Genomic DNA, 72,089 nt, shown 5'->3' on the forward strand with positions numbered 1-72,089 from the left:
GTGGGGCAGGTGTTGACTCACACGCGGCTTTGGAAGTAGCCTGAAACTGTGCCTCTCAGCCTCCCCTGCCACTCTGCTCATTCTTGTATTCCCACAGCCTGTGTTGCTTTTGGAACTGGGAGGTCTTGTGCCAAGCCAGCCTGCCAGAGTTTGAGAATAGTCACATGGAAAGTTCTGGAAATTGCCCATTAATCGAGTGAGAGAAGAAGTATGAAAAACAACTCCATCGTTCCATCAAATGTCAGGGCACTGACATGTGCATCTGTGGAAAAGACTCAGTGACCCTTTGAAATAAACTGTTTTGTCTCCTGACAATGTGTTCCAACTGTGGCCTTTATGAATCACCTATACTGAAACCACTTGCAATGGTGGGAAAGGGGAGGCATGGAGGGCTCATTTCCCCCACCCCAGAGGCAGTGAGTTCTGACTCTGGAAGGCAGCACCTGGGAATCTGCATTTCCCAAGGTGATTCTTGTGCATTTTGATTTCTTCTTTTTTTTTTTTTTTACTGTTTATTTATTTTTGAGAGACAGACAGAGAGAGAGAGCTAGCAGGGGAAGGGGAGAGAGAGAGAGAGAAGGAGACACAGAATCCAAAGTAGGCTCCAGACTCCAAGCTGTTAGCACAGAGCCCGACACAGGGCTCGAACCCACAAACCACAAAATCATGACCTGAGTAAGCTGAAGTCGGACACTTAATCGACTGAACCACCCAGGTGTCCCTGAAATTTGATTTCTTAAAAACAGCTATTTTAAGAGGTAAATTATCCACTTAAAAAAGTTCCATCTTGGATTGAAAATCAAATAGTGGTGAGAAATGAAGGGTACCTTCAAAAACGTTTCTTGGCCACTGTGATAATATTTTCTTTCAGCTTTATTGACAAATAACTGACATATAATATGATATAAGGTTAAGATGTACAACATGATCATTTAACATATGTATGTATTATGAAATGATCACCACAATAAGGTCAGTTAATACCTTATCGTCTCATGCAATTGCCTTTGTACATGTGTGGTGAAAATATTTAAGATCTACCTTTTTAGCAACTTTTAAGTATATAATACAGTATATCGTTACCATGCTGAACAGTAGATTCTCAGACCTTATTTATCTTATCACTGGAAGTTTATACCACTTGGTCAACATCCTCCAATTTCCCCTACCCTCCAGCCTGTGGTAATCACTCTTCGACTCTGCTTCTATGAGTTTGGCTTTTATTTTAGATTCCACGTATAAGTGAGATCATACAGCATTTGTCTTTGTCTGACTTATTTCAGTTAGCACAATATCCTCAGGGTCCACGCATGTTGTCATAAATGACAGGATTTCCATCTTTTTATGGCTGAATAATATTCCACATATATATCACATTTTTTTTATTCATTCGTCCACTGACAAACACTTAGATTGTTTTCATGCCCCAGTTATTGTGAATAACGCTGCAATGAACGTGGGTGTGCAGACATCTCTTTGAGACAGCGATTTCATTTCCTTTGGATACATACCCAGGATTGGGAATGCTGGATCATATGGTAACTCTGTTTTTAATTTTTCATGACCCTCCACACTGTGTTCCATAGTGGCTACACCAATTTACAAGTGACAATATTCATTAAAGCATTATGACATTAAAATATATCTTTGGGCGGAGATTGAGTTGGTAGCCTGAAAATAGATCTTTTGTCTTTGTTTCAGACATCTTACCCCTTGTTTTATTACTGTGATAGACACACACAAGCTGCCTTTTTTACAAGTGGCTTATCACCACACCATCTATTCTGGTCCTGTTTGTGTATGGCTTTAACCAAGGCTTGCTTCTTCAAACCCTTGGGTTGGTGGGAATTTAGTCTGGTTGGTTGATTGATTGGTTAATATATACCTTTTCTTTAAACTAATGTTTTTTTTTTTTAAGTTTATATATTTATTTATTTTGAGACAGAAACAGAGAGCAAGGGGGGGGGGCGGCAGAGAAAGAGGAAGAGAGAGAATCCCAAGCAGGCTCCGTGCTGTCAGCGCAGAACCCAACGCGGGGCTTGAACTCAGGAACTGTGAGATCATGACCTAAGCTGAAACCAAGAGTCCGACACTTAACCGACTGAGCCACCCAGGGGCTCCTGGCTAGTAGCCATCTTGTCCGCATTATAATTGCTACAGATATTAGAACTGATTCCTTATCGAATAGTACCACGGTCTATATTTCTCACACCAGTGTGGTCTTGTCTATCGACTGGAACTTGTCAGCGGTTTTTTAAATTTATGTAGTTGTGATTTCTAACATAAATAGTTTTTCAAAAATTGTTAGCCAGCCGTTTGACTAGAAGAAGAGCACTCAAAGGAGAAAGGAAGATAAAGCTGATTTTCAGTGAGAGGAATTGGGTTGGTAAATAACAGCAAACAGAACAGAAATGCCTGGCTTGCCTTCTGTCTCCATCCAACCTCAGCAGTGAAGGAGGGAGGGCTCGCCTAGCCAACGGGGTTCCCCAAACCAGGCCTGGAGGAGAAGGCCTCTTCCCTGAGATTTTTCGCAATGTCAGAAAAGGTCAAAACCAAAAATTGTGCAAGAGTCCAATAAGCCAAGAAGCTCCACAGTGAAGGAGGCTGACCCCGGAAGTGAGCCTCCAGGAAGTAATAGAGCAGTTTGAGAGAAGCCAGAGGGGCTTGGCCTCTTGGCTGGAGGTGCCTTTATGTTCCGCAGCTGATCTTGATGTGTAGCTGCTGCGTGGGGGCTGAGAAGGCCAGCTGTATGTCAAGGCCATGGATGGCATACTTTGCAAGTTCTAACAAAGTTCTCAAAGTGTGGGTCTGCCCCCATTAGTGTATCATAAAATCAATTATTGGATAACAAAAGTTTTTGTTATTTTCATGAAATAAGGGAATATGGCAGAATAAATAGTATAAAACAGAAGAGGGTACATTGAACATGCTGAGGGAAATGCTATTTTGGGAAAGTGTGTGTGTGTGTGTGTGTGTGTGTGTGTACTATTCTATAAGGTATTTTGTATTTCTTAGTGTATGTCAGGGTCAAAAGAAGTTTGAGAAACAAAATAGTTTTCCACATAGGCCCTGCCTGCCCTAATCCTGACCGTGACATGCAGTGACCAAGAAACATTCAGACACAGTTATGCTTGCATCCTGAGTTAGTGTTGGCTCAGTATTTGCTCAGCACTGGTCTCCCTCATGCATGAGACTAGAATTAGCCTTGTTGCCTTACGCCTAGTCAAGGTAAGCTGCCTGGGAATTCAGATGGCCTCCAGCTTCAGCCTTTCTTACGACTGTGAGAGCACCAGTCTCTTCAACTAAATTCCTATCCTAACTGGCACTCAAGTTCTGACCTAGTTTTAGAAACCTGGCCTTAAAATCCAGAATGCTTGGTGGGAGCCCTAACAATCTGCTCAATTATTGCTTGGTACATCTTATCTTGCCAAGGATGCAAACTCTTGTCATTTTACCCCACACATGAGCTGGAGTCCTGTGTTCGCCCATAAGCTTCCCTTCTGGAACTGTGCCTATACCATAATTCAGACCATCACCACTACTGGAAACTGGCCACTGATGCCCCCTAGGGCAGCCTCAATGCCCATCGCAGCTGGAACTATGGCCCATGATGACTCACCCAGAGCTGAGCTTTGAGAACGGTGTAGAGGAGCGCTTCTCCAAGTGTGGTCCCGGAGCAGCAGAAGCACCACACCAGGAACTTGCTAGAAATGGAAATTACAGGGCCTACCACAGACCTACAGAATCAGAACCTCTGGGGATTGAGGCCAAGCCATCTGGGTTTCCACGCACCTTCCAAGTGATTTCTGTGTGCATTACAGTTTGAGGACCACTGGTTTAGGGCAAAGGGAAAGGTACTGGACACTTAGTACTAGACACACAGAACGTGGTGGTGTCATGGTCAAACCAAATGTGTCCACGTATTAACTCTTCTATACCTTACAACAGAAATATTCCCACTGTGGTCTTTGTTCTTACAGTTTTACTCAATTGAAGTCCGAGGAAATTTAAGTGCACCTGATTGGATAAAAACTGAAAAGACAGTCACAAAACTGTTTTTGAGGTTTGCAGGTTTCCAGAATACTAAACAAGTTTTCATTTGTTAAATCTCACTTGCTAAATTTTTCTTATTCCAGTTGGGACCAACAGCAAAAGAGATATGAATCTCAGGAGGCACCTTTTTTCTCAGGAAAACACAAACTAGTATTTGGCTTTTTTGTTCGGTTTTGTTTTATGATTTTCCTCCTTCACACTCAAAAGGGTCAGATAAAACTCCAGATGTTAGGTTCTTTATCCTAAATGTGCATTTTGCAGTTTGCCCATCAGCCATCACCTCAAAGCCCAGACTACTGTTGAATTTTATAGTAACTCGCGTGTAACCACCTTGAGAAGAAAGTATGTCTTAGTGATGAACAAAGTTTTTTGATACTTTTTGGTCTATGATCCATTTATGAACTTCCTAGGAAAGAGACAGCTCCTTCCAGTTATCAGCCTACTCCTCTGTTAACCCTTACCTTACAAACCCAAGGGCAAATGTATATACACTGATTTTTACACACTTACACACGTCCACCATCTCCAGAGTAGAGACACTGATTAGGGAGAGAACAGAAACTAAGAATCAACCAATACCAAGAAACATGGAGTTGAGTGAGACTCAACATACCTCATGTTTCCCTATAGCTGTCAATGACTAGTTGTAGCAGCCATATTTTTTTTTTTTTTTTTTTTTTTGGTCTGTCCAGCAATCCTTCCTAGTGGGGTGACTCCACCACTATTCTATAGAAGAAGCCTTCTTAGATCACACGGCATACGTGGTGTTGATACCACCTTCCTGCTGAAGAAGTGTCCATGACCTAGGCTAGGTCACCGACAGAACTGAGCCCATCTCTCTGGGCAGGGTGATTAGATCAGGGATGGGCTAAACTGAGCCAGTTGTAATGTCTCCAGGACTTTTGTCCTGAGAAGCAGCGTTCTTTCTCTCTGACTAGGAACACTGAAGACCACACACATCTGGAGCATCTGGGGGCCGTTGTGCCACCTCCTGGGGAGACATTGAGAGGGAAGCCAGGTGAGGGAGGTGTATCTTCGAGGTCTGGAGCCACCTGTGCCCAAAGTCAAGCACACCTCTTTGCCTCTCCAGTTACTCAGGTCCATCAATTAACCTTTTCACAAAATCTAGTTTGAGTTGGGTTTTCATCATTTGCAGCCAAGAGCCTCATATAGTTTGCTGGTTATCCCCATAAATTGGTTTTCTCTTTTACTCAATAAACGGAAAAACTATTCTCCATGGCCTTTCTCCAGATCTATGATTCTAAAACATACTCTCCTCTCTAAGTCGGGCAGATTATTTTCTTTTTTGTTCTTTTTTTTTTTTTTTTTAATTATTGTTGAGAGACAGAGACCGACAGAGCACGAGCAGGGGAGGGGCAGAGAGAGAGGGAGACCCAGAATCCAAAGCAGGTTCCAGGTTCCGAGCTGTCAGCACAGAGCCCGCCGCAGGGCTTGAACCCACAACCCTTGAGATCATGACCTGAGCAGAAGTCGGACGCTCAACCGACTGAGCCACCCAGGCGCCCCTTGGCAGATTATTTTCTAATATCGCATGCCAATTTATCCATCCCTAGACCAGTTTTCTTTTATTTAAATTCAATCAGATTTATGTTGCCTATACTTTCTGGGAAGATTAATTAAGTCAAAATTCACAGATGCTGTGAAGAGAACATTTTCCCTTCTGGCCTGATGCAAAACATTCGCCGGTGCTTCAAGTCTGGAGCCCGCAAGGACAGGCTGCTTAAGGTCCGCTGTCTTCTTGCCATTGACCTTGTTTTGCAACTGGTACATCAGCGCCTTATTTGGTTCTGGTGAGAATCCAAACGAAGAGCAAAAGCAAAATGCCTTGATAACATTTGCTGACATCCTGTGAGCAGTTGTATCCTAAGAATGGATGCAGTGGCGGCCCCGATAAACTCTAATGAACACAAGTCAAGGTTTCATTGCTCTATAAACAGTTTTTATATATAAATGTCACATGAAAGGCAGTGGGATTAAAGATTTATGCCCTAGAGTTGCCTGGAAAACATCACCCAAGCACTGTTGTTCCTTTGGCAGGAGATGTAGTAGCACTTACTGTTTGTTTAATCCAGGCTCCTCTTTCTTAGAACTCTACACTGTCAAAACAGTCCTTTGTTCTCAGTGTATATGTGTAGAATTATATTAAAGAGAACTGGGGCCATTTTATTTCTTTTATTAAAAAAAAAAAAAAAAAAAAGAGACCAGAGGCAAATGTGAGCAAATGTATACTTGTGGGTATGGAGAACACAGAGTTTTTTTATATATAAGAAAGTAGGACATGGGCTCTACGGCTAACACCAAGTAATCACTCAGAAATAACAAGACTCCAGAAGAATTCATGAGTTCATTTTCTGTCCTAATAGGAGCACTTAATGATCACAAAAAAAAAAAAAAGTGCTCATCAAGTATCATTACTTTGAACCCAGAGATGAAAACTTAACCACATTTCCGAACATCAAAGTTGCCAAACTCAGAATCTACCTCCAAACGTGTTTGAGTCACACAGAGCAAAAACTCCATTCACCATTTGTTATAAGAGTCTCTTCACCTCTCAGATGAGAATTCTGGGGCGGGGGGCTTGAACTACTACAGAGGAAGGTTGTGGAAGGGCCAATAAGGAAATTTTACATGCAGGGCGCCTGGGTGGCTCAGTTGGTTAAGTGTCCAGCTTGATTTTGGCTCAGGTCATCTCACCTTTCAAGAGTTCAAGCCCCCCTTTGGGCCCTGCGCTGGCATCTTGGAGGCTGCTTGGGATTCTCTCCCTCTCTCTCTCTCTCGCTGCCCCTACACTGCTTGCTCTCTTCCTCTCTCTCAAAATAAATAAACTTTAAAAAAAAAAAAGAAATTTTACATGCAGAGGAAGGTGTCACGTACATATAAACTATACAATTATTTTGTGATAATTTGGATTTTTACCGCTTTAGTATTATTGGTTATTGTCATTATTGCTTTGCCATTGAATAACACTCAAAACATGGGGGTTTGTAGCATAGAAGTAACAGCTTTGTTCGTGCATGCATATTTCTGTAATCAGTTCTAATGTTTTAGCAGCATCAACCATAACCATAGGAATGTAATAATTACACATTAGAAATAATTTTTCAGATAAACTTTATTTTCACACCATTTAATAGGTCAATTATTGGACAACATTATTCATTCATAGAAGCTGGCATTATAGGAACCCAAAATATATCATTCTAAGCACAGCCTGCTTCCAAGAGATGTCAGTGTTCAAATATTACAAATCTCTTATCATGATTATTAGAAATGTAAGGTCCTGAACTTACATAAGAATATGGACAAATAAATCTATTTAAACATTTAAATGTTTTAGGCTAAAATATAACAATTAAGGTAAGTACCATTTTTTACGGTTCCCAAAATAAGCAGCTTTTTAAATCTAACGGACCCATTAACAGTCACAACCCTTAGTCCAGCAGGAACATATTATAACATCATAATTTGTGTTTACTGTTTTTATATTTTTATTATCTATTATGTAAGATAAAGTATGAAAAGCTTAATTCTAGTTACAGAACAGAATGTAAATGCTAAAAACCTGAATACTGCAAAGGAAAGATAGAACTGATGAAGGTCAGAAGTCAGTTACAGGAGATAAAGCTAACTTACCCACGGGGGATGAGTTTCCTCAACGTATGTAGTGAAAACTCAAAGAAGTACTATCTAAAACAGAGAAATCAAAAAACAGAGATATAAATATGCTACGGTCTGAATGTTTGTTTCCCCAAAATTCATATGTTAAAAACCCGGTGACCAAGGTGATGGTATAAGGAGGTGGGGACTTTGGTAGGTATTTGGGTCATAAGGATACAGCCCTCATGAGTGGGATTAGTGCCCTTATAAAAGAGACCCCAGAGAGCTCTCTCCCTCTCTTTCCACCATGTGAGGACATAAGAAGTCAGCAGTCTGCAACCCCAAAGAGGGCTGTTACCAGAATTTGATCATGTTGGTACCCTGTTCCTTGGACCCTCCACCTCCAGAAGTGTGAAGAATAAATTTTTGTTGTTTATAAGACCCTCAGTCTGTGGTACTTTGTTCTAACAGCCTGAAGAGACCAAGGCACATGGATGTGTCGTGTGTGGAGTCACAGAGGTTATCATGAACTGAACAGAGCATCACGTATAAAGGAGGGTTTTAAACAGTGGGTGTAAGACACATCTTTCACCTCGAGGGCAGAGATCAATACTGATATGTCTGATGAAAAAAGAGAAGTGTGAGTAGATTACTTTGTATGGCCAGTCAGCTATTGGAAGAATAAAGCCAGAAATGGTTCAATCCCAGGACTCACCTTACTTGACCTCTGAGCGACGTTTGAGCGGTTGACAACTCCCTCCTCTGTACCCTGCCTCATTTGGTCACCAGGTTGTTGTTCTTCTGCCTCACTCGCTGCTCAGTCTTCCCTTGCTGCTTCCTCCTCTAAACTGAGAATATCGGCGTGTCCCCAGACTGCACTCATTCCCTTGGTAATGACAATCCCTTGGCATAGGATCATCGGTATATTTTCCTAAGATTTTGAAAGTTTTAGTTCATTATGATATTTAAGCTGACAAATATTTATTAAGTGCCTATGATATGCAAGGCACTCTACTATATTCTTGGGCAGCATCGTTCTTTCTAGAACTTTCTGTGATTCTGGAAACATTCTATTTCTGCATTATCCAATATGGTAGCCACTAGCCTCATGTAGCTATTGAGTGTCTGAAATATGGTTAGGGTGTAATCGATGGACTACATTTTAAATTCTAGTTCATTTTAATTTTAATAGCTACATGTGATTAGTGGCTAATGAATAAGAGTATATGGTATATGGTATATTTCTAATGACTCAGCTATGAAAAAGATATTTATGCTGGTCCTTAATTCTTGGATCTTACCTTTCAACAAGGAAAGGATCCCACTTTAAAAAAAAAGTTGCAGAAAACAGAGAAGTTCTTTACTCCAACTAAAACTGGGCCAAGTTCATTGGACTGTGTCATATAACGATTTTGGAAAACTGATCCTAATTTTTACTGGTAAAAGATAAGGAAGACCAATCAACCTCTTTCTCTGTTAAAATTATTGGGTTTTTAAAACAGTCTTAGTATGTTAGTTCCATTTTAAACTTCATAAATGTTGGTGATTTGGGAACAGAAAGTTATAAAATGGACTGAATAAAACCCAAGACACAAAGACCAATTGTAGCCAACTTTCATTTTGGTCTTCCTTGTTTTTCAGTGTTGTCTCTTCAGTTCCAAAGATCTCACTAGAAGTGCTGTTATTTCATCTGCCTCTATTTCTGAACTTCCTGCTCAAAGTTTGTTTCCTAATATTTATCATATGCCTTATGAATGTCCCACTACATCACTGACCCTGGACTTTTATTGTTGTAAACCTTTGTGTGTTCCTGGCCCACTATTGGCCATAATAATTTCAACTCATTTCTAGCAGAGAAGGGAAATACCTGACATTTCATTCTAATTAATATACTATTATATTAAAATTTCTATTTCTTTACTGTGCATTGGTTCAGGGGAGATATTCGCTCCTGGAAGATATCTAGGTTTCAGTTGCTTAGGCATTTTTAGTAAGTAAGAGAAAAAACGTTCTTTGGATAGAATTGTTTTGACTACTTTTTAAATGAACAAACATCTGCTATACTTATATAGAGTTAACTACCGTGGTCTACAAAAGCCACACCCACCATTATTTTCCAGACATGCCTCTCTCTCTAGATTTAATTACTGTACTAGCTATATCAGGCTGCTTAGCTTTCCAGCCGAAAGGATGTTCTAGTTGCCATTTGATTCCTTTCTAGGGATTTTTAAAGGTGTTACAGTCCAACATTTCCTTTGGTCTTTAAGCCTTGGAGCAAAGGTTGGAGTGGCAGTCACCTTTTGCTCGAGATGGGGACTCTACATACACTCTTGGGCTATGCCTTCTTTTAAGAACCGCTTCCTGAATGGAAAGCTAGTATGAGAAACTTGTTTTTCCCTAAACGGGCAAGTTCTGGGTTCTCTATAGTCCCTCAAGATTCTATTACAAACCAGCTAGTTATTTTCTGAGCTCATCATATGTAGCTAAAAGAAGCCAGCTAATACTTCAACATTCTAATAGAAACCATCTTGCCCTGGTCCGCGAGTTCGTTGGTCACATTTCTATCTTCCACTTTGCCACAGAAGATGGTTATACCAAATGCTTCACGGTTATATAACATGAGTCACCATTTTTGCAGGCTTTTATGATAGTTTCTTCAACATTTTCCAACCTACACCCGCCATCGAGCCCCACATATTTTGGGTTTTCCTTGCAGCCAACACAGTACTTATTAATACAAATTCCTGTATAGGTTTGCTATTGCTGCAAAAATGTTGCAACAAAGACAGCTACAAAATCTCAGTGGTACGTAACAATAAACATTTATTTAGCTCACATGTCTGTGGATTGGCTGGGGATGTGCTGGTCCAGGCTGGGGGCAGCTCAGCCGGGCGACTCTGAGCCACGTCTCACATCTTCCTCCTGGAACCTGCGGGCCGATCTGGGAGTGTTCTTTTGATGGCAACAGCAGGCTGCAAGAGCCCAAGACCTCCCCTGCAAGAGCATTTCTACCTCCGTTGAGTCACGCCTGCTAATAGCCCATTAGCCAAAGCAGCCGCGTTCTAAGCCCAAAACCAAGGGGGTAGGGAGGTAGCCTCCTTGATTTTTTTCATAATTCCTATATAAGTTAGGAAACTTTTGGTGTAAGCAATGAAAGACAATCTGGATAAACCAGTCGCAAGGGGACGCATTGGAAATACATGGAGAAGTTCATAAAAACAGAGAAAAATCTGATCATACAGACCTCAAAAAAGGACTAGGGACAAGAAGTTTCCGAAGGTCTAGGTAATAAAAGTTCAGCGTCTCTGCGAGGAAAGCGGCCATGGACTGGGGGAAATTGTCCCATCCTCAAGTCACTCAGCTGAAGATTCAAATTCCCGAGATAGTCTAGCTGAGAGACTCAACCCTAGGCCAGTGAGGAGCCAGGGTACTATCCCACTAAATCTACATATAACAGGGAATATTTGGCCCTCAAAGGAAAACCAACGTTTGTTATCAAAAGTAAGGGCTGCATGCTGAGGAAGAAAAATCAGCAGGTGTACACCCTTGTGACCATAGAAGGTAATCGATTGGAATTTTAAGGATAGTAAACCTATCAAAAGCACCATATTCTTTCACACAAGGAAAATAAAACTTTGAGGATATTAAGCCTATCAAAGGCACCATATTGTGCCGACCCACCTACACAAGTAAAATAGAAATTTGAATGCAGAAATAACTCTACGTCACTCTAGTAAACGCTGTATATGAGATGTCTTAGAAGCAGAAGACTGGGGCCACTCCACGAGCTCTCTGGTAACACTTCTGTCTTCCACTTGGCCACAGAAGATCATTACCCCAAAGGCTTCACGGTTATATAACATGAGTCACCATTCCTTCAGGATTTTACGATAGTTTCCTCAACATTTTTCCAATCTATACCCACCACCGAGCCCCAGGTGGTTCAAGGTCTACCATTTACTACTTCTCTGAACTTAGGCAAGTCACTTAGCTGCAATCTGTTCATCTATAGAACAGGAAAAACCTGTCATCTGTCTCTAGAGGTTGCTGTGAAACTCACATGAATTAACAGACATGTACACAAAAGTGCTTGAAAAACTGTAAGGTGACTCTAATGTGACAGCAACCCTTATGTGCCTACTGACACTGGCTCCAAATCATGTGCCTAAATGCTGTTTTACCTGCAAAGGCCAGCGGGTAAGAAACACCTTGCCCATTTAATTATTTCCTATCGTAGGAAGCAGATCCTTTGAATGTAGCATCCCTGGAGACTGAAGAAGGAAGGCAGATGGTTACTTGCATACCAGGCAAGTTGGGACAGTCTTACGGAGGCCCCAGGCCAGGGTCTGTTACTGTACGGGCCACTATTCCATCACCACAGAAGGTACTAGCTTGGGAAAATACTCAATAGTCCCACAAGCCAAAGTGAAAGGAGACAGAAAGACAGAAAAAGAAATTCTTATTCGCATTGAGAACTCAAACCCAAGTTGCCCAGTGAGCAGTCTTGTCTATGTATCTACAAGACAGCACATTTTTTAATTCTATACCTAACAGCTTTCACCCTTTCAGATGTTTGTCAATGGGAAAAGGGTGGTGAAGGGAACAGAAATAGTGGAACATCTAAACAACCTTCGTGTCGTCAGCCGAGGGAGGCTAAGCCATCAGAAGTGGCTCAGCCACACAGCCCTTTAAAGATTCACTGTGGCTGGAGCGACATGGTCTCACTTTCAACAACAGCTTACAGTGCATGACTAGGTGACCGCAGTACAGATGGAACAAAGGTTAGCACTCCCCAGGCCCCACACAGAGGCACTGGGCATCTTGAAATTCACCCTTGAATGCGGTGGAGTGCTGGGCCAGGCACGCCCACATGAAGGCGGGCAAGCACTCAGTCTCCTTTGGTAGAAGATGACAACTTGTATGACTTTCCCTTTGGGAGGGAGAGGCTCATTCCTGTGCCACTGCTGTCCAGCGACGGTTTCTGTCTTACCTTGTGACTAATCTCTCTTCACTTTCCTATTCCTGTAGTGAAATAGTACTTCTGAGACATGATTTTGTTTTCAAGTAGGCTCCACGCCCAACATGGGGATTGAACACCCTGAGGTCAACAGTCACGCCTTCTACTGACTGAGCCAGCTGGGCACCCCTCTGAGACATGATTCTATTTGGTTTTATTCCCATGGTAATTTCCCCTCTTCCCCCAGACAAGCAAAAAGTAGACCCAGGCAACTTTTTTTTAAGTTTTTAGTTTTTATTTTAATTTTTTTTTTAATTTACATCCAGATTAGTTAGCACATAGCCCAACAACGATTTCAGGAATAGATTCCTTAATGCCCCTTCCCCATTTAGCCCATCCCCCCTCCCACAACCCCTCCAGCAACCCTCTGTTTGTTCTCCATATTTAAGAGTCTCTTATGTTCTGTCCTCCTCCCTGTTTTTCTATTATTTTTGTTTCCCTTCCCTTATGTTCATCTGTTTTGTCTCTTAAAGTCCTCATACGAGTGAAGTCATATGCACCTCAATGTTTATAGCAGCATTATCAACAATAGCCAAAGTATGGAAGGAGCCCAGATGTCCATCGATGGATGAATGGATCAAGAAGATATGGTAAAGGGGCACCTGGGTGGCTCTGTCGGTTGGGCATCCGACTTCAGCTCAGGTCATGATCTTGTGGTTTATGAGTTCGACCCCTCGTCAGGCTCTGTGCTGACAGCTCGGAGCCTGGAGCCTGCTTTTGATTCTGTGTCTCCCTCTCTCTGCTCCTCCCCCAGTCGCTCTCTCTCTCTCTCTCTCTCTCTCTCAAAAATAAATAAAGCTTAAAAAATTTTTTAAAAAAGAACATGTGGTATATATATACATATACGATGGATATAACTTGGCAATCAAAGAGAAGGAAATCTTGCCATTTGCAACTACGTGGATGGAACTGGAGACTATTATGCTAAGTGAAATTAGTCGGTCAGAGGAAGACCCAGGCAATTATTGTGCCAGGACCTCCTGGCATTTGTGGGTCCAGGAACTTAAACTCATTAAGAGAGCGTGCTAGGGCCTTTAAAGCAGAGATCACTGTACTGGGTTGCCTCTGAAGAGAAGAAATCAAGAGAAGGAAGAATATCTCCGAGGGTAGAAAAAGGTTTCCTGACCTGAAGTAAGAATAAGAGATAGAGAAATGAGAGCAAGGTCTTAAATAGGTCTCAGAAAGAAAATCCTCCCCCCGGTACACAAACACACACGGGGACACCCACGGACACACGTGTGCAAATAGGCACAGACACACATGTGGACACACACCCACGGACATACACAGAACATACGCATGAGACACACACCCTTTACCTGTTCTGCTTCTTGAGCAGACACTCGTGGGCTGTGTCCAAGCTCACCGGGCCCCGGAAAGCCTCAGTGAGGCTTTGATCCCCATGATCCCCACCATGGCATCAGTTTATAAGCCTTCAGTCACTGGAGCCCATAAGAATAAAAAAAAAAAAAAAAAGACGATCACATTTGTAAGAGACCAAGGACCAAAGCAGCCCGTGGAAACCTCAGAGGACCCCCCGCTGAACACAAGACTAATGAACTGACCATCCCTTATGCCAAACCCTTTGCAACTACTCCGAGAGAGAGAGAAAAGGGAAAGTGCAAACTGTTTAAGATGAAGTTTCGGGGTCCCTGGGTGGCTCCGTCGGTTGGGCGTCCAACTTTGGCTCAGGTCTTGATCTTGTGGTCTGTGAGTTCCAGCCCCGCATCGGGCTCTGTGCTGACAGCTCGGAGCCTCGAGCCTGTTTCAGATTCTCCCTCTCTCTCTCTCTCTCTCTCTCTCTCTGCCCTTCCCCCATTCATGCTCTGTCTCTGTCAAAAATAAACAGTTAAAAAAATTAAAATAAAAAAAAAAGATGAAGTTTCTACCATGCCAGCAGTATGGAGCTGGAAACAGGGATTAAGTTGAATTATAGGAAAAATAAAGTCATATTTTGGGCATACTGAGGCTTGTGGCCTGAAGTCTATACCAGCTACCTCTGCACAAACTTCCCAAAAATCTGTGAGCTTCCAGAAGACCCTAAAAGATCTCCTTCCTTCGTAGAGCAGGACCTCTCAGGGGTCAATGTGCACCTTGTATCACTTGTATCTTGTTAAAATACAGATTTTTTTTTTTTTAATTAATGCATTTATTTTTGAGAAAGGGTGAGAGCATGCGTGCAAGCAGGGGAGGGGCAGGGACAGAGGGAGAGAGAAAATCCCAAGCAGCCTCCATGCTGTAGGCATAGAGCCCGACGTGGGGCTCCATCTCATGAAATGAACCGTGACATCACGACCTGAGCCAAAACCAAAAGTTGGACGCTTAACCGGCTGAGCCACCCAGGCGCCCCTACAATACAGATTCTGCTCCCGTGAAACCAGGGCTGGCCCAAGATTCGTGATTTCTAACAAGTTCGGAGATCCTGCTGGTCCCGAGTACACATACATACACATCTCTGTAGCAAGGCCACAGAGATTTGCAATGACCTACACACATAATACATGCGCGGGTAAAGGGAGGAATAAACAGTTGTAATGACGACGGATCTTTTTGAGCAGGCGAGACTGTCTTTTGCTCTTGCTTACCCGGCAACAGGTTTTTGTGGCCTGGCTGAAGATCCTCGTCACCACTCCACCGATGTCCTCACGGTAAATTTTGTTCAGTGGGAATTCGCCCGAAGAGCTGTGGACGTGGGCTGACCCTATCTTTCACGCTTAACTTCTGGGCTCAGACCGGGAGAGATGGAAGGTGCCACACAGGTCCAACGCTATGCTAGACGGTTCCATGGTGACGTGTTACAATTATCAACTATTCTTCTGGTTAATACTATTCATTCGTTTGACTAATACGGATTCAGCACACAAGTATACAATGTAGAGATGTAAACAAAATGCCCACACGAGAGTGTCATGAGAGGTGCTTACATCCTAATCGGGCCTATTAACTTCGTGACCGCAGGCTACATAAAGTGTTGGACACACGTTATCTCATTTGATCCATGAAAGTAGACGAATGAAAATACTGAGGGCCATCATGATAAAGCGACTGGTCTAAAGCCAGAGAGCAGATAAAAGGCAGGGTGTGGGTCTCAACCTGGTTTTCTTCAAGTTCTTTCCTCTTTCTAATACCCTGGTGAACAAAATTTACCACTAAGGTCATTGTCACAGGGGTGTGTCGGCGGCTCAGCCGGTTAAGCGTCTGACTTCGGCTCCGGTCATGATCTCACACTTAGTGAGTTTGAATCCTGCGTTGGGCTGTGTGCTGACAGCTCAGAGCCTGGAGCCTGCTTCAGATTCTGTGTCTCCCTCTCTGTCCCCCCCCACCCCCTCCCCACCCCCGTCTCTCCCCGCCTTGCACTCTGTCTCTGTCTCAAAAATAAATACACATTTTAAATTTTTTTTTTCAACGTTTATTTATTTGTGGGACAGAGAGAGACAGAGCATGAACGGGGGAGGGGCAGAGAGAGAGGGAGACACAGAATCGGAAACAGGCTCCAGGCTCTGAGCCATCAGCCCAGAGCCTGACGCGGGGCTCGAACTCACGGACCGCGAGATCGTGACCTGGCTGAAGTCGGACGCTCAACCGACTGCGCCACCCAGGCGCCCCAATAAATACACATTTTAAAAAAAGAAACATTGTTATGGTGATTGCTACCTTTCCAGCCAGGCCAGGAAAACCTATTGCCTGGGTAAGGAATGGCAGAAGATAGCCTCAACCTTGCTCAAAAAAGATCATTTTTTATTTACAAAACAAAACAAAAAAAAAGATTTATTGACTACCTGCAAATCAAGAGGCATCTCATTTCCATCTGGATAACAGACTGGAACTCCTCGGCGAAACGGTTTAAATACCCACCTTTACTTCAAACTCTTTGCTGATTTATTTTGTGAAAGACAAAGTTATGATCTCAGTGCTTATTACCGTGTCACTGAAGACTTTACAAGTCCTCGGAAAGCCAACTGCTACTAAAATGAGGACAAACATAAAGAATTCAGAGCAAAGTATGCAAGCATCTTCTATTTGCAAAGAAATTTCTCTCCCTACTCTACCGAGTAAATTGTAGTCAGTTCTCTTAGAGTCACACGGGTTAAGTTGCCTTTCAGAGAAGATTCTTAGAACTGGCACTCTCCTGCCCGGGGCTGGAGAGCCATCAGGCAGCCTGGGGTCAAGGTGGGGAGACAACAGGAGCACTGTAGGAGCACCACATCAGAGGCCCTCCTTAGACTGTGAGCTGTAAGGTTAAAAGACATCACATAATGTCTCTGCTGAGAAACTGGGAACCTTCCCTTATTCAGGTTACTTCTCTTCTCTTCAACATAATGTGCTTAATTTAGCCAACACCACCCCTCATTAGATACTAATAGACAGGGGTAAAGAAATGCCCAGGTTGAAAGCATGCTGCAGAAGGCATACCAAATTCAATTCGCATTAGAATCGCTTCCGTAGCATATCAATGGGGTTAGTTTAGGAGGTGCTGTTGCAAGGCAGAGATACCCCTGGTACCTGTCTGTGATAACCAGAGTAGCCATGGTCGCCCTGGATGGCCCTGCTTTACCACTGTTGAGCCAACATAATCATTAAAAGCTCTCCCTTTGCACTTTCACATGTGTTCCCATTTGAACAGCAAATTATACACTCCCTCTATTTCTAACTGACTGTCGTGTCTGCACAAACTTCACTGCTTGCCAATTTGCAGATTGTGCTGGGAAGCTTGCCACACAGAACACAGTGATGAGTATAAATCCAAGTACCCTCTGCTCAGGGAAATCGTGGGGCAAATCAATGGTAACAACCCCTAACCTCCACCATGAATACCTGAGATTTACAGATTTTTTTTTATTTGTAATTAATTTCTTATACAGGGGCAAATACTGTTGTTATCACTACATAACAAACAACGTAATCGAAATAAAGAAAAGGGGGGCACCTGGGTGGCTCAGTCGGTTAAGCATCCAACTTGAGCTCAGGTCATGATCTCGAGGTCCATGAGTTCGAGCCCCGGGTCTGGCTCTGTGCTGACCGGCTCAGAGCTGGGAGCCTGCTTTGGATTCTGTGTCTCCCTCTCTGTCTGCCCCTCCCCCCGCTCACATTCTGTCTCTCTCTGTCAAAAATAAAATAAACACTAAAACAAAAAAGAAGAAAAAGAAAAGATAGTTAAAAAGTACCTGGCCACCTACTTGATGAGAAGCACATCGTAGGTGATCGGGCGTAAAAACACCTAACACATAAAATATATCTTTCCATCTTCAAGGTATTTCCAAACTATTGTGGGAAGCACAGGCTAATGGAAAAAGTAAGAAGTGTAAATGACAGATACAGACTGATCGTATGCGTCAATGTTGGAAGAGCTCTCTCAAGTTTACATAATAAATATGTGTGTCAGAGTTTAAAACAGAGGAAGTAGATGGAAATAAACATTTATGGGGCACATAGTATAGGCAAGGGTGGGCTACCATTAGGCCTCATTTCGCGTAATTCTCGTTTCAAGCCCTGTGAAGGCCATAGCGTTTCTTCTACAGATAAAGCAACAGATTCTGAGAGGCCAAGTAACTTGCCTGAGGCCACACAGTGCCCACACTGGATCTATTAAAGCCAAGGCCAGCGTTCTCTCCCCCTGTGCTGTATGAGTCGCCCTCATTTTGAATAGTCCAAGGCAGAGACTGGCCAATATCAGGAATCCTATGAGTGTGTAAACTCAGAGGAAATAAACGTAAAGTTGTACAAAATACAACAGCCAAAAGTCAAAGGGAGATAGACATTTTTTAAACTCTAAAGAAACGAAAGAAGATTATTTCTCCACGTTTCCAAAAGCAAATTCCAAAGCAGTTGTGTGTATGGTTAGGGGGAGAAAAAAGGGGGGAGAGGAATTGTGTAAAAATACATACTGATCCAAAAGTATTTGTTGAGCTGGTCGTGCTGAATTTCCTAGGAAGTCTCCCCTACAGGATGTATTAATCCCTTTTCGTTGTTCTAAGGCTGGTTACAACAAAATCGATCCCAACCACTGCTGTGTAGTAAGGAAGGGAATCACTGAGCGACAGATGAAAGCTTCAAGTATTCAAACCATGGATGCTTTGGTCCTGCTATCGATTCCATTCACCCCCAACTTATCAAATACTTTGGAGTTACAAAGGAAAGTGCTGGATGGAGGAAGAGGAGCTTGGGGGCAGAGGAAGCCAGGACTCCCAATGTCAAGTACATTGCAACCCAGTAGGTGAACGGACAGGTTGTACGCGATGACTTTCAAACTGAAGTACAAACAAAGAGCCAGGAAGACACTAAGGCCAAGGGCCAATTAACCATAGTTGCCCTTTCTCCCCACAGGTGAGCTTCAACTTCCTTATCTTTTCATAAAGGGGCGCCTGGGGGGCTCAGCCGGTTCAGCGTCCGACCTCAGTCGAGGTCATGATCTCACGGTCTGCGAGTTCGAGCCCCGCATCGGGCCCTGTGCTGTCAGCTCAGAGCCTGGAGCCTGCTTCCGATTCTGCGTCTCCCTCTCTCTCTCTGCCCCTCCCGCACTCACATTCTGTCTCTCTCTCTCTCTCTCAGAAATTAATAAACATTAAAAAATAAATTTTTTCAAAGAAAAGAGAAATGTAGTTGCCAAGGGCTGAAGGATGAGGGAAATACGAAGAGGTTGATAAAAGGGTACAAACTTTCAACTCTAAGATGAATAAGGTCTGAGGACCAGATACAAAACATAGTTACTAAAGTTAAATAACACTGTACTGCATAATTGAGATTTGCTAAGAGATTAGACCTTGCTTATTCTCACCACACACCCGCACACAAAGATAACACATGAGGCAATGGAAGCGTTCGCTTGATGGAAGGAACCGTCTCACACTGTACACGTACATGAAATCAGATATTGTACCCTTCACATATCTCATGATTTTATTTGTCAATTATACCCCAGTGAACCAGGGGAAGGGGGGGCGGATCCTAACCTTCACAAGTTCCTTGCAGAATTTTTTAAAACCAAAATCATTGAAGAAGTGTTCTGAAAACCCTACTTTAGAGTGCCAATGACAAGTAACAGTGACAAAGGAAACTGGGCCCCGTTTTAACTGTTTCAGGCGAATCTGCTCGGGTCCTGGCTCAGGCAGGTTTGTGTCCACCTGAGGAGGCTACCTGGAGGTGCAGCTGACTTTCTGGCTCCTCGGTTCCTGTCGCCTCCCAGCCTGGCCTCCCTCCGGGTTCCCTCCTCCAGCCCAGCCCAGGCCCCACTGCTGCGACTCCCGCACCACTGTCTCCAGTGATCTCATGCACACTCATGGCTTCAGTTCTCTGTTGACCCGGAGTTACGCCTCCAGCCCAGACGTCTCTGAGCTCCAGGCTCATATATCGGCCCGCCTGGTGGACATTTCCACTCGGGTGTCTGTAAGCCCTGTCCAAAAGGAACTCACTGTCTTCCCTCTCTTCCAAATACCGTGCCTTCTTCCCTTTTCCTATTCTTGGTAAACAGCCATTGTCATCGCGACTTACACAAGCCGTAATCTGGCTCTCTTCTCAGTACCTCCCTCCCTCTCCTCCCTCCACCGGCACTTCATCCTTGGAAGATAATGCCTCTTCCCCCCCCCCCCAACCTTGGCCATTTTTTAAGTCAAATAATTGGTGCAATGTTTAGCATTTCTTGTACAGTTCTTAATTTTTGTTGCTGTTTTATAATTGTGTGTGATGCCTGCAAAAGGTAGATATATTTCTAGATGGTGGCTATCCTTTGAACCATTTAAATTGGCCTATGTCCGTTCTGTAACATATTTCCAATACTTAAGTTTTTTTTTTTTTTTTTAATTTAAATCCAAGTCACTTAACATATAGTAATAATGACTTCAGGAATAGAGTTTAGTGGTTCATCACTTACATAGGACACCCAGTGCTCATCCCAACGAGTGCCCTCCTTAATGCCCATCACCCATTGAGCCCATCCGCCCCCCACCCAACACCCCTCCAGCAACCCTCAGTTTATTCTATTTAAAGGTCTTTTATGATTTGTCTCCTTGTTTTTATCTTATTTTCGCTTCCCTTTCCTTCTGTTTACCTGTTTTGTTTCTTAAATTCCACATATGAGTGAAACCGCATATTTGTCTTTCTCTGAATGACTTATTTCGCTTAGCATAAGACACTCTAGTTCCATCCACGTAGTTGCAAATGGCAAGATTTCATTCTTTTTGATTGCCAAGTAATACTCCATTGTATCCATATCCCACATCTTCTTTATCCATTCATCCGTCGATGGACATTTCGGCTCTTTCCATACTTTGTCTATTGTCGATAGTGCTGCTATAAACATCGGGGTGCATGTGCCCCTTCGAAACAGCACACTTGTATCCCTTGAGTAAATTCCTAGCAGTGCTATTGCTGGGTCGTAGGGTAGATCTATTTTTAATTTTTTGAGGAGCTTCCACACTGTTTTCCAGAGCGGCTACACCAGTTTGCATTCCCACCAGTAGTGCAAGGGGGTTCCCGTTTCTCCCCATCCTCGCCAACATCTGTTGTTGCCTGAGTTGTTCAGGGATAATATACCTGTCATGTTCCCACAGGGTCGCATGTTCATTTCTGATTCAGCTAGTCTGCTTATCTCTTCCATCTCTGTACAGACAACAAAGACAGTTGGAATCTGTGTAGACAAGCACTTTCCTACCTGGGCTCTGTGAAACGTTACTCCCAAGAAGTTTTCATAGATATTTCTTTTTAAAAAAGAAAAAAAAAAAAAGGTGGCAGTGGGTTCCAACATGAGCGAGACTGTCGGTTGACTGTGTTTTCCAGACCTTCCCCCTTCGCCACTGGCCCCCGGGTGTTTGGGCTCCAGAATGGAGCGCTAGTTTTCACTCTGGGTCCAAGAAATGAGCAAGATGATTCCATCTGGTTACAACACAGTGGCGGCAGGACGTGTGCGCAAACGCGATGTTTGGATTTCAGAGTGTGATCGGTTTTCTTTGTGTCGTTGAGACTCGGTTTGCTTGCTTTCCAGGCACCTGAGCGGGCTGTGCGACATGTAAGCATCCGCACCCTCGCTGTACAAGCTGGGCTGTTTTCGTTGGGAACCCTGACTCTCCCAGTCAGCTCCGCTAAAAGGATGAGGCTTCTGGCCCCTTCTCAACCAGCTGCCCTGCTGGAACCTGCCATCATAATGGCTGCCCCCACCCCCCACCTCCAGCCCATCCCCAGTGAAGTGCACTAAATTTGAACTCTGGCTGCTTCCACCTTCAGCAGCACACATGTTACCCTGCCCTGGGTTCTGAGAGCTGTAAGCCTGCCCTTCTCCCGAGCTTGGGCGTCCCCCTGCCCCCCCAATGCTTTTAGGGGTGCTGGAGGCAGCCACAAAGCTTGCTATCCAGTGAATCTGCATTCTCTAAGAAAGGGCCACTCAGTTGTAGGAAACGCACCTGCCTAGAGTTCCCCCTTCGGAACCAGAGAGTGTAGGAAGGACTTAACCAGGTTAAGGCACAAGCTACCCCTGCACAGCCTGACCTCTTTGCAAAACCACAGCGCACGGCTGCATGGTTACGTCTCGGAGAAGCCTCCAGCAAGGAACCTGTTTGCCTTAGTCGAGTCGCCCCAACTATTTTGAGCGTGGCTCACTTCTTGGTAACCCACCTGCTTTGGGTATGTATTAATACAGACTGACAAAAACTCCCCGAGGATATGGAATAAGCTCATGAGGCAGATTTTCTGGGTGCGCCCAAACTGACTTCAGCTTTCCTGGTGTCAGAGCAGGTGGGCCAAGAAACCCACCACAGCTCTCGCTTTGCAGCGGGTTACCTCTTTGTGAGCTGCTCGGGGCCAGGGCCGGAGGAGTGGATGGAGCCGGTTCCGGAGAACCTGAAAGAAGGAACAGGGACAGGACCGGGAGCCAGGAGACCTGGAGGAAGGATCTGGAGTAGAATCTGCCTGCCTCCTGCTGCCGTTCCCTCCACCCCCCCCCCCCACCCGCACCATGGCCTCCAGCTTAAACCTCAGTGGAGAGAAGTTTAAGAAACTGGCAAGAAGGATGCTTTTAGACACTGCAACAGTGAGGGCTGCTGGGACCCAGAGCACTTCTGGCTTTAGGAGACAAGCATCCTCGCTACTCTATCCCCAGACCCTATTTTCTGGCCCCTGAGCCCAACGGGCTAGGCTTTTCAGGAACAGCGGCAGCAGCTGAGAAAGAGGCAGGGGACAAAGGTGTCCAAGGAGGAAGAAGGATCTAGACGTGTTACTGAGCACAGGAGGGACATCACCCAGCAGGAGACCCTCAGCAGTGATGGGGAGGGACTTTCCAGAGTGCAGGTGGGAGGTAAGGTCACCGAGGAGCTTCACAGCCATTACCAGGACCTTACTGTCCCCATAATTCCACCCAGAGGCTAGAGAGCCCCAGGCGGGGGCAAGCTCTTTCTCTTCCCTTCCTGTGTTCACGAACCTTCTGGTTTCCTCCTTCCGCTTTTCCCCAGGCCACACTTTCCCCACCCGTCCAGTCTCCCGGAACTATTGGATCCGAGAAGGAGGTAGCTGGCTTGCAGAGCCTTTCATACGTTATTCAGGTGACTCAATGGGTGGTGGTGTCACCCGCCCCCCCACCCCCACCCCCACCCCCACCCCCACCCTGGGGGTTACTGGCCGAGAAACAGGCTCATAAAACAAACGGTCAGACTTTGGGTCGGGGCTGTTTCTAGTAAAAGGGAGTTCCCGTTGTCTTAAATCACCCGGGATTGTTTGCTTCGAGAGGCAGCCGTTTAATCTGAAACACAGACAGAAATAAACTGCGGCCGTGGGTCCCTGCCTGCCTCGGCTGAGCCCGACTTTGACATTCTAAGCGCTGTGAGTACCGAGTGGCCTGGATGGCTTGAGGCCAAACGGTAATGTTTCCTTCTGCTGTTGTTGAGAAAGGCATTCAGGAAAACAATTGAGCACAATACGGGCCTTCCTGTTCCGCCAGGCGGGCGTGCGAAGCACCCTGCAAACGTGGAGCGAGTGAATCATTCCTGAGAAAGGGGAGCTTCCCTCTCCTCTGTCGGAGGCTTTCTCCACGGCGGCCCCGGGCACGCTGCCACGCCGTGGGCCCATCGAGCCCCCGTTTTCAGAACCCATCTGCCGCCTCCCCCACACCGTGGGATTCGCCCCACTCGCAAAGTCCGCGTTTCTGCCGGGAAATGTCACCAACGTGTTTCTCGCTTGGGAAAGGCATCGGCCGTGAGTTTCCCTCCAGCCAGGAAGTCAGTCCTGCAAGAGAAGGCCCCACTGGGGCTTTTGCTCTAAGACATTTCAAAATGCCTGCACCTCGTGGGCTTTGCGGGACAGGGGCCACACGGCCTTGGCCCACGTGGCGACTAACACGTGCTTGGCTGGTGGAGACACGGCGGGTTGCAGTTGCCTCTGACGGGCGAATGGCTGAGCGGAAATGAAACGAGCTGTGTATGGAATTTATTACAACGAGACCAGAAAGAGGCCTCACCTTACCATGTGTTATGTATGACCTTTCCTTTTTCAGGCGATGCAGCCGAAATCCTAAGGGGTGCACGGTCGCGTCCTGGCTGCAAGCGATGGAACGTAGAAAGATGTCAGACGGTCAGTGGTTGGTTGTAGCTCTCTCTCTCAGTCTCCATCTCTCCCTCTCTCTTCCACTGCCCGTTCTTCCTCTCTTCCTCCACCCCCCGCCCCCTCCCATCCCATCTCTGGGACAGGGGCATCATTTTCAGCCGGGAATGGCATCCAGACTCTAAAAGATCCCGCAGAATAGGACCCAACAGAGGTGTTGAACTTGACATCATCCCGCCTTCTCTATTCTAGGAGTGAGCACGCAAGGTCCCTTGACCAAAAGCTAAACCAACGGACATTCAGTTTTGAAGGGTCACGGGACCTGCCGCTCCAAAATATGCCCCGGGAGGATAGCCGTTGTTTCGAGCCGCCGGCGCTTGAACAACAGCAAAGGCAAGGAAAGGCCTTCTCTGAGCTCTCATCTGCCTGAAGACGCATCCTCCAGGAGCAAGTCAGTTGGTACAAATTTCTCCCCAGGAAGTTCATCCCCCAAGGAAGGTGGAGTCTTGTTCCAGGGGAGGACACTGTAGGCGGACCGCACACCCAGGCAATCTCCATCCCAAACCATCTTTTCCAGAAATCATTTACCCTCCCCGAAGAGGCCTGCCTCCTCCCTCCCCTTTTCCCTGTTAAGGTGGTATTTAAGCCCAAATTGTAAGCCGCCTCTCTGAATTACTCATTTTCCCTGGGTGCCTCACATTTATGTATGAGGGCTACATGTTACTGATAAACTTGTTTTTCTCTTGTTGATCTTTTGGTCTTTTATTGCGGGGGTCTCAGCCAAGAGCTCAGGAGGGTAGAGGGAAATTCATTTTTTCTCCTGTACGGTTTTAATCACCCACTTTGCCTGTGCAAAGGAGCTGCCACTAACCATCATATTTTGATAAGATAAGAAAAAAAAGAGATTCTTTAGTACTTGATTTAATACCATAGAGTATTTGGAAAAAGCTAGGAGGTTTGAGCCTAACAAAATTGTGTTCGGGCCCCACCTCTTCCATTTTCCCACTAAGCCATGTGGGGAAGCCATTTGACTTCTCCCTGCCTCCGTTTCCTCATCTGAAAACGGGGATAATAGCAATGCCTGTCTCAGAGGGTTGTTGTGGGTATTAAAGGAGACGACGATGTGGGTAATTTTACTTAGTGTCTTGCCCCAGACCCAATAAATATAGTGACTACTACCACTATTAATAATAATGGTAATAAGCTAATCAATAGCTTTTTTCATTTCAAGTCTGGGCTTCCCTCAGCCAAAAGCATAACGTCCTCCCTTAGGAAGGTAGAGCGTCTTTTGCCGAAATGAAATAGGCCTCTAAAGGGAATACGTTTCTGAGGAAGGATGGGGTCATTTGTCAGCTGAAAAACAGGATCTTTTTCCAATCATAATAGAAAATATTTCAAAAACGAGCAGGTTGCTGGGGGGGTGAAGCCACGAGATTTCTCCAACAAATTGCCTAATCGTTTCAACCGATACATAATTCCTAGAAAGTTCCGTAGTATTACACCAGGCCCTTCAACTCAACAAAGCAAGTAAAGTAAATGAAAACCATTCATTGGGTTTCACTCAACTGTCTACCAGATTGTATACTAACTGGATTAGGTTTAGAATTAGAGAACACTCTGGTATATGCTTTCTTTTTACTCAATAGAAAGCGAACTAAAAAAAAAAAACAACAAAAAACGTTTTTCAGCCAAACACATTCAAAACTCCATCCTTGTCAGTCAGGTGGCCGTCACTTGGACATCTTAGTAAGTAAAGAAACTTCTATTAAACTGAACTGCTCTGAAGAATCTCGGGAGTACATTCAGTTAGGGCACATGGCGTTTCTGAATCACAATCTGTATCTCTAGGAGAGATTCAGCTTTGATCTTAAAAGCCTCATAAAAGAAAACGTTTCCCCAAAGTCATTTCCATAAAGCCCACACTTGAGCGAGATTTTGGCCATGTGGCCAGAAAATTCAGAAAAATTCTGGTTAACACACCCAACGTTTTTTACCAATGGTCTTGTTGGGGGCACAGTTCATTTTCAGCTTAGTCAGGTCTTTTGGAAACTGAACCACAGGAACAGCACAGATGCTGAATAAATCAGATACATCCTGTGGTTTGCACTTCAAAGGTAGCCACAAATTCTTAAGGTATGATTCATAGTCATCAGAACCTATGAATCTCCTCTGAAATTGTTCTTTCACCTCCACCAAATCGCTCTATAATTCTTCAAATCTGTGACCCCACTGAGGTCACGGAAATTCAGCAGGAGATTATAAATGCAGTAGGAAATGAGTGTAGTTATCACCTGCTCAGGCCACTTGGCCAGTTAGAACCTGTATTTACTTGAACAAGAGTGAGAGGGAAGCCAGAGCCACGCCTTCTTAAACCAGATCCCAGATACGCAAGCCCAGTGTCTTATGTCATCCGGTCTCATATGCTGAAATTCGAAGACACTAACAATCCACCCCAAAACTTAATGACCTAAAACAATAGCCACTTCTGTAGCTCATAGCTCTTCAGCCTGGTAATTGGGGCTGTGATCAGTGCTCAACTGGGGAGCTCTTCTGGTCCCGGCGGGGGTCATTAATGCATTTGTGGTTGGCTACTAGGCCAGTTGAGGGAGGCTGGTCTAGAAATGTTTCAGCTGCAACGGCTCATCTCTGTTCCACATTCCCTCATCCTCCAACAGGCTGGCGGGAGCTTATTCATAGATTATCTGGACAGGGCTCCAAGAGGAAAATATGGAAGTATGCAAGGCCTCTCGGAGCCTGAGCTCAAAACTAGCGCATTATCACGTCCATGCGTCTGTAGCCAAAGCCAGTCACAAGGCCAACCTATTTCAAGAAGTGGGGAAATAAAAACCCACTTATTGATAAGAGGAGCTGCAAAGTCACACTGTAGGCATGAAAACCTCGGGCCATTTTTGCAATCTCCCCCAAACCTCTCATATATGTGTTCCTGAATGCCACACTCACTAAACTTTTACTTCCAGGGTAGGGGTCCTCTCAGCACGGACTGAGTACAGCAACCAGAGCTCGGCAACAAGGATGCCTGAGGGTAATACCTTCCCACCAGCTGGTGCTGACACGGGGACAATCCCTGCTGCATGGGTAGCTGATAGACGGCTGTCCCAGGTAACAACACTGGCAGTAGAGCTCTACTTTATGTTTCTGGGCAAAACACACGTGCACACACACACACACACACACACGCACAAAAGTCGTGGGGGGCTTGAAGGAAAACACATTTGGAATGCTCTGAGCTGAGAAAACCAGAGGAAAAGTCCAGGGATCCTGAGAAAAAAGGAGTAGAGCTCTTTCGGGGAATTTCTTTTGTGTTTGCTATAAACTAAAACTAGTATGAGGATTAATTTTCTGAGTCAACTTGACTAGGCCACAGGCGACCCAGATATCTGGTCAAACATTATCCGGGTGTTTCTGTGAGGGTGCTTTTGTATGAATTTAACATTGAAATTGATCGAATGAATGAAGCAGATTTCCTTCTCTAATTCGGGTGGGCCTCATCCAAGCAGTTGAAGGAAGGCCTAAATAGAACAGAAGGCTGAGCCTCCCCTAAATTCCTCCTGTCTGACTGCCTTTGGGCTGGAACATGGATTTTTTTTTTTTTTTTTTTTTTTTTTTTTTCTGCCTTGGGATTCAAACTGAGACATTGGCTCTCCTGGGTCTCCAGCTGGCTGACTGCTGATCTTGGGACCTGTCAGTCTGCAAAATCACATAAGCCAGTTCCTTACAATAAATTTCTGTGTGTGTGTGTGTGCGTGCATGTGTGTGTGTTTACACACATCTATTGGTTCTGTTTTTCTGAAGAATCAACTAATACAACTTTGTAGTGGAATATTCCGCCAGGCACAAAGACAAAAGAGTATTCAGTGCTTGATAAAGGCACACGGCTGGTCTGTCCCCAGGTATGCCATCCTTGATTGTTTTCAGCATCACCAAATAATTCTAGTCCTCAAGAACAAAAACCTTACACATGAAAAAGCCCTAATGCCGTTCGTTATCACTGCCGCCGATCTTGCTTGTTGACCTATGGCTATAGTTGTCATTTTTATTTGGTTCAGCTGGCTTTGCTTCGTTTGGCCTTGCCTGACACAGTGACATACCTCAAGTTCAGCTGTGAGTCCTGCGCCCACAGTAACTACCACCAGACGCTCACCGTGTCTGAGCAACTTCTCTGGGAATGTCCCAGAAATCCAATCCACAAGAGCTTGTGAGCGTAACAGCTCTGTCCCTGGAACCTGATAGCAGAAAACGCGAAGGGTAAACTCATGAGCAATCACTTCCCCAGTCTTCCCTCACCGTGACCAGAACGTGTGCACAACGGCCACAGAAATACTTTACTAGAAAACCACCTTTCAGAGGTGGGCTTCTGGGTGTTATCACAATGGCTGTGTGATTTTTTTTCAACTCGGCTCAACGGAGTAGGATCCCAAGGATTCCGTTTCTAGTATGTTCTGGTGAGAGTGGACTCCAAGGGATGTCCTCTCCTGGGAATTTGGGGAAAGGAAGGTGGACAGAGGCCATGTGATGGCAGACACATGCCTTCTCCCGGCGAGTCAGTCAAACACTAACGTGGGTGCTGCTGTGAAGGGATTTTGCAGATATGATCAAGGTCTTTCTAATTAGCTGTCTTCCAGTTGCTCCATAGGGAGGTCATCCGGGTGGACCCGACTTAATGGGTAGGAAGCCCTTTAAAAGAAGGCGGGTCCCTCCCTGAATTCAGAGACTCCAAGTTGGGGCTCCACGCTTCTTGGGATTCCGGCATCTCAGCGACCTTCCTTTCTTGACCCCTCCCCCCACTAGACTCCAGACCTGCCTAGCCAGTCCGCACAACCGGGCAAGCCAATTCCTGGCAATAAATCTGATACCGGTTCTGCTTCTCTGGGTGAACCCTGACTGCTCCAGTTATCATGAGAGAACAAGAAGAATCCACTCGAGTTTGCCGTTTGGATCGTCGACAAAACTGGGGTTACAAAGCGGGGGGACGGCCAAGCGCAGACATGGGTGCCAAAAGGCCTGGACCCTCTGCCTGCATCTTCCGTCACCGGCCAAGTGAGTTAGGGTAGCTAATTCTCATAACCTCTTTGAGCACTGTTTCTTTATGTACAAAATAGTGTTGATATTAAGCCCAAGCCCACCGACCTCACAGGGTTGTTTTGGAAAACCAACGGAGATCATGTATATGAAAGCACTTTGTAGCTTGCCATACGTAAAAGGCCAGACATTCAGTTTGAAAACTATCTAGCCTAACATGTTTAGTGAGGGGAGCCAGAGAGTAAAAGAGCAGAGATTACATGCCTACTGTATGCCAGAAATATGAATATATTTTCTCCTGCTCTCCTCTCAACTTTCTCGTGAGCGCCGCCCCCATCACAAATGACACTGAGGCTCAGAAAAGGCCACCAACTTGCCTAGATCACGGCAAAGGATGTGGAGTCCGGTGGGAAACTGACTCTGTGACACCGAAGTGCAGGCTTTGTGTGGGACACTCTTTAAAGAAAAGCTGAGATTTTCATGTGTCACCATGAGAACCATTCTACCCCATGGCGGACTTTCTAGAAATGGCCTTCAGCATAGCCACTCTTCTTGGGGACCTCCTACTTTAACTGAGGAGCAAACGGCACCTATTTTCATTAGTGTAGTTACTACATCTGAGATGCCCTGAGTCATACCACGTGAGGTACAAGAGAAAACCTCTTCGCTTTCCTAGCCAACCGGCAAGATGTCTTTCCATCATTTACACTAAAACCACTCCTACAGAATAATACAAGTGGAGCTTCACTCTTGACTTATTTTGACTGCTTCGGTCTTTAAATACTCAGAGAGGACACTTTAGTGTGTTTGTGCCCACGGGAGAAAGAAATGACTGGTTGGAGATTAAAGTTATTCAACAAACAAAGAGACAATTTTTCAAATGTACCTTTTCCTCAAAAAATGTGAAGCAGCCAGGAGAATGTGAGGGTCAGGCATTTCCTGAGAGTTAATGATCAACTGTCTGAAAAGTCCTTGAGCACGTTCATTTGTAAAATGGAGTAGAAGGCCCTTCCGCTGGGCACTTGAGATTTGGAAGCATTCATTATGCACAAATGGAACCTGAAAAGTGAGCCAAATATATATTCATTACAGATCGGGCTTTCTTCAGATGACTATATTACATATAAAGTTAATTCCACTCAAATTAACTTTCAAAATAAAGGAAGGAGAAAAGAACCCGCATTTATTAAACACCCACCAAATATTATCCTTGGCATTTTAAATCACTTTCCTCATAATTCCCATAAGATTTTTGCATCCGTATTTATGAGCCTCACTTTAACGATAAGCAATTGTCGGTCTAAGGCATCAGAGCTGTAGCTGGGGATTCAAACATAGAACCAAAGGACCTATAATTTCTACTTTCTGTAGTCTTTAGTTTAAATGAATATAGGGGTTTTTTTGTAATTTAAAGAAAAGTTCTATTTTAATAAATTAAGTAAAGGTGTCAACCTTACCACCTTGACTCAAAAACAAAATTGAACCCGAAGCACAAACATTCAATCAATGCTATTTAAATGTCTGTGAAAAGGATTAATCACAGAGTTTCAATCCTCACTACTTCTCAGTAATGTGAAATTTATGTAATGTGAGAGGATGTTAGTTTCTCCTTATTTCATGGGCTTCTCCTCGCGCACTCACTAGAGGCAGGGACCACGTCTTACCTATTTATACAACATTGGATATTGAACTTGGAGCTTAACACACAAAGGGTGACAGTACATTAGTGACTGTTCAATAATTATTAGTGACTGAATGCCATCTTACATGAGCCTGGCATGCTTTCAAACTTACAACCACTTTCTCCTATCTCACTGCTTGTGATTACTGCAACCCTGTGTGTGAGTTAGGGCTGATTATTATTAGCCCTGCTTTATAGACAGGGAAACTGAAATGCAGAATAAGTTGAGTCATCTGCTCAGTCACAGAACTAGTCACGTCACCTGTTGGATTTGACCATGACCAGATTTTTTTTTTAATGTTTTATTTATTTTTGAGAGAGAGAAAGAGAGACAGAGTGCGAGCAGGGGAGGGGCACAGAGAGAGGGAGACCCAGAATCTGAAGCGGGCTCCAGGCTCTGACCTGTCAGCACGGAGCCCAACACAGGGCTTCAACTCATGAACCATGAGATCATGACCTGAGTCGAAGTCAGACGCTTAACCGACTGAGCCACCCAGGCTCCCCGGCCCTGACGCGATTTCTTGAGTGCAAAGAACAAGATTTGTTTCTGTTTTTGTTTTTGTTTGATTTTTTTTTTTTTTTTTTTTTTTTTTTTTTTTTTTTTTTTTTTTTGCTACCAACAATTCCTCCTCAAGGAATATCCATTTTTGTTCAGGGTTGACCAAACTGTGCCTTCTGTTTAAGTAAAATGCTGAAATGAACAGATCTGGATGATACTAACCTACCAGTTAGAATCTGAGATCACGTGGTCCTATCACCTTGATCATCTGTCTTATACACTAGACAGGCAGTTGTCAACCATGATGTTGGGTCGTCATGGTGTTGAAGTGTCTGAGATCAATACCTAAGAGAGGAGAGCATTAGAGTGTATGCAGCACCTAGAGAGAGCCACCATTACCAACAGAAGGGTTAGCCATGAGCAGCATCAGTAGGGTGAAAACTAGATCACCAGTGACCTAGAATGAGCATCAGAAGGCCAAAACAAACAAACAAACAAAGGCCAGACCAGTAAAGATCAAAACTATTTCATTAGTTATGTGTTGACATAGGGTTTTTTTTTTTGAGATTTTTATATTTAGGTTATAAATTGGATAATTTTTAAGAAAAACTTTCATGTGCTGCTGTAACAGTGGGTTTGGAGAACCACATCCATAGCAAAAGGAAGGCAAGCCAAAAAAATGTGTGACTGTGTATGTGTGTGTCTTATAATATGAAGTTAATTGAAATTAAAATGTTTAAAGGGATTTATTTTCACTTGAGTTCTTCCAATGTGTGAAAAGCAACACATTTTATTCTCAATTACCCACGGTCTTATTTGCTCTCCACAAATGCTTGAAGGGCATGACGGAGCCAAGTTATGAATTCCTCAATGCTTTTTAGCAGTATCTCTTGAATTTCTTTACCTCGGTCTAATCCCTGGTCATAGCCTCTGGGAAATTCAACACGATGCAGAAAGGGCCTTTTGCTTTATGGTCTTATATAAAAGAACCTATCGCCCAAAAGTCATGGGATATGTTGCTGACTCACCCTAAAGAAGGGTTTCAGGTTGGGTCAGCAACATAGCCCAGGAGTGGAGGCCGCCAAAGCTTCCCCTTACGGTCAGGTCACAGCAAGTTTACTGAGTAGACGGGATGGACACCTGTGACGGTTTTGCTGGAACGCACTCCAAAACCAACATCTATAAAAAGAAGCTTCTCTTCAATCTCCCCTTTGAATCAGCCAGCTCTAGTGTTTTCCTAGCAGGAAGGAGAGGAAAAACCACTTTTTCTCACCCCTCTGGCCTCTCTTGGGAAAGAATCCCTCTTCCAGGTGTCCGGTGAGATGATGTGTCCTTTGTTTTTGTGCATTAAAATCCAGGTATATTCATTTGGCGACGGAAGTACCTCTTTAAGTGTGCTCCCAGAGGTGGAAAGTGCTGGTATGTTTGTCCCTGCTTCCTAGACTCTGGTTTTGTTACCTCTGAATCAGGGTGAAAGCAGGGAGTCTGTCTGCACCTGGGCACTGTTGTGAGACCACCAGGGAATAAATTACACCTACACTGAGGTCCTTCTCACATATCTACATCTCCAGTTTCTGTGCACAAGCCTGGGAGTTAAAATGTCATCACCAAATGGCAGTGGCTGTATTTCCTTGACTATCGCCTCTCCTGACGTTGTCTTCGGCCCCACCAAAACTCCTGCCTGCTCATTAGTAGGAGGGTCCCCAGAGCACCTCATGTGCACCATGGACAAGCTTCTCTGCCCTACTTTGGGACAAGCTTTCTCTGCCCTTACAAGCTCTCACTGAGGCCTCCCTCAACCATAAAGATCTCTGAGACTGTCTAACTGCTGGCCCCACTCTGGCCCCCCTGCAAAAACAACTGCCCTCCCTGACAAAGCATCTGTTCTCTGTGGTGTTCTCGAAGCTCTTGGTTGGGCTCCAGCCACCCCCACTATTGCCCCTACCCTCTAGTCCCAACCTCCAAGGCAGTGGCACTTGTCAGGTGCTAGAATTTGTAGAATATCTATATAGATATAGATATAGATATAGATGATATAGATATAGATATCTAGACAGAGAGAGAGAGAGAGAGAATTTATTTTAAGGAATTGGTTCATGAAATTATGTGGACTGGTAAGTCCAAAGACTCATCTAAGGCTTGGGGACCCAAGGAAGAATTGATGTTGAAGCTCAAGTCCAAAGGCAGTATATTGGCAGAATTCCCTTTTGGAGGAAAAGGTCAGTCTTTTTTCTCTTAAGAACTTCAACTGATTGGACAAGGCCCACCACATTATGGAGGGTAAAATGCTTTACTCAAAGTTTACTGATTTAAATGTCAATCTCATCTTAAAATTACCTTCACAGAAGTATCTGGGATACAATCTGACCAAATGGCTGAGCACCATTGACCCAGCCAGTGGACATGTAAAATTAACCATCACAATGCCCTTCTCCTCTTCCATTTCACATTCTAGTAGCCCTCCTTGGTGTTCTACCTTCCCTTTGGTTCTAACCCCCAAAACACATGCGGCAATGTCTGAAGACATTGTTATCTGTCACAACTGGGGGGTACTACTGGCATCTAGTGGGTAGAGGCCAGAGACACTGCAAAACATCCTGCAATGCACAGGACAACCTCCAACAATAGAGAATTTTCCGGTCCCAAATGACAATAATAGACCCGCGGTTAAGAAATCCTGCTACATGACCAGGGCACTTCCTGTCTCTCTAACCCTGTTCACTGTGCTGTGGTCACTCTGGCCTCCTCTCAGGTTATAGAACATGCCAGCTCCTTCCTTCCTCAGGGCTTTTGCAACTGTTATCCCCACTGCCTGAAACACTCTGTTCCCTGCATGGCTGGTTCACCAAGAAATCTGGCCCCCGCAAGCAGCTAATCCTGGTCCATTTCATTAATCTGATTGTTTCCTCATCTCCAGGTGACATTTTCTTGGGTGACTTTGTTCACCCGGGGTCTTACCCGCCTGGAAATCAGCTAAGGCAGGCACCTGTCACTATTTCCCAATGTCTGCGCTGGCACATAGTAAGTGTTCAACAAATATTTGATGGATCAGGAAGAAAGGAGTGTGTTAAAGAGCTTTAGTGAATACAGTTCTCCCTGTGTTTTTGGTTTCACAGCTCCCACAACTCAGATGTGCGTTTATAAGATCTGTCACCATGACGAGTGTCTCTACAGATTGTCCCAAAACACTGAATCATGTTCTGTTGAATCTAGAATGTGACCCCAATACAGGAGTGCTGATGCATAGGGGCACTTGTACCCCAATGTTTACAGCAGCACTTTCAACAATAGCCAAATTATGGAAAGAGCCTAAATGTCCATCAACTGATGAATGGATAAAGAAATTGTGGTTTATATACACAATGGAATACTACTTGGCAATGAGAAAGAATGAAATCTGGCCTTTTGTGGCAATGTGGATGGAACTGGAGAGTGTTATGCTAAGTGAAATAAGTCATACAGAGAAAGACAGATACCATATGTTTTCACTCTTATGTGGATCCTGAGAAACTTAACAGAAGACCATGGGGGAGGGAAGGGGGGAAAAAAGTTACAGAGAGGGAAGGAGGCAAACCATAAGAGACTCTTAAAAACTGAGAATAAACTGAAGGGTTGATGGGGGGGTGGGAGGAGGGGAAAGTGGGTGATGGGCATTCAGGAGGGCACCTGTTGGGATGAGCACTGGGTGTTGTATGGAAACCAATTTGACAATAAATTTCATATAAAAATAAATAAATAAATAAATAAATAAACAAACAAACAAACAAACAAACAGACTTAAAAAAAATAGAATGTGACCCCAGATCTTTTCTCAAAAGCATCCCTCTCCCAAGACACAACTTGGTCCCTCATGTCTGGGCTTCCCCCACTTGCATAGACATCAACTTAGATTCAAAATAGGACCCCTGATTAGAAAGTAGTATGAGAAAAATTAAGAGACATCATCCAATTCATTTCAAAAATATAATTAGTTGGGGGCACCTGGGTGGCTCAGTTGGTTAAGTCCCCAACTCTTGATTTTGGCTCGTGAGATCGAGCCCCATGTCAGGCTCTGTGCTGACAGCACAGAGCCTGCTTGGGATTCTCTCTCTCCCTTTCTCTCACCTCCTTCTTCACTCGTGCCCTCTCTCTCTCAAAATAAATAAACATTAAAAAATAAGGTAAAGTTCATCTGTTCAGGACTGACTAGGTCTGCATCTCAGCTTGTCAATCCTGACTCTTTCCACCCTTTCCCCTTCTGTTACATTCCGCCATGTTCTTATGGCTAAGACCTTACAGTTCCCAAGTGACTCCACAGGTGGCTCTTGCTGTTTATTTTGGTTCTTTGCTATTATCCCTGTAAATCTTTATAAATGTCGCTTCTTACTGCCTTGCACCTTTCAGGCACTGTTCATGCTCCTGGAAACATTCTGTTTCCTTCTACGTTTTCTTTTTTGTTTAAACAAGAACATTTTTTTTTTCAAGTTTATTTATTTCTGAGAGACAGAGAGAGACAGAGTGTGAGCGGCAAAGGGGCAGAGAGACTGGGAAAGGCAGAATCCAAAGCAGGCTCCAGGCTCTGAGCTGTCAGCACAGAGCCCCACATGCAACTTGAACTCATGAACTGTGAGATCATGACCTGAGCTGAAGTCAGATGCTTAACCGACTGAGCCACCCAGACGCGCCTCTTTCCTTCTACATTTTCCCGCTAAATTCCTCTATTCTCAGTTCTGCCCACATGGCCACCACACATGGCTGCCAGCCGCTGAATTGACCCTGTCTCTACCATTTCTAAATCTATACTCAATCTTTTTCTTTTTTAACTTTATTCATTTATTTTGAGAGAGACAGAGCTGGGACAGTGGACAGCATGGAGCCTGATGCAGGGCTCAAACCCATGAACCATAAGATCTCAACCTGATTCAAAACCGAGAGTTGGACGCTTAGCCAACTGAGCCGCCCAGGCATCCCTACACAATCTTTTTCTTAATTAACCATCCATCAAGTAGGTAGGGCAATTATTTCCCTTGTCATACCCAATGGTAGGAAGAAAGATACATTTTGTTACCAAATAATCTCAAAGTTGAAAAAGACTTAAGAGGGGCGCCTGGGTGGCGCAGTCGGTTAAGCGTCCGACTTCAGCCAGGTCACGATCTCACGGTCCGGGAGTTCGAGCCCCGCGTCAGGCTCTGGGCTGATGGCTCGGAGCCTGGAGCCTGTTTCCAATTCTGTGTCTCCCTCTCTCTCTGCCCCTGCCCCGTTCATGCTCTGTCTCTCTCTGTCCCAAAAATAAATAAACGTTGAAAAAAAAAATATTTTTTAAATAAAAATAAAAAAAAAAAAAAAAAAAGAAAAAAAAAAAGAAAAAGACTTAAGAAACCATCTAGCACAATTGCCACACTGCATGGTGAGGTTGAGCAGCACGCCCCCAGCCTTGCATGTAAGTTACAGTCAAGCCAGGTCTGGAACCCAATGCCAACCTGTGTATGATCTTGTAACAACTGCTATAGCGTCTTTGTCTTTTCCTGTCTTGCCTCTCTTCATTTTATAAACTATCTTGCTCCTATTCCCTGTGTTTCTGGTGGGAATCAAGTGTTTCTACCTCTCTTCAGTCCCCTGGGAAACCCTGATTATTCTAGTGTGTGGTCAAATACCTTAAGTTGACATAATGAGAATTCTTTCCAAGAGCCGATATGGACAGAGGCATCATGAGAGCTGGATTCTGATAGGCTAATTGCAGTCACAAACACCAGAATTGCAGTGGCTTCACATGATAGACTTTTTTTTCTTTTCACTTAACAATCCACTATGGGTGTTTGGTAGGTTACCCTCTATACAGAGAAGCAGGAAGCCAGGCTCCCTCCATCACTGGGCCATGGAGTCCTTGCTGCCTGCGTCCCTCGAACCTACAGGCAGCTAGAAAAAAAAGAGTGTGAGAGAGAGAGAGCAAAGGCTCGTGAGAAAGGGTGCCATGCATCACTCTGTCCATGTTCCACTCACCAGAACCCATCATGGGTTCACACTGAATTGCAAAGCAAAGCTGGGAAAATCATTTAATCATGTTCCCCAGAGCAACAGGAAGAATGGGCGAGTGAACGAATGAGTTACCAGGGAATACCTTTCCAACCACGTGGAAAAGGAACCTGCTAGAAAATGAAACCAAAACATAGCAAACAGGGAAAAAGCTGAGAAAAAAACAAAATCAAGAACAAAACAAGGTCTGAGAAACATTATTTGAGCACCTGGATAGAGCTATGCCTGAAGTTGGGCCAGCTCCTGGACCTATCGTCGAAGAAAACATTCCTGAGTGTACTGAAATGCATTTAGCAGGATAATAATTACACAGGATGACAGATAACAAGAATGTTTAAAGCTCCAATAAGCATCTAGACTCTGCTTGCATACCACTCTTTAAATTCTTTTTTAATGTTTATTTATTTTTGAGAGACAGAGACACAGAGCATGAGTGGGGGAGGGGTAGAGAAAGAGTGGGAGACCCAGAATCCGAAGCAGGTTCCAGGCCCTGAGCTGTCAGCACAGAGCCCGACGTGGGGCTCAAACTCATGAACTGTGAGATCATGACCTGAGCCAAAGTCGGATGCTCAGCCGACTGAGCCACCCAGGCGCCCCAAAGAGGGAACCATTAATACACTGATAGGCACAGAGTTTCTCCTAGAGAAAGGTACTTGACAGGGCCACTTGCTTTTTCTTTCTAGAAGCCTGTGGAACTAAAACAAACTACCTTTCTGTCAGTTTTGCTTCTTGATTATAAGATATCTAATTTTCTAATTGTTCTATATCCCCAATCAGATCACAAGTATTGAGGGAGAAGACACTGAGCCATCGATAGGCCCAGACTGCCCACGCCCCCTGCACCTGGCAAAATTAGACCCACAATAAATACTTAGTAAACACTTGAAAAGTAGGGTTAATGGGACACTTCCAGACTAAATAAATACTCAAACTTCCAACTTATTGATATTTCAATAATGCTCAAATAGTCAGAATATTTTCAACTGATGGGGCGCCTGGGTGGCTCTGTTTGTTAAGCGTCCAACTCTTGATTTCGGCTGAGGTCATGATCTCGCGGTTTGTAAGTTCGAGCTCCACCTCAGGCTCAGTGCTGACCGTACAGAGCCTGCTTGGGGTTCTCTCTCTCTCTCTCTCTCTCTCTCTCAAAATAAATAAATAAATAAACTCATAAATACATAAAGACAAAGAAATTTTCTACTGTTAACTTTCAATATTTTAGCTCTAAACCTCTTTGACAGCACACTGTTTTACTTCCTCTCCTTCCCTCTTCTTTCTCTCATTTCCTTTTTTTTTCTCGTCGTTTTTCCTTCTTGCCTTGCATTTCTTCTACAATTTTTTTTCTCCTTTTTTAATTTTTTTTTTTTTTTTTTTTTTTTTTTTTGTTTAAAATTCAGAGAAAAACACTCCAGGGACAGTGAGTCAGTAAATCAAAACTGTGTTGACTCTCATGAGAGAGAAAGTGGTAGACTACTGAGATTTCCAAAATAGAAGTATTTCTTATGGGAAAATCACCACCATGCCTTCTGCTCCCATAGATTATGATGCTAATTTGCTTGCATCCTTTTCCAGGGGTTATAATTATCTTGGGCAAAGTATTCTTGAAAGGGAGGCGAGTGAACTGCGCTTTTTATTGACGGTGCTGGCACAGCTCAGAGACTGAAACCTTAATGAGAAAGGAATGAAGGATTTAGGAGCAATGGTTGATGGCCGGCCGGTCTCGGATTTGGGGGTGTAGCTACGGGCAGAGTCCTTGGAAGGGGCTCTAATGTTGGCATTTATTAATGCTTAGCAAATAGTGACAATCAGTCAAAATCGAGTTGCCCATTGTTCACTCCTCGTTGATTATTCACAAGGAGGAGCTTTGCCACGTGGAACGTGGGGTAGATTTATTATCATTGCCGCCGTCGACAAAGAAATGACCGTTTGACTCCATACTTAACCTTCCGTGTACATAGTCGTAGTTAGCTTCAGTTTCACAAAGATCTTTTGAGATAGGGATTGCCACACCCCGGTTACAGAGAGGTTGAGTAACTGGCCCAAGGTCACACAGCCAGTTAAGTCAGTGGCAGAAGGGATTTATCTGACCTTAAAACCTCCACTCCCTAGGGGCACCTGGGTGGTTCAGCTCAGTCATTTAAGCCTCCGACTTTGGCTCAGGTCATGATCTCACAGTTTGTGGGTTCATGGTGGGCTCTGTGCTGACAGCTTAGAGCCTGAAGCCTGCTTCTGATTCTGTGTCTCCCTCCCTCTCTCTCTCTCTCTCTCTATCTCTCTCTCTCTCTCTGCCCCTCCCCTGCTCATGCACTGTCTCTCTCTCAAAAATAAACAAACATTAAAAAATTAAAAAAAAACAAAAAACAAAAAACAAAAAACTCCCTAAGTGAACTTTCCTTTTTCTAACGTGAGAAGAATCAGAGATTTGGAAGCTTAAGTGACATAATGCATGTGCCAGCACCGTCAACAATAAATCCTCAAAATGATCGCTTCTAGGATTATCATGATGGTTTCCATTGCTCCTGCCTTCTCTACCACCACAACTGCTCTTGTTATCATTATTCAAAGACTCTAGTCCTTCAAGCCTGATTCCCAGGATGTAGAAATACCTACGGTGCTAAAATAATAAGTCAAACTTTAAATGCCTTAAACGGATAACAGGAGATGAGATGGCAGCAAGTCTATAGACATTATCAAAATGCAGAATAAATGAATGGATTTAAATAATGACTATCTCCAAAAGGCCCACAGTTGTTCACATAATTTCATTTCCTTAGCCAATTTTTCCATGAGCTGCTGAGATGCAAAGTCTCTTTATTCCCGTTAGACAGAAATCTTGCAAGCAGACCACAGAGTGACTGAGCTATGGTGAAGGCACACTGGCAACACGCTTCTGGAACACCAGGGCCAAGTGTTTGTTATTGTTTAAATCAAAGACCTTATTCCAACTTCACAAGGGGCATCCCAACTGGAGGTTCCCATCCAAATGACAGGGAGATTGGTAAGGAAGGAAGTCAATCTCAGCACGCTATTAAATGCCAAGTTCTTGACCCAGAAAGGCTGTGTGATTTTCCTTCCCTTAGAAGTAGGGACAAGTTCCAACTTACAAACAACCTGCACTCTGCAAACAGGTCCGCCACTTTGCGTCTGGCACGCAGGATGCCTTTTTACACATTTGCCGGTGCGGTCAGGTCCCGGGGCTGCCCCCACAGAAGCCAGTCACGTGCTTAACATGGGTCAAGTGCACTGTAGTCCCAGGGACCTCACGCTACCGGCAACCGGGGAAAGTACTGCTGGGATTCCAACCCAGTAGGTCAAGGGTACGTCTCCCATGCTGCAACCCTGGCCACAGGTGGAAGCCACGTTTCGCTTCTTACTTGCTCACCAGAAAGTAGGAGCAGAGGTCCAATGGGCCTCTGAGGTCTGAGACAGTGGCTCTGGTGGAGCAAAGTCCAGGGGGTGAAGAAGGGCTCAGTGAGGGATTCCAGATACCAACAGGCTGGAAACTCTTGGAACTCCCTGAGGATACTTCCTATTCTGTGCCCCATCCCAGGGGCCTAGGGCTTACCTCCCTCAAGGGCTTCAAACAGAGATTTGTCTTTCATTTGCACATGGAAAAGAGATTCAAATTTCTCCATGTTTCTTTGGAATTCTCCAAGGACTTTCCTAAGGTGTTTTACTGCATCTCAAAATGGGAGCCACAGACACGGTGAGATGGACTTCTAGAATGGTATGAGGATGGGCCTAGTTAACTCAGGCTGGGAATATCAGACTGCTCTCTGTTACTCGGCTTTGGGCCTTCTGTGTCCCCTGGCTCAGGTTACAGGATGCCTGGTTCCTTTGGGGGAATCCTGCCTCCCCACTGGAGGGACTATGAACAAAGATGTCCTGCTCTGCCCTGGCCAAGGAGTAGGACTGAGATCCAGACCAGGCCTAATCTCCTCCTGAGACATTAGTTCTTAGGCAGAACGATACAGAATGAGAGGAGAAAAAAAATGGCTCCCTCAGAAATGAATTAATTTATGCTCAGTAAATATTATTGAGCTCCATTCCAAAAACTGGGGATTCAGGAGTGAACAAATCAGATAAAAACCCCCACCCTTGTGAAGTTTGCCTTCTAGTGTGGGGGTGGGCGTGAACGGGCAGGCGGGAGACTGTCAAACGGTAAAAAGTAAAGCGTCATACGGGTTGTAGAGAAAACAGACCGAAGATGGGAGACAGCAAAGGAAAATGGAAAATGGATTGCAAACAGCTCTCAACTGAGAAGATGATATTTGAGCAAAACCCTGAAGGCAGTAGGGGAAGTTGTCAGGGGCTGACAGATTCCAAATGGAGGAAAAAAATACAAAGATCTACAGAAGAGGGGGCCTAGACAGTTCCAGGACGAGCAAAGAGACCAGTGTGGCTGGATTATGGCAAGTGAGAGGGAGACTGAGGTCTCTTGTGGGGATGGAATGGGCAGACCCTTGCACGCCACTGGAAGCACTTTCACTTCTCTTCTGAGCCTGTCTTAGCTACTGCTTGGAAAGAAACAATCGTGGACTCTCAGTGATGTACTACAAGCATTTATTTGGCTTACATACCTACAGGTCGGCTTAGAGCCAGACAAATCTAGGCTGGGCTCATCTGGGCAGCGTTAAATGGCAGGCTGTGTTCTTGTCTGCTCCAAGGGTCTCTCATCCACTTGAACAACTGAGCCAGCCAGGGAAGGTTCTCTCAGCAACAGTGAGGTACAGACGGTGAAACTCGTAAGGCCTAAACTCAGCACTGAGATATTGTCATTTCTGTACACCTCTCCCCACTTCTCTCTACTTGCTCGAAGCAAGTTAAGTGACCCGAGTCAAGGAGTGGAGCCACCTCGTTCACCCCCAGTGAGAGGGACTGCAAAGTCATATGGCAAAGGGAGAAATGAGAATAGGGACTAATAACTCAGTCTACCGGAGAGCCACTGAAGGCTCTACGCAGATGACTGACTAGAGTTTTCATGTAACGACCTCACTCCGGTTGTTGTATCGAAGGCAGACTGTAGGAGACCCGGGGGGAAATCTGGGAAGTCAGTTAGACGGCTACACTAGCCCATGTGAAACGCGTTGGGTGGTAAAGACCAGGGTGACAGCAGAGCCATTAGTGAGAAGTAGAGTCAAAGTTTAAAACTCACGGATTGAAAGTGAAACAAAACTCAGAGTTCTTGAGGTAAGCAACTGTAAGGAGAGAGTTGTCACTTTGGGCATAAAAGGAGGATAGGAAGAGTGGGTTGACAGGAGAGAGGGAAGCTCGGTTCGGGACACATTATGTTTGCCATGTCTCTTAGACGTCCAGGCAGAGACAGCAAGTCGGTGGTTGGGTATCAGACTGAAGTCAGGAAAGAGGGTCTAGATTTTAGAGTCATCGGCATGGAGGTGGTATAGACTCCATCGTCACAAACTGAGCACCTGGAAACAATACCCATTTGTTATCTCAACAGTCGTGTGGGTCAGAAGTCCAGACACAGGGTGGGGGGTTCTCTGCTTGGGGTCTCACAGGCTGAAATCAGGTGTTGGCTGGAGCTGCAGAGAGGGTTCTGTCCTCTTCCAACCCAGCTGCCTGATGGCCGAATTCAGCTCCTGGCAACCAGAGGACCGAGGTCCCACTTTCCGACTATCTGTTGTTCAGGGCCACTCCCAGCTCCTGGAGGTGCCCACAGCTCCCTGCCATATGGCCTTGTCCATGGCAGTATTCAGCTTCAAGGTCAGTAAGAGAATCTCTTTCTCATAAAATCTCTTACCCCAGAGAGGGCCCAGTCCTGGTTTAAGAGCTCATCTGATTAGGTCAGGTGAACCTAGGATAATCCTTCTTTCGATGAACTCAAAGCCAGCTGATTAGTAGAGTAACCTGTTGACAGAAGTGATAGCCCATCACTCATAATCTCACCCACACTCAAGGGATTACACAGGATGGGTGTAACAGAGTGTGATGATTTATTTTTACATGTCAACTTGACTGAGCTAAAGGGTGCCCAGACAGCTGATAGAACATTATCTCTAGGACTATCTGTGAGGGTATTTCCAAAAGACATTAGCTCTTGAATTGTAGACTGAACAAAAAGATGGTCCTCAGGGCACTTATTCCATAAAGCATCCGACTCTTGATTTCAGCTCAGGTCATGATCTCGTGGTCTTGGGATCCAGCCCCGCATCAGGCTTTGCATTGGATGTGGAGCCTGCTTGGGATTCTTTCTCTCCCTCCCTCCGTCCCTCTTCTCTGCTGGCTCTCTCTCTCTCTCTCTCTCTCTCAAAATAAATAAGTAGATGTTTTAATTAATTAACTAGTTAATTAATTAAAATAAAAAAGATGGCCTTCATCAATGCAAGTTTTCATCAGCCAATTTGTGGAGTAGAACAAAAAGACTGAGCAATGGGCGAGTTTGCTCTCTGTTGAGGTGGGACATCATCTTCTCCTGCCCTCACACATAGGAGCTCCTGCTTCTCCAGCCTTTGGGTTGGGATGGGAACTACACCACCGGCTTTCCTTGGCCTCCACCTTGTAAATGGCAGTCTGTCAGACTTAGGCTCCATAATCCTGTCAACCAAACCCTCATCATAAACCTCTTTGTATATATATATATATATATATATATGTATATTGTGGGGCACCTGGGTGGCTCAGTCAGTTAAGCATCCAACTTTGGCTCAGGTCATGATCTCACGGTTCATGAGTTCGAGCCCCACGTCGGGTTCTGTGCTGACAGCTGGGAGCCTGGAGTCTGCTTCGGATTCTGTGTCTCCCTCTCTCTCTGCCCCTCCCCCACCCATGCTGTCTCTCTCTCCTTCAAAAATAAGCATTAAAAAAATGCATATATGAATGTTATATGTGTATGACACATATTTATATTTGTTTTATTTATTTTTTATTCTAAATATATATTTCATATGTTTTTAGTTTTATTTTTATATCCATATTATGTATATCCATAGTATATATAAATATTATATATAGATATAAATATGTTTTATGTGTTTTGTATCCAGAGTAAATCTATCAATATTGTAGGTAGATATAAATAAATTTTATGTTTTAATGCAGAATACATATAAACATCTAAACATCGTTTGTAGATTTAAATACATTTTATATTTTTTATATCCAGAATATATACACATATCCAGAATATATAAATATATTCAGAATATACGTGTATATTCTATTGGTTCTTTTTCTCTAAGAACACTAAGACACAGTGGGTGGGAATCTTGAGGCCCATCTTAGAATTCTGTCCACTATAGATAGTTACTTAAACATCTTCAGATTCAATGACATCACAAAGTTGAATGTAGATAGGAAACAAAATTAGTTCCTCCTACCTACACCCCTGTCTCTCTCCTTTTTCTGGCCCTGTTCTCCAGCCTTCCCTTTATTTCTGAGAGCTGCCCAAATCCTTGCTGCTTATAGTAACCAGGGAAGATTCCTGTTACTTAAAACTGAAGAGCACTAATTGACTCCCTCCTGGATGAATCTTATTCATAGGAAGGTTGCAGACCGGCAGCGTAAGGCTGCAATGCAAATAAGTGATAATGGGTCTTTGGTAGCCAAAATTCTGAAATAAGATGTATCTACATTTCAGAGGAAATCCCATCTAAATGATTTTCTTGATAATTTGCTCAATGGAAAGAGCTGAGCCTCCAAGTTTAGAATTTGGGAACATGGCCAAATCGCCTGTTTGGAAAGTCTACTTTCCAAGACTAGCTCCTTTTACTTCTAAGTCAGTGACAACTAAAGTCTCTTTTTTGGTTCTGCCCCATTGTTTTCTTCCTTGAGTGTGGTGGGTAGAAAAGCGAGGGGGAAATGCAGTCAGGAGAGAATAAGGCAATCGTAGAAGGGCTCATGTAACCAGCGGCCCCATCTGTTCCTCTACGTTCTCAAGACCCTTCTTTAAAAAAAGCGCAGAGCACGGTAAGAAATGCACAGGCTTCAGCAGGCTCCAGGTCTGGGTTTACACTCTTAACACTTTTAGCCTCCAGGTGTGCAAGTTTGAGCCCATTTACCTAACTTTTCTGTATCTCCCGTTCCTCACCTGTCAAATGCAATAATATGACCGTCCTCCTGGGCACTGAGACGATTAATACAAACACATTTCTAGGGGCGCCTGGGTGGCTCAGTCGTTTGAGCGTCCAACTTCGGCTCGGGTCATGATCTCGTGGTCTGTGAGTTGGAGCCCCGTGTCCGGCTCTGGGCTGACAGCTCAGAGCCCGGCGCCTGCTTCGGCTCCTGTGCCTCCCTCCCTCTCTGCCCCTTCCCCACTCACACTCTATCTCTCTCTCTCAAAAATAAAGAAACATTAAAAAAAATTTAAACACATTTCTATTGTGTACTAAACGATGGTGGCTATTTGCTGCACTTTTGTGCCTGTTATTGTCTCTGAAATAGGAACTGGGAAGATGACCTCCTTTTGTCTCTCGGCATAGCCAAACACACGCACATCCGAAACCTTAAGAGAGAAAAGCTTGAAAAGCTTGGAGGCTACACGATGGCTTGTTCATATCCCTTGACCTATTCATAACTTGCTATTTTCCGGCCTTCATCCCTCCTGCAAGCTTCACTTTGGGGATTGGATAGAAAATTAACAAGGAGAAAAAAACAAAAACAAAAACTTGCACAGCTGAGCGATGCTATGAAATGCACACCAAGGCAGTGGGATAGGGCTCGTGAGGGCCAGAAAAAGTGAAAACAAATCAGGACATTCACAATCTTTCCTTAAGTGAATGCAAATTCAGAATGATTGCACAGCTTATGGCTTTGCTCTAGTTACCAAGTTCTCCCGTATCAAGACGGAGAAACACCACGCAGGATGGACGTCCCATGCTGCCTGTCTTCTTGAACATTTTTCTTACGACGCAAATATACTGCCTGACAACTTAAGGCATGTTATATGGATAAACTTTGCAAATGTTTTCCCAGACTTATCTACACTATAACTCTGTCATCTGATATATTCAAAATCTTCCCTTATATTGCCTTCTGCAGAGTAACAATTAAGACACATGCCAAATGCAACTTTCAATTATTCTCAGTAAATCTCAGGGTTCTGCTAATGAGGATAATCAGTTGGATCCAGCGTTACATGGTTTATTTGAATGTTCCCTGATTCCAGGGATTATCGTCCTCCTGAGAGTAAAGATAAGGATGAGTCAAATGTTCCCTTCCAGGGTTCCTCTTATTCATCAGTGCTTTAAATAAATTGGCTGCCACCTGGTTATAAAAGACAAAGTTTAAGTACATATAAAACCCATCCTATCCTTTTCTTGAGTGTGGAAGAAATCCCCAGCATCCAAATTTCCTACATCAGGGGATTCAAAGACATCACAAGCCCCAAAGAGAGGCCAGAGGTCTAGTTCTCTTAACCTAATAGTCCCCGGTTGACATGTTCTGATCCCTATCCAAGTTTCACCTTAGCTAAATGATAATATTCATAAGGCAGAGTACAACAACCGTATGCCTCGCCAAACCAAAGCAGGGAGGCAGAGATTGCAGCCATCGAAAATGCAAATGTGCGCTGGGAAAAAAAAAAAAAAAATGAGCAAAACAAGATTTCTCGGAGTTCCTAACCTCTACTTTGCATTTTAATTCATAAGGGCTTATGGAGGGAAAGAAAAATAAACAACTGCGGAAAATGATCAACACTGTCTTGTAATTCACATTCTGTACGTGGGATTCACTAATAAACACAATAGGTATTTGGGGGCCAAATCAACTGTTTTGTGAGTCGGCAGGTTATTGATTACATCTGCCATTTTGTCAGCTGCTAACTCTATCAGGCCCATCACACAAATTACTGATTTAATATGTTCTGTGGTCCTCAAGAGCTTCTGTGGAATGGCTAATCGTCCTTGCTCAGCAATGCCTACTTTAACTCAAAAATGGGAGAAAAACTTTAGAGGTTAGAAAATTATTGCATAAACATGCTCTTTGACTCCCAATGTTTGTGCATACATTTTTTTTCCCCCTCTCCTACTTTTTCGCTGCTTTTCAATTTTTCTTCCTTTATCTTTCTTCCACATCTATGGTCAGACATCAAAAGTCTCATGGGTGTCATTAAGACCCAAAGAGTTTATTCGCGCTTAGCTCACATCATTTCGGATTAAGGATACCTTTTCTATAGTTTCGTCACATTTCCTGGGACTTACTTAAGACGTAATGATCCACTAAGTTCACCATTGTGTCGAATTCATCCAACCCAGTTTCCTTTGAATCGAATGCAGAAATTGACCTCAGTTGTCAACCCGGAGTGTTCATGACTCCAAACCAACAGGAAGCCCAGTGAAGTAATGGAGAAAAGGAGTGGATAAGGAACGGGACTCAATGCCAAGAAATAAAGCCCTTTTCATGGTAAGAGAAGTCCAGCAACCACAAACAGATAAGGAAGGCCTGGGGCTGCCTTCCCAAAGACAAGCCAACGAGGAAAACTGATTCTGAATGTAGAAGAAAACGCCAGGGAACAGAGAAGCCACATGGGAGGGCAAAGGGGTGGTGTGGGATGGTCGCAACAGTGAAGCTTCGAGTCAGAATTCCAGCCTTTGGTCCTGGATTCTTTGTCTCCAGCTGGGTGGCTCTGTGCCATTCATTCAGTTTGTCTCCCCAAGCCTTAGCTGCCTCATTTGTCAATGAAGATGATGAAAAGTTACTCTGAAGAATTGTTCTCAGGCTCAGATGAAATCAGGTAGTGGCAAACTGGAAAATGGTTTATAAATGTTAATGTTAGCTCTTATTATTTGCTGGACTTAGGGCCCAACCTTATGATCTTTGCCTGGAGCACTGGGCAAGCCTCTCCATCATTGTACCACGATTTGGAGGGTTTCAAGGCAAGTGTCTGAAAAGGAGTCTTTATCCCTGGTTAAGAGGGGGAAAAAATCATATAATCATATCTCCAGGCTACTTGGATAGAAAGCTGACCCTCTGGCACACTGCGAAGTATGAAAAGCTTATTTCTGGTGTTTCTCACTCCTTATTCTTTCCTCCTCTGGGAAATATTTTCCTTTGACTTCCCTCTGGGCTGTACTTACTCCCCTGGATTCAAAACCTGACCACAGAAAAGAACACTAATAAAGCCATTGTATTAGTTACATTAGCTTTGTGAAAGTTAAGGGTTTGAACGCAGAATGTATGACTCACTTATCTGAAAGCCTTGATAAAGATTAGGCCTATCCAGGGACTGGACAATGTCATGAAACACTCAGGTTCTTTCTATCTCTCTGCTTAACACAATTCAGCTTCATCCTAAGGTTGTTTTCCCTGTGGTTATAGGACAGCTACATGTATCACTTAGGCCTTTCATGTCTACTGGAGGGGCAAGTGAGGAGGAATAGAGAAGGAGAGAGAGAGATGGATGATTTCCCCAGCCACTGAATCAAAGCCTTCTTTTTTGTCTGTTTAGACCAACATATGTCATTTACCCCTAAGCTGTCATACATGGAATGCTGTGTTCTGTCTGAGTTCCTGAACCAACTACTGATAAGGAGAAGAAGGGCCATTATTGACTGAGACTAATCAGGGCCCCACCCACCCTGAAGCTGGCACAAAATCTCCCAACCCAGGCTGGGGGGGAGGTGCGTACGATGGATATTATGGAGTCAACCACGAGGTCTAACACAGCTCCCCTCCCCCCAAAAAATGATCGATGACATTTTATCAAGGAAGGAAACAAGACAAGAGAATGAATCTCTGAAATTTTAGAAGTCAGAGAGAAACCCGATTGGGAAAGGCTCACTTACTTAATGATTCTCATGTCATATTCTGGAAATGACAGACCAGATCTGGGAGGGAAGGAGACTTCTCAAAGTCATTGTGAGTGAAGACAGAGTCCTGGAACATAAGTTAGTCCAGGAAGAGTTTTGCCTAAAGAACTATTATTAAACACACCGAACCCAGAAGAAATGACATTTGGGGGTTGGGGGGGGGGGGTCTCAGAAATTGGATCAAGGCTGCAAAATAGAAAAATAAAGACAAGATAAAGGTATGAGGCCCTAGAGGCTGGGGGTGACCCAATGGGGGTTGGAAAATTTGGGACTTAAATCAGAAAGACATGGGGACATGAGGTCTTGGGGGCAAGCCTCACAGTAATACAATAGCCCTTTTTTATCCACAGGGGATACATGCCAAGATGCCCAGTGGATGTCTGATACTGGACAGTACCAAAGTCTATATATATACTGTTTTTTCCTACACATACATATCTATGATAAAGTTTAATTTATAAATTAGGCACAGTCAGAGATCAACACCAATAGCTGGTAGTAAAATAGAATGATTATAGTAATATGCTGTTATAAAAGTTCCATGGCTATGGTCTCTCTTAAAGTATCTTATTGTACTGTATTCACCCTTCTCCTTGTGACGATATGAGATGACCAAATGTTCATGGAATGAGATGAAGTGACGTTAATGATGTAGATATTGGGACATAGCATTAGGCAACCACTGACCTTCTGACAATACATCAGAAGGATCATCTGCTTCTGGACGGTAGTTGACCGTGGGTAACTGAAACCACAAGTACGGGGAGGGCTACTCCATTCCCAGAGGAGCCACAGGAAGAGGACTCAGCCAATTCTGAGGCAGTATTTCTAACGACCGAGTAAGAAAGGGGTGTGTTCTCTTTTGGTTTTATTGTGCAATGTGCTTTTTTTTTTTTTCCTAGATCACTTTGTACGTATAACCCACCAAACTAAATGAATTATCTCATGAAGTGGATCTCCTTTATAGATATACAGTGTTGAACTGAAGCAAAAATGATGCGTAAAATGGTCTTTGGAAGTCTCTAAGAACACTTATCGATATATTTTGTTGAATTAGCAGAACTGTCTCCCAAACTGTACCTTCCACCTTTAGTAGAGAAGACCTCTATTTTGATGTGACCTGTAAGTAATTAGACTCAGGCTTTCTAATTAATATAGCCTGCTTTGAGTGTTGCCCAAACAAACAGGTAACCCTCCGTAGGAATCATGACTCTGAGTTTCAAATGATGGAAACCCAACTCAAATGAGCTCTTGAAAAAAAAAAAAAAAAAAAAAGGCAATCCCGTATTTCTGGGAGGCGTAGAATTATCACGGATTTCAGGCACAGCTAGTGTGAGGAAGTAAATAATGTCTCCAGGCCTCCATTTCTCTATCCCTCCTCCTTTTTTTTTACCTCACTTGGCTTCATACTTCAACCTGTGTCTCCCCGAGATGACCCCCAGCGCTGCCCACTGCATTCTCTCAGTGTAGCAACTCCGACAGAAAATAGCGAACTCTGAGATTTTAGAGGAGGCGGTTAGTGATGGACTCAAATTGGTCCACGTGCCAATCTCGGAATCAATCGCTGTAGCCGTGCCAAAAGGATACTCTGAATTATGTGCCTGGCTTCTGGGGTCACGAGAGGGCAGGCCGATGTGACTGCCAGGCCCGCCAAGTTCACGTGGAATGGGCAGGGTTGGTACCAAAAGGAAAACAAAGATCTGTTATCAGAAGGACACTGGAAAAGCATGCAGGGCAGTGAGAGGCCACGGTTACCACAGGCTGACCTGCTCTCTGGGTCTAAATCTTTACTCTGTGACTTCCTGAAAGGTAATCTGAATGTGTTCAATCCCCTACCTTGAATATAAACCATGGTAATGGAACGCCTGGGTCGCTCAGTCAGTTAAGCATCAGACTTCGGCTCAGGTCATGATGTCTCTATTCATGGGTTCTAGCTCTGCATCAGGCTCTGTGCTGACAGCTCAGAGCCTGGAGCCTGCTTCACGTTCTGGGTCTCCCTCGCTCTCTGCCCCTCCCCCGTTCATGCTCGGTCTCTCTTTCTCTCAAAAAGAAATAAGCTTTAAAAAAAAAATTGTTTTGAATAATATAAGCCATGGTCATTCCCATCCATGTGAATGAGAGTAATATTACAAAAATCACATAGTAGATGAAGAGTTCAGAAAATTTAACAAAATGTTTAATAATAAACATCACGAAGCAGACTAAGAATACTACTGTAAAGAAAGCGTCTACTAATCTCGAGTGAAGTTTAGTCTAATTAAAAGGCAACCACAATGGCCTAGAAGTACCCAGTGTCCACACATAAGATACAAGGGCAATATATATTCTGTCCCAATATCGATAATCCCGGCCAGGTTTACCCTTTCGACACATAAGTCTTTAAAGGAGAAAACTTAAAAAAAAAAAAAAAAAAAAGGAGGAAACTTTTACCGAAATGCTTTTGTATGTGTGTTGCTTTTTTTATGATTAGCTTTGAAGGATAATGCATTCCACTAAATCACATCGTATGAACAGAAATATGTTCCAGCGTGCCTAAATGTCTTTCAAATAATTCTCCATTAGAATTCCGCTTAACGCACTCTAACAAGTGAACAGAGCTGGTGAAGCATAACAATATTGGTTTCATTGACAGATTTTACTGCTATCTGTTACCCAGCTGTGGGTTTCGTTAGTAGTTTATCACAGGGCAATTAAAGACATTGCTCCTTAGACACATAGCTAGATTGTTTATTTGAAAGTCGTTTTGCTAATTAGAAATTACCACATTAATATGCATAACTCTTTATAAGTATCCTCATCCAAACACTAACTTCATGCTAACATCTCCAAGAAACTTCCCCAATCAAAAGTATCTTTGGACACAAATATCTACAGAATACTTTATATGTAATATCTTCACCTGGTAATATATAGCTGTCACATTGCTCTCATTTAAAAAAAAAAAAAAACGCTTACTTATATACAACAGTGGATCACATATATAAATTTATTTTTACACTTCTCAAAATGGTTTCAAAAATAAGCAAAAAGCAGACAAAAAAAAAAAACACACTTACCTTAAAAATGAAAATCCAGACTCCTAGAACTATAAAATTCCAACTGGGTTACATTAACAAGATTGTTTGCTACACTTATAAAAAAAAAAAAAAAACCAAGCACAGTCTTTTTTTTCTTTTTGGCAAGTGAACGCTACACTATAATTCTCCCTGTATAAAATTGGTGCCAAGCCCAAAACAAAGCAAGAAGCAAATGGCAACCTATTTGTGGGTCTGCAATGAGCTGCCGTTTGTGTAATTGCCTGGGCCCCCAGGGACGCCTGACCTTGCTTATCTGAGCATGAGCTTGCCACGGAGTTCAGTCTGGACCTCTCCATATCTGCACACGCTGGCTTGGTAAATTAAGCAGGCCTCTGCGTGCAGGTGGCCTGGCTTTCGTAGGCACTGTCCTTGTAGCTCAGTGACAAATGCTTGGTGCTATAGGGGTGCTCATACCACCAAAGTCCCCAGAGACATGGCAGAAATCAGTTGGTCTTAAGTCACAAGGGAAAACAGGCACATATACCCTGGCTTTTTTGTTTTGTTTTTTTTTTTTTCAGTTGTTTCTATGGCCCTTCTATTTTATACTAGTGTCCACAGGGGGTATGGTAGAAAAATAGTGATTGCAAATTCTTAATTTGGAGGAGGAAATTTTACGGTGGAAAAAATAAATCTAGTTTCCATCCCGTGTGTGTTTGTGTTTGCGTACATGATCTCACGGCGAGAGAGAATGGCAAACAATCTCAAAGCCATGCTTCATCAATAGAAAGATCTAGATTTTAAAGGTAGCTTAGGGACCGTGTCCTGCCTATCATTCTATCTCCAGTGGCTAGAACATGGCTGGCACATAAATATTTGCCCAGTGAGTGATCAAACAATGGTTCTCAGAACTATTTAATTCATGACAAGAGTTGAACGAGTGTTTATCTCCGTCAACCTTCTTCCTCCTACTGTTCCAGCCATGGAAAAAGGAAATTCTGACCTGCATATCTACCCCACAACGAAAGAAGCCGTGTGTAGCCTTGATGTGATCCAGAAACCATCATGTTGTATAGTCTGCCCTGTGAGGCTCTGAGAAGAATGATGCATTGGGATGGGTAGTCCATTTCAGCAGCGAACGGTGGAAGAAAAAGATCCCTCTGGAGGGGACACAGAGCTAAAAACACAGAGGTGAAAATCCCCATGGGACGACCCATTGGAGAAGAGATTAGGAAACAGAGCCAAAGCCTAGCTGTTCTAAAAAGCCAAAGTAATTATTCTTGCGTGGTCTGCTCCCCCAAGTTAGCTCAGATGTCGGAATTGTTGTGTGCAGGAGGTGACTCACACAGTGGCAGGAAGTAACACCACAACACGATCCCTCTTCACACCCCAGGAGGCGGTGCTCAGCTGGTGGCCATTGGGAGCTGTGTGCCTGCTCATAATCCTTTTAGGAGCTTCTGCTTAATCAGTCCTCACGCCTTGCTTCTCCTAAGAGAACTAGACATTAAGTCTTACGTGTCTGAGAGCTGAGATAATTAGGCTTAGGGGGACACAGCATAGAGGTTCAAGAAGTGTCGCAGATGCCTTGACGTTTCCAAGAAGACAATCAGAAGCCTTGAATCTTTGTCGTTTAGGGGTTTTGTTGCTGGTGGTGGTGGTGGTTTGTTTGGGGGGATTTGAGGGGTGTAGTTTTTTTGTTTCGAGTGATTGCTTCAGAGCACTGAAGTTGAAACCATTAGCTGAGGGCCTTACAATGTCTCAGCCTCCAATACAAGTCCTCAGATGCTCCGTAAATAGTAGACTTTTAAAAACCTTTCCCTTAATACAGAAAGGACACCAAACAGCCAGAAGGGATGTCAGCCTCGGCACGACAGCAAGATCCTGGGGACCCCTTTGGTGGGAGAGTCCCAGGGAATCTGGGGGCAGAAGGACGTCCACTTGGGGCTTGGGAAGCAGTGGGTATTTAACAACCAGTACGGAAGTATGGGATTAAATCACATGAACGGACCGATATTTAACCATTTTCAGCCCACAAAAAGTCGATTTCATAAAGCTTCACTATTTTTATAACCAGTACAGCCACAGGAGTGCGTATGCAGAGGTTACGTCTCTTTCAAAAAAGGAGAGTCTGATACTCTGGTAACCCAGCACAAGTAGGTATGACCTGGCAAGTATCTAGTTAACTTAATCCACACAGGCAACTAGATGTTTTTGGACCTCAAGTAGAAGTTGCTGGGGTTAGGGGGCTCAGTCAGTAGCATACCAGCCCCCCGCCCCGCACCCCATTCAGAATCATAACAGCTGCATTTACTGAGCAAGCACCCCTTTCTCATTATCATTCTAAGACCTTTATGTGAATGAACTCATTGCATTTTCATACAAGCCTATGGGGCGGGTTCCGTTAGCTCCATTTTACAAACGAGAAAACTGAGTCGGAGAAATACATCACTTTCCCAAGGCCCCAGCAGGTAGTAGCAGGGGTGGGCTTTGCACCCAAGCTGTCTGCCTCCAGAATCTGTGGGCTTGAGCCTCACAGTCGGGCTGGCCTGGGGATTGCAGAGGGAGGTTGACCAAGGAGGCCGACCACAGCAAGACATCAGGAGCTCCAAAACGGTTGCCTGCTTGCCGATAAAAACTGGATCTGAACACAAGGCTTAGCATCATCACAAAGGATGATGTGCGGGACCCCTGAAAGAGACAGATTTGCCCGCTTTGTGTCTGGCGAACGGCTCGACGACTGCAGGCAGGTCTCCCTTCTAGGGCAGGCTTCTCTGCGGGACCGAGAGAAGTGGGAAGGAAGGCAGTGTGCAGACGAGGCTCTCTGGAAAAGAGAGACAAGACTGCAGGAAGCCGAGAGGAAAAGAGCAGGCTGAGTTTCTTTTCCCAAAGTCACCAGGCCGATACCCCATCCCTCCTCCGGCAGAAAACGGGTGAGGGAAGCATATAGCCAGGGGTTCTAAACAAGATGTCCCTGGACAAAATTCAGGGAGGGCTCTGAGATTGGAGAGGGGAAAAATTACTTCTTTCTTGTCATTGACCTCTGGCTGACCTACTCACCTCTAGCTGAAATTTAGCATTTCCTGCAGTTATGAAAGGAGGCAATGAGCCAGACTTACATGAGCAGTTAGTTGCATGTGACTCTGTGGGCAACGCACAGCTCAGATGCTTTCATGCCGCGTGACCACACACTTCAAAGTTATGAAAGTGCGGACGTGCTGCTAGATCTCATTCTGTATCTTAAAACACATATGTATTACCTCCCAGATTTAGATTCGTGTTAGTATTTTCATAATGGCATTTTGAGAGAATTAATGTTGTCTACAGTACGATATAACTTCCTCTACTAATCCAATATATGTGCACACTGTATATGTATTATCTAATTTAAAAATATTATTCTGGGGCTCCTGGGTAGCTCAGCTGGTGGATGGTCGGGCTCTTGATGTCAGGTCAAGTCATGACCCCAAGGTCATGGGATTGAGCCCCGCGTTGGGCTCCCCGCATTGGCCTGCTTAAAATTCTCTCTTTCTCTCCCTCTGCCCCTCTCCCCTACTCGTGCGCTCTCTAAAGAATAAAAATGAAAAATTAAAAAAAAAAAACAAAACATTATTCTTAGAAGGTGTCGGTAAATTTTGCCAGACTTCCAAAAAGACCCCCCAAAATCAAAGAATTTCTGCTTAAAATGAAGTGCCTCCATGTAGAAATGAGGGGCAGTAGAAACGAAGCCCCTCCCCACCTCTGCACCCCAAGAGGTATTAATAAATAATAAATAACTGCATAATCTTGTCTCTCTGGGTTTGACGTCTCCTCCCTCCTTTCCATGAATCCTTCCATCAGACCTCTCAAAACTCAAGGCTGTGACACTGACGTCTTCTTACACTAGACTGCTGGGTGGGGGATTTTGTTTCCTTCCTCTCCTGTCTTTTCTGATCACGATTTGCTTAAACTAGGCAAAAGTGTTAAATGTGTCTTTTTACTTTTGCTTTATGTATTTATGCCCTGCCTTGATCCAAAAGTATTTTTAGGGATTCTTGAAATGCATGCCTTTGAGGACCGTCACACAATAATATTCCTAATTATGGCCACTGGCAGTTCTGTGACTTGCTGATGCCCGAATACTGTGCCCCGCATCAAATTCTGCTTTCTGCGCAGAGAAACGTGCTAGTTCTTCCCAGGGAAACAGGAAGGAAACTGCAGGCACCAACTATGAGGGGTGCTTCACATCTAAGTGATAATAAACAGATTTAGAAATTCTCATTTCAGACATACCACTTTGTATTTGATCTGCATATTTACGTAGGGGAGTTTCTTTCCCATCAAGCTCAGAGTTTGTGGGTGTTTGCAAAAGACTCTGCGTCACCCTGAGTGTCCATGACCAAGTAGAGTTCACACTTTTCTTCCCCTCACAAAACTCTCATTGTCCAACCAGGAGAAATTGACATTAAGAGAGAAAAAAAAAACAAAAACAAAACCCTAATGATCTAATGCCAACCTGGTCTTAAAGTCTTCATGTGCATTTAATGTCATATACTAGCCTCTCTTTGGGAATTTCTTCTTCTTATTATTATTATTTCATTAACAGCACAGATATTTGCTCCTAAGATTCAAGCCTTTGTCCCTTTTTACAATCATCATAATATCCAGTTCTCCTCATTTATATACCTATTTTGAAAGCCTTTAGAATTTAATTACCTTTATCCCAAAACTCAGAAACACGTATGTAAATGGGTTTCCTTCCCTATCTCTGCCAAATATAAACAATGAGCTGGTGAGCATGAGAACGTGTGGTGTATCCGGGTGTATCTGGGGATAAGCCCAGACTGCAACAAGCCTTTTCTGGGCACTCTGTAAGGAGAACTCTGTCTTGTCTGCCTCCTCCAAGAATCTAAATCTCCTGTGAACTTATCAATTGATTCTGCCCAGTACATACATGTCTAAAAATATCGGAACAGGCTCTTTCACTCGATACTTTATAAAGAGTCCGTTGAACGCGATCAAACTCACGCTATGAAATAAAAAACTAGAGAGATTGACTTACTCATCAGTATAAGCACGTGCTCACACACACGAGCTAGACCACAGCTGCCACACTATACCCAGAAAACAAACAGCAAACACTGTTTCGTGAAGTTCTGGTATTCTTTTCTAAGTGAATTCCTTTCTTACTGAAGGATCGGTGGAAATTCTTACCAGGTAAGATTTAGCCTGTCCCCGGCCGAGTCTGTCCCCACCCTCACCCGCTGTTGGAGTCCCAATTCTGTCCCCTGAAGACTCATTTCAAGGGGGCTCTTAACGTATCCTCACTGGTGAGCTGTTTCTTCGTGGCAAGATATTTCATATCAGCTACAAATGATTCTCAGTCTGCAATGCTTTAAGTGGTGATTTGGGGTGAGCAGTCTATCAACCCTAGTGCCACGCCAGTTGCTTTCATTCAACGCCCTCCGAAAGGCCATCTCCGATCTGACATGTGCTTGCTGGTTCGCTTGTGAGGCCCCCCGGCTCTGCCTGTACTCTGCACCTTGAGTGATCTTGGCCACTGAGGCTCCTCCGTCCAGCCTCCCCCAAAGGACTGCAGCATCTGGGAAGGTTTTTAAAGCAACTGGCTATAACTTCCAAGCCGGATCCAAACGGAAAGAGGTTTCCCAGACAAGTGGAGTTCCTGGTCATCCTGATAGTCCCTGGGCACCCCATTATACATGCTCCACGGGGCACAGGCTCAAAGCTTCAGAGTTTAACCCTTTTGTTCCCACAGACTCTTAGGCAATGCTAAGGGTTCTTGTCCATGGAGTCAGGACACCATGTATACTAGGCATGAAGCACACTGGAAATAATTCATTACTGATGTTGGTAAATGATGGAGTGCTTTAATAAGTCAGAGCCTTTTCTAGGTTATTCTTATAAGAGAGGTAACTTCATTCACCCTTTCTTTAAGAGAGAGCTGCACTCCTCTGGCCAGGGAATAAAATGTTGCCTATGGCCCATTTTATCTACGCCAGGGGCTCTTAATTCTTACGATGATAAAAATCATCTTCCCCCCACTCCTAATTCGGTGTTTCCATAAAGTCTGAATACATCCAGTGAGTGTAGCACATGGAAATGTCAACTAATCATTGTAGTGGAGTAAGGAGGAGGGAGAGAAGAAAGAACCACTACTGATCAATTTTATAATCAACCTGTGCGATATAAACCGAGACATATCCATTCTAAGTATGACTCTAAGAAATGGCCAAAATTTGGCCATTTCTGACCCGCAAAACTAACAATTTCATATGGTTTGATCTGTTATTCACATTGCACTTAAAACAACCTGGGAACAGACTGAGAAAAGTCATCCAGTCCTACCCGACGTACGTGTCTGCAGTTGCTGGAAGGAGGTTGCCCGCAATGTTTTTATTCTGTTTTATTTTGTTTTGTTTTATTCCATTTTTACCCAAGAGGACTTCAACAATACACAGCGCTATAAATGCTTCCTTGTTTTTACCCATGTTTGGGAATATACATCTGAGAATAGCAATGGAATTTCTTCCTCGGCTCTGGACCCTTCATCACTGCAAGAAAAGTGCGTCAACAGAGTTTGTGAGAATGGTCGATCTAAGTCCTCTGGAAATGGAAAGCTAGTATTTTAAAGTTTCTGAGAAAGCATCCAACAGAGAGGACTAAAGTATCCTTTTACTTGAACTTTTCTGACTGGGTTTCTCCATCAGTAACAGGACACAATGATATCTGCCACTATAATTTGACCCCCAATACAAATACAAATGAGATCATGTGTGTGAAAGATTCAAGAATGATTGTATTCTTTTTAAAATTTTGTTACATTTTCATTTCTCAAGTTAATCTGTTGTCGTTGCAAGGAAGGAACTCACCAACTATATTGTAAGTAGACATTACCATAGTCAAAATCCTTCCATACGGGAAGACACGGAAATGCTTAACTTTGAGGGTTTTGCCTTTTAATTAAACATTTTAAGTCTACACATGGTAGAAATGTTTTATCAAGTGAGGACCAGTGCAGATCAGAACAAGTATTGGGAGCAATCTTTACCTGCTGGCATTTCCAAAAGATTTCATTCATCATGGAGGAAGGAGAAAAGAATATGGAGAGGAACAAAAATGTTTGGTGGGTCATTCCTGGATTACTGAACAATAACCATACAACTTATCTTTTCAACACAACAATGGCAACGCTAGTTGTATTCGCTGTCCTGGCTGCTATAGCAGAATACCATAGGCTGGGTGGCTTAAACAACAGACATTGATTTCCCACAGTCCTGGAGGCTGAGAAGTCCAAGATCAAGATGCCAGCAGATTTGGTTCATGATGAGGAATCTCTTCTTGGCTTGCAGACGGCCCCTTTCCACTGTGTCCTCACATAGTGGAGGGAGAGAGAGAAAGAGCAAGCACTCTGGTGTGTCTTCTGATGAGGGCACCATTCCCATCAAGGGACCCTACCACCAAGAGCTTATCTAGATGGCCTTGCTTCCCAAAAGCTCCACCTCCAAATGTGGCCCCCTTAGGCGTTAGGGCTTCAACGTATGAATGGGGTGGGGGTGGGGTGGACGATTCAGTCCACAGCCCTGGTCAATAACAAAAAGTACCTCTTGAAATTTTCTAATTCAGTTCAGGTAGTACTTTCTGGATATCTGAATTTTACAAATATTAATAAAATAACAGAGATGGCCATTTTAAAACGAATATCCTCAATGCTCTGGACATACCTGGAATCCTTGGAAATTATGGCTACGCGCCAAGAAACTTCTGTTACCTTTTCCTCCAAGTATTTATACTCCCTTCTTTCTACTTACTCTTGGCTTTAAAAAAAAATAAAAAAAAGGAAGAAGAAGAAAAACAATTTGGTGAAGTGTGCTAAAAATAGCCTGGGTGCTCTGTCTCTTCTTTTAGCTTCACTGTTAGGAACGGATTTCTAATTGTCTTGCAGACTCAGAAAATCTCACCTGAAAGGACTAAGCATATTTGATTGAAATTCATGAGGGGATTGATGGACCCTGGATTTGGGGCCCTAGTTCTTCTGATCCCTTCAAGGCTACCCATCCCACCCTGCTTAATCACACGCGTTTGGAATTCAGTTCGGAATTCAGTTCTGCCCGTGTAGAATCTGGGTATTAAATGCTCTGAGTTGCTATAGTTAGATAGGCTCTATTTTTAGTTACAAACTGTTTCCCTGAGATACATACAGCTGCTCATTAACACTGGAAGCCTTTCTCACAAAACTTGGGTTCCCATCCTTCCTTTTCAATGCCCAACAGGCTTATGCGGGAAAAATACAAATGCTGGTTATATTTAGTTTTCTACTCTGCCCTGTCAAGCCCTAAATGGACGAGAAAGTTATAAATATACTGCAAGGAAAATGCTCTCACTTCCTTTACGTACCATTTTAGTGCCACGCCGTGTTGTGGTATTAGAGGGGTATTAAAATAGGAGATTAAGTAAATCAAAGCTTGACTTTTTGTGAGAGAGAGAGAGAGAGAGAGAGAGAGAGAGAAAATAGGGAGGGGCAGAGAGAGGGGTGGACAGAGGTGCATGCTCCACGCGGGCAGCACAGAGCCGGATGCGGGGCTCGAACGCTTGAACCGTGAGATCATGACCTGAGCGGAAGGCAGACGCTTACTTAACCCCCTGAGCCACCCAGACGCCCCTGAAATATGAATTTTAAAATACATCGTCCAATACATGGAGTTAGCGTTCACCTTAGGTGGCTTTGAAGAACACCTGACACATAACAAGCTTTCATTCAATGTTTGTGGAACGTGGAAGGATGGGGAGGAGGTACTCAAAAAAGGTGGATTTTGCTTGAATGAATCATTTTGCACGGTTTACATAGATCCCTCGGAGATGAGAGAAAACATTCCCTGAAGCGGATTCCCTCAGAAAATAGCCATTGCGCACCCACAAACGTCCAACATATTCCGAACAGTGGGTCCAACAGTCGGAGAGCGCAAGTTGTCTCCATTGTTTCTCCGTGGTAGTGAGCTTTCACTAACACGGATGCAACAAGAGGTGTTCCTGAGTTTGGATCTCCAGGCTTGTCAAAATTCTGAGACTGCTACCAGCCCCTTCCTCCATGATTGATCCTGGTTTGCTCCTCACCACCTCATCACTCACTTCCTGACAAGTAACAGGAACCACCAACACGCTCGTCAGCGGCCCTTTCCATCCCTCCCAAATGGCTCACACACATAATGACCACCCACATCTTCCATTTTTCACCTGGGGTCAGTGGAGTTGAGAAGACATTGTCATAATGGAAGGGCAGAGGCTTTGGCACTCAACAGGCTTGCATGTAAATCCAGACACATGTACCTTTTTACCTGGAGGTCAAAAAGCTACCTTGAGTGAGTTGTTTCATCTCTCGATTTGGGTTTCCCCACTGAGGCATAGGGGGAGAAGATCTACTTCATAGGGTTGTCAGGAAAATTACAAGAAATAATCAATGTAAATAATCTAGCTCAGATCCTGGTGTTGGAAGGAAGTGTCTGTAAGTGGAGAGGATTATCATTCCCAAATCCGTGAATTTCTCCTCCGGCAATGATCCTAAACTTTGGCTTTGTCCTTTCACTTTCTTTCAACTTCTGTCCACTGTATATCAGTCTCCGTTTGCCTCTCAACTTTTCTTTCTCTCTCATAGTTTTTTCCAGTCACAAATCCACACAAGGCTACTTAATGATTCTAAGAGCGGCCCCGCTGCTATGCCCACAGACAAGAAAAGGGAAGCTATCAACTTTGAAATAAAATACTTGAAGTGAAATATAGGGCTAGGGCTAATAAGTGCGAACACTCTTAAGATAAGCCCCGAATGGGAAGCCTGGATGGCTCAGTCCATTAAGTGCCCAACTCTTGATCTTAGCTCATGTCTTGATCTCAGCATTGGGAGTTCAAGCCCCGCATGGGGTTCCGCGCTGGGCACGAAGCCTACTTTAAAAAAAACAAGCCCAGAGTACCCCAGACACCTTCTTCAGAATGTCCCCCCAAATCTCCCTCTTCTTCTAAATTTAATCTGCTTTTCTTTGAGTAGCCAACACTTCAAAACAAAACAAAAAATCAACTCTTCTGCAATGTGTCAAACCTCGCAAGTATTTTTGGAGAGCAGTATCGAATAATTAACCTTGCTGTGTTTGGGTGTGGCTTTCCGTTAACAGCCTGCACTCCGCAGAAGCATTTTCTCCTATTTTTTTTGCAAATATGCCATATGTCAACTCCATGATGGGTCAAATAGACTACCAGAGGTTAGCCTTGGAAGCTAGCCAGTTATAAAAGTGCTTCCATAGAGAACACGTTCCAGATTCCAAGTCAGTGAGTTACAGTCACACATGGAATGACTTGGTAGCAAGTTGAAACCTGAATCATAAAGCATTTTCCCACACCTAGCACAGCTTCCCCTCTCTGTTTTACTGTTTTGTTTTGTTTTTCTAAGATGGGGCTTGGAAAGGAGTTCGACAGCTCTCCGACACAGATAAAAGTGCAGGAACCCAGCATCCAGAAATGAATGACAGTAGGAGAGTGGTCTGCTTGCTGAGACATTACTGCTTTTCATCACGGCAAATGTCTGGCCAAGAAATAATCATCGGTCCTTCCCAAGAAACACCTGTAACTTGAGCTTTTTTTTTTTCTTTTCATTTCTTTTCTTCTGGTTTTTAATGAGGGTGTTATCATATTGCAGGAATGTGTCTTGCTTCTATGATCAGCACTTCAGCTTCGTGAGAAAAATAAGTGGAAGCTCCCAAGCTTTAAAAACATACACCAGACATTGCATCCTTGAATTTTGTGTTGCCCGTGAAGCAGGTGCTCACAACACATCTGTGCTGCGGTCCCTCTAGAACCCTGCTACCCAACATAGGATCCATTAGACGCATGGGACTATTTAAATTAAAATGAATTAAAAATAAGTGAACCTGGGGTACCTGGGTGGCTCAGTCAGTTAAGCATCCAGCTCTTGAGTTTGGCTCAGGTCATGATCTATCTACTGTTCATGAGATCAACCCCCATGTCAGGCTCTGCACTAACAGAATGGAGCCTGCTTGGGATTCTCTCTCTCCCTCTCTCTCTGACCCTCTCCCACTCATCCATCCTCTCTCTCTCTCAATAAATAAACATCTAAAAATAAAAGTAAGTAACACTAAACTTCAGTTTCTTAGTCCCAGTAGCCACATGCGGCTTGTGGCTACCATATTGGACAGCGCAGACAGAGAACATTTCCTTCCCCATGCAAGGTCTTTTATTGAACAAAGCTGTTGCAGAACATGGACTATTTTTTTCATGGAGACCTGTACTATCACCCGGTGATGAATCTTTGGAGAGAAACTTTGCTGTTCCGCAACAGTGTTCACATGAAGATTTCTCTATTGCACCACATGACTCTTTGGTACTGGCCACCGTATTGCACAAGAAAGTCGTCACTCTGCTTGTCTGACTTTGGGACTAGTTGCTTTAGGAATAGCTAAAGTCACACACAGATTGAGACTGCCGACCTGTTACACAACTCAGCAGGCGGTGAGCAGTGAAGGAGTCAACCTTTGTTCTCAACCATTCTGTTAGCAAGCAAATTGGGCAAGGACAACCTGGCTGTCATGTTCTCCCCCCATTACAACAGAGATTGTGAGTCCCTAACCAAGGCCATCATGCAGTTCTAGACATAAGGCCTCCTTAGTTTCCTGTGTGGCCTTTATGACACTTCTGAAAATGACTCTTGACATTTTCAAGAACCTCAACACGCAGACCGCCTGCTCAGAGAGGGAAGGCAGATAACAGAAAATGACTTCAGCCTTAGGATTAAGCCAGTCTTTCCCACTAGTCAGCTCAGTACAAGCACAGAAAAATATTCTTCTGACCTAAACCCTTGTATTATTCAGACGCTAATTTCCACCTTCTAAAACACATCTATTAAATTCGGTAGTCCAATAAGTGTTTTATTAAATGTGGGTTGAGCCGGCTTTCACTTAACTCTGCCATGAGCTTATTAAATTAAAAAAAAAAAAAAAACTGTTAAGAAGATCAAAGTTCCCTCTTCTAATTCCTTTAGATCCTTTGGGGAAACCAATGTTTATCTCTGTAAAGTTCAAGCCTGCATAACTAAAAGTCAGCCAAATCTGACATCCAACCACTGAATCTCGTAGAGGCCACTTCTCCCTCCCTCTTCAGTCTTGGGTTCCCATTCCCTGCTTAGACTACAGTTTGGAAGTCACTGAATGAATTCACAAGTACTACCATTTGCTCATTCACGCATGGTTTAAAGGCAAAAGTATCAGGTTTCACAGCGCTTGGAGGAAGTTGGCAACCGCTTCAAAGTGATTTTGAAGCATCTATTACTTTATTAAGCAGGGGCAATAATGACCTACAAAGTGCCAGCTTGCTCTCGTTCCCCTGCTCTTCCTGCCTTTGGTTGCAAATAGCACAGTTTCTTTTCCTGCTCAAATGCCAGTTAGCATGTTGCCTTTAAAATTACGGATCTGGGTGGTGAGCCCCAGTAAAATAGCTAAGACCACATAGCTAGGTGACTTCTTCAGCCATGAGAACTATGGACGGGTAGGAAAGTCCGCGGTGAAATAATCCGTCTCTCGTCACTTTGCCTGCAGCAAAATGCACTGTATTCCCCCACTTGCTTTGTTTCTGCGCCGTATGTATTTCTACAGATATTGTGAGACCCAAACATGCTTACAAATGGTTAGTCCTAACAGTAACTCAACATATTTAACTGCCTGTTTCCAAATAGTCCAACACTTGCTAACCTAAGTGGAGACAGTACAAGTGCATCTTTTCTAGGCTATATCCAAGCAACACACGATTTAGTCTTGGACAGAAATCTAACCCACCCTAAGCAGCAATGACAAATTATCATTTAATTACATGTGAATTGTGGGAAATGAATTCTTTTCCCCAGTCCCTTTCTACCTTAAAGCTCTATGTATTCGAGGACAGCATACATAGGGGGCTCCATGATGCCTTTCAGGCTGTCAGTCTTGTGGACATTAAGACTCAAGGTGACAATTGAACTGCCATTCCTGAAGCTTGACCTTGTCTCTTTTAACAAGGCTAGCCCTTACCAAGTGATCCCTTGCACTTAGGATCTATTTGTCAGCAGCTAGTGAAACTCCAGCTGATAGCGACACTTACCTCTTCTCTCTGACGGTCCGCCCTGGGATAGACGCGCGGAGGTGAATTACTTTCAAAGTCACAGTGATTCGGTCAGCCTCTCGAATGTGATCGCATTAGCACATGGTCCTGTCAAAGTCTTCTGCAAGCTCCCATCAATGAATAATTTCTGTGGAAGCCAAATATCAAATGGGATTATTGGTCTTCCCATTTATATATAAAATAAAAATCGTTTGGTGATCATAATCCCTCTACCACCAAAAAATCCAATGCTGAAGAACATGGAGATAGCATCTACTCAGGAAAGTGGAGGCAAAGTTTAGAGATTATCGTGCATACAGCTAGCCAGTCATCTGAGTGTTTCAGGACTCAGGCCTCAAGCCAAAGTTTGAGGCATATAGCTGGGTGTGGCAGAGCATCAAGGGACAGGAGAAGTGGAAGGGGTTACATGTGTCCCCAAACGGGCACTGTGTCTTGTTCGCATGATGTGCCTACTGCCTAATTTTTCTCTTTTATTAAGGACAAAGTCAAAGTTAATTATCTCCTTTGACCACACCAATGATGCTCATATAATAATTAAATATGAGCTGAGTTTGTTCTCTTTTCCCTATGATTTTCTTGAGTCAGAGAGGTCATTTCTTGACATCACAGCTAATTGGTTTGATTACAGAAGCAAAGAAGACATTTCCATGTGCAAAGAGCCAGTAGAAGGAATTCAGAGAAATGAGAAAAGAATCCCTTTCTACAATTGTGGAAAGTGATGAATGAAGGGGTAACGTTGCTTTTTTTAGCAATTATTTATCCAAATGAGCAATGGCTTTCAAAACAGTCACCTTAGAAGGTGATTTACGACAGACACAGTTCTCAACACATTTTTAACCCCCAACTTTAAAGGCAACCCTGAGTTGCCTCAGCTCCAGTGTGGGAGACACATCTGAAAATATAGCACGTTACTTTAAAATCACACTTCAGGGGCGCCTGGGTGGCGCAGTCGGTTAGGCGTCCGACTTCAGCCAGGTCACGATCTCGCGGTCCGGGAGTTCGAGCCCCGCGTCGGGCTCTGGGCCGACGGCTCGGAGCCTGGAGCCTGTTTCCGATTCTGTGTCTCCCTCTCTCTCTGCCCCTCCCCCGTTCATGCTCTGTCTCTCTCTGTCCCGAAAATAAATAAACGTTGAAAAAGAAATTTTTTAAAAAATAAAAAATAAAATCACACTTCAGTTGAGGTTCGAACAGCATTGTCCAGCTTGATTGGTGCCGGTGTCTCAGTTCATCCAGGCTGCTGTAACAAAATACCATAGATTGGGTGGTTTATAAACAACAAATATTTATTTCTGACAGTTCTGGATGCCTGGAAGTCTAAGATCAAGGCACCAGCAGATCGGGGGGCTTGTGAAAGCCTACTCCCTAATTAATAGCCATTTTGTCTGTGTCCTCACATGGTGGAAGGAGTAAGGGAGCTCTTTGAGGTCCCTTTTATAAGACCACTAATCCCATTATTAATCCCATGAGAGCCATCATGACCTAATCACCCCAAAAGCCCACCTTGAGCATTAGGCTCTCATAGGATCAAGCCCTATGTTTTCCAGGAAACTTTCCCCACCAACCAGCTACCTTCAGTCCATTCAGCCAAGGTTGCTTACACACTCCCTGAGCTCTTTCTCTTATTCTGCCTCAAGACTTCATACTATTTTCCTGGGTTCTTAATTTTCCATGCATCGATATCTCCTTCACCAATTACATTTTAAGATATTCGAAGGCAAAGATCTCTCTTGAGCTTCAGGTATTATCCAACACAACGCCTAATGTGTAACCAGCACTCAGTAACTATCGACTGATTAATTGCAAGATAACTTTCCTGCCTAACTTTTATCTACTAGTTTCTCCCTCAGAAGATTTTGGCTATGCAAAGAATAAAAATAAAATGCATAGGCCATTAAACGTGTCCTTAATTTTGTGCAAATGATAAAAGTCCTCATCCTTAATTTAGGTCAACAGATATTTACTGAGCACCTTCTATGTGAAAGCCACCATTCTAGGTGCTTAGAATACGACTATATAAGAACAGTGCTTATATTTCCAGTGAGGGGAGAGAAAAATAGTTGATTAATAATAATAATAACTAATAAAAAGTAAAATATATATTCTATCTAAAGGCGAGAGTTGCTGGAGAAAAAGCAATAAAGCACAGAGGGGCGCCTGGGTGACTCCGTCAGTTAAGCATCAGACTCTCAATTTCAGCTCATGTCATGATCTCATGGCTCGTGAGTTCAAGCCCTGCATCTGTGCTGACAGCATGGAGCCTGCTTGGGATTAATTCTCTCTCTCTCTCTCTCTCTCTCTCTCTCTCTCTCTCTCTTTCCTTCTCAAAATAAATAAAAGCTAAACAAAAAAGAAATAAAGTACAGAAGAAGATTAGAGAATACAGGGTGGGGGAAGAGTGATCTGGGTGGATGTGAGCTAAAGACAGATTTTTAAATCTGATAACCCCAGAAGACCTCAGTAGGAAGGTGGTATTCGAGGAAAGACTTAAAGAACACGGGTTGTCAACCCTTGTAATATGCAGAGAGCATTTGGGAAACCGAAGAAAATAAGAATCCATATAGGTAGTTGTAGAAGTCTTTGGCATTGCAATGGTTGATATTCTGAACCTGATATTTTATGTCTGGAGCCCCTCAAAATGGCTTTAAAGCTTCCTCTGCTTACTTACACCTAGACATTAATTACAAGTGCCATTAATCTTTTATTATACGTCTCTCTCAAGAGACGGTGAGTGATTTGAAGGCAGGCATTATCTCATTTATCAATACAAACCTCATAGTATTTAACACAATTCCTGGCCAACATTGAGAAATCAATAAATGTTTGTTGAATACCGAATAAATCTTCATTCTGGCAAACAACGCATCTCGTCTCAATTCCAAGCATAGCTTATCCTAATTTGAGTCAAACAGTGTTTGCGTAGATATATTTCTTTTTAATGTAAACACTTGGCAAATGTCTTTTAAAATACAGAATTCAATTTCTTATAAAAATCAAGAAAAGCTGGCCCCATCACCTCTTTTGACACCGAACTATGGAGGACTTGCCAAAAATGGATTTAAAACTGGGTAACACACTTGCTACTGTTCAATAAAGGAGGAACAGCTAGTACCAGAAACAATGGTGTAGGTTCCCAACGGAAAACTTTAAACTAGCACACACAGTACTAATTTAGCCCTAGAGTTATTAACATGAGGAAAAAGTAAAGTTGAAGCCATCCAAACACTCAAGGGCAAATAAGACGACTACTCAGTCTCTTTGGCATAATCATGGTAGTGTGAAGACAGAACTTGCTCTCTGGCTTTTAAGGTGGGAGAGGAAAGGTGAGGAGTGCCAATTTCTTCTTACCGGTGATCTACAGCCCATGGAAGAGAAGTTTCCTTTCTTTCTTAACCCATCTCCAGTCCTCCCCTTATTGACTGTGTGAGCCCCGGAAGCAGAGAAATCTAGCACTCTGTCATCAAGTCATCTCTTCAGAATGGCTCTTCACATGAAAAAGGCCATCTATTGAGCAGTCCTGAAGGGTAACACCAACTCGCCCGTTGATTAGCTCCCTGGCAACCAGGCATCATGAGGAAGTTTGTTCCAATCAAATAAAATCTATTGTAACTATAGTTGATATAACAAGGCAAACAAAATGTTTGGTATCACTCAATGCTCCACTGTGAACCTTCCACAGTGTCTCCTGTTGAAGGACTTAGAGAGAGAAGAGATGACTCAGGGGTCCTGTCATACTCCTTGGCCCTGAGCTGGTGTGGCAGTTCCAGAGAAATCTACTGCTGGCTGCTGGCCAGCCATGATCCTCTTTACTAGTACAGTTCTAGTCATTTCATAGTTGGCAAGGTCCAGATGTTGCTTTTGATGGTACCTCTCTGCTATCCCCAGAAGTGACAACGTGCCTACAAAAAGTTGCTAGAGCCACTCTCACAACTCAGGCTCCATTTCCCTTCCACTTCTAAACCCTTGACTCAACTGGTTTCCCTCCCATTGACAGGACTTTCTTCTGATGGGTCCTTCAGATGGACAAACCAGCTGGATAATTCGATCTGATTTTGTTTCCAGATGCTGCATCTGAATGGATGCTGCATCTTCGGGCTGTTCCTTCAGTGAGTGAGAATTAACACCCAAGGGCATGAGATAGCCATCCCTGGCCCCCTCAGTACCATCCAATAAGTGTCTCAGCTCCTGCTCATCTAGGAGAGGACATAGATGGAGTATCGTCCATTACCCCACACCAAAAAATAAATATAAAACATATGAAAGAAAAGGAATGTACTTGATTTCTGTGCCATAATATAAATCTGTCATTCTATCATCCTAAGGCACACTTTTAACCAAGGAATAGTGTAAAAGGAATCAATATTGACTCCTAGAGGCTCTCAGCTTGGGATATGTCCAAAACATCAGCAAAAAAAAAAAAATAAAAAGATGTGGTGTCAAGTTAAATGGGCAGAAGGCAGACAGGAGACAATTTTTTAATAATTTTCTTTTCTTTATTTTATGTATTTCTTTTTAAGTTTTTTATTAATGTTTATTTTTGAGAGAGAGAAAGACAGAGCGCAAGTGGGGGAGGGGCAGAGAGAGAGGGAGACACAGAATCCTAAGCCGACTCCAGGCTCCGAGCTGACAGCACAGAGCCCGACCTGGCGCTTGAATTCAAGAACTGTCAGATCATGACCTGAGCTGAAGCCGGACGCTTAACCGACCGAGCCACCCAGCACACCTATAAAGAATTTTTTTTTTGAAAGCTAGTCATAGGCTATCATCTCAGGGATCTTCCAAAATCTTATATTTGCCTGTGAACACAAAATTCTGCCTTTAGAGATCAGTGAATACTACCTGGTAGCCTAGAGATCACCTCTCAACTGCTAAGCAGAGACCCTTGAAGCTTTGATTTCAAAGAAGACTGGAGGGGCGCCTGGGTGGCTCGGTGGGCTGAGCATATGACCTCGGCTCAGGTCATAATCTCATGGTTCATGGGTTCGAGCCCTGCATCAGGCTCTGTGCTGACAGCTCAGAGCTTGGAACCTGCTTTAGATTCTGTGTCTCTCTCTCTCCCTGTGCCCCTCCTCCACTTATGCTCGTTCTCTCTCTCTCTCTCTCTCTCAAAAATAAACTTAAAAAATAAAAAGTATATCAAAGAAGACTGGAGCTGGGTTTGAAATTATCCTTCTTTATTTTAGTGAAAAACCAAGACCTTGTGAAGTTGAGTGGTGAACCCAAGACCTCTGCTGGAGTTCACACATGGTTCATACATGGTTCACACATGCCTTGTACATGCCTCTCTTTTAGTCTCATCTTCCTCCATACTCGATCTGATGATGTTGAATATGCCTTCTCTGAGAGAAGAAACACCATGTGTTAAGAAATGAGTAAATTCCATGTAGTTTCCCCAAGTTTATTTCAAAATGAACTCTGAAGTCTTTCAACTCAACCTTCTCAGGTGGTGCTAGACCTTCATAGGTCTCAGTCTGAGACCAATCAACTGTAAGCCCCATAAAGGCAGAGACTGTCTTCATCTTGCTTTTCCCAGGGTTTGTACACGATTCATTATGAGTGTTCCATATGCAGTTTTTGAATAAGTAATAAATCCTTCTAGTGTTAACTGTAGGGCAGTCAACATGTAGGCATATTGACTTCACTGTCAGTATGTGACTAGTAAGCTACCTTGGTTGATGCTTGGTTAAACGATTTCAGGAAAGTCATGGTTTGTTTATCCTTTTAACTGGTTACCTATGTTCTGTCCAAAGAGATAATTTAAATCTATAATCTCTACTAGTCCTCTTGAAGGTGGGCACCATAAATGAAAACTCATTTGTATCAAGGTCCATAAATATGCTTATGCTGTTTAACTTCATATTTATACTTTTAGGAAATCAAATTTTAGAAAATAACTCCCAAGGCAAGTGATTTATGATGTGTTCAAAAGCATCCCTAGTAATATAATTTATAAAAGAAAGAAACTGCCCATAAGAGTAAACAAGTAAATTAGAGTACATTCGTAATAGACAGAACCATTCAATAGCTATCAAGAGCCTACTACGTCCAGACACTATCCAGACAAACATCTCTGCCACAGTGGAGTTTACATAATTTAAAAATTATGTTCTTAAGAGTTTTTAGTTATATAGAATATGCTTAACATTTGTTGTTAAGTAAAAAAAGCAGAATACTAAATTACATGTTCAACAAGATCTTTATATATTTATATATCCACAGAAAACTATTTTAAAAGTCAGATTCTGAATAGAAGTTGTCTCCGAGTGTTGAAATTGAGTTATTGTCATTTTATTTATGCTTTTATTGATTTCCATATTTAAAAAATTATTTTCAATAAGCAACTTTTATAATCAGGTAAACAATGGAGTAGGCCGGACCATGAGTAACACAGCCACAGGAATCTGAAATCCTTGCTCCAAAAATTCCCACTCTGTGTTTCTAATAAGTAATATCATTTTTTTAAGTGTAAGTTTACCAACCTACAAAGCCATTTTTAGCATTCCTTCATCTGGCAGCCAAGAAGAGGAAGAAATAACCTGCCGTGAACAATGGCTGCTCAGTGTTGTGTGTTTAGGTGTGATAAGTTAACAACCTGATGGGTCAATGTAAATTACATTTTGAAATATTATATATTCTAACACCTTGGAATTATTTATATAATACTACTTGTACACAAAGTAGACTGAGCATCTGTAAGAATCTCATACACACACACACACACACACAC

General features: G+C 43.6%; 1 long non-coding RNA gene across 1 annotated transcript; it reads right to left on the reverse strand.

The window, feature by feature from the left end:
• Positions 1–13,578: 13,578 nt before the first annotated feature.
• LOC115521865 lies at positions 13,579–52,468 on the reverse strand. Its single transcript, XR_003971189.1, has 5 exons — positions 52,259–52,468; positions 31,651–31,773; positions 30,135–30,307; positions 14,008–14,130; positions 13,579–13,814 (listed from the first exon to the last, which is right to left on the reverse strand). It is a non-coding gene; the product is annotated as an uncharacterized LOC115521865 (long non-coding RNA).
• Between the last annotated feature and the right edge of the window lie 19,621 nt (positions 52,469–72,089).

This window comes from Lynx canadensis, chromosome C1 (genome assembly GCF_007474595.2).
Source record: "Lynx canadensis isolate LIC74 chromosome C1, mLynCan4.pri.v2, whole genome shotgun sequence".
In the NCBI taxonomy this organism is placed as follows: domain Eukaryota; kingdom Metazoa; phylum Chordata; class Mammalia; order Carnivora; family Felidae; genus Lynx; species Lynx canadensis.